At 43.7% G+C, this 72,089-nt stretch overlaps 1 pseudogene; it reads right to left on the bottom strand.

Moving 5' to 3' along the window:
• Positions 1-37,423: 37,423 nt before the first annotated feature.
• Positions 37,424-60,864, bottom strand: LOC123064377 (uncharacterized; annotated as a pseudogene).
• Positions 60,865-72,089: the final 11,225 nt, after the last annotated feature.

The raw sequence follows: 72,089 nt of genomic DNA, 5'->3' as shown, positions 1-72,089 counted from the left end.
TGGTGGCCATGCACTACCAGGGAAAACGTTATACACATAATCTTAGCAGCAGCGAGGTTTAAAAACAAACGCTACTGCTAATAGCCCAATAGCAGTAGCGCTCTAGGGGAAACGAGCGCTACTACTACAATTGCCACGGTGTTGCCTTCAGGCTAGATATAGTAGTAGCGCCCTACTCCTGGACGCGCTACTGCTAAAGTACTTAGTAGCAGCATTTTTCTTTAAAACTCGCTGCTGCTAAGTATCATCCCTCTTGCAACTAATTAAGTTTAGTCCCATACTGCCAAGCGAACAAGGTGTTTACCACCTTAAATATGTTACTTCTCAAACTATCTCGAGCACTTGGTCTTCATTGAACTGTATGTGTAGGATTTGTAGCTGCAATATGAATCTTCACCTGTGCCTATACAGGTACGGCGAGGATTCATGTTGACTATTTAGATTCTACACAAAAAGATCAATGATGATCAATGTATATTTTTGATGTTTTTAGAAGCTTAGCCTTAGCAGTAGCGTTTTTTCAGGACAAAGCTGTACTGATATTGGGCTTAGCAGTAGCGCGCTCCCTGTACCCATGCTACTGCTACAGCAAAACAAAACACGCAGCCTGGCCCCCCGCATGCTCATCTCTCAATCGTCCCCCTCCGCCCAACGCCGGCAGCTGCGGTTAGGGTTTCTCCTCCGCCACCACATGCCACCACCACCACTGTCGTGCAGGTAGTGCTCCTCCCCCCTCTCGCCACCCCTCTGCTAGCTGCTCCTCCATCCTCTCGCCGCCCACTCTGTCGCCGCCCACGAGCTCTGGCCGGGCGCCTTTGGCCGACTACCATCGATCCCCTCGTCGGCCGCTGTCGTCGCCCCCTCTCATAGGAAAGTCACCGACCTTCCCCTCGTCAGCACCCCTAACCGAGGTCACCATGCCATCCCCCCTCCTCGTCAGCACCCCCCGAGGGTTGCCCTACCTAGATGCAGCGAGGGCTTACGAATTTCATATGGATAACTAGATGCTTTTGTTTTTCTGTAATAAGTTATTTTTTTGCAAAATGAAGGTGCCAATTTAGTTGAAATGCTTTGGTAGGTGGTAAAAGTATTTAGTTTGCAAGTGCTAAGTTAATCCCAATTAAATTTGCTACTTGTTTTTTAATCAGTTATCTTAGGCAATAGGGGCCAAATTAGATGAAATGTGTCTTGGTACGTGGTACCTTGATTTGGTAGATAACTTATTACAGATCTTAGGATTATACCTTTGGTAGGGGCCAAATAGTTTTTTTTGGCAATAGGTGCCCCTGAAATTGCTTCTTGCGGAAGAATCTCTTCATCTAGAGATTTTCTAGAAGGTGTTAGTAAGCTAATTGAGAACTTGTTGTCTGTGAGTCTTGTTGGCTGATTTGGCATTGGCCTGCTAGCTGTTGGTTCTATTATAGAAGGAGTTAGTAAGTAAATTGAGAGCTTGTTGTTTACTTTTTGGGATCGGGTTCCACTATGAAAATATAACTGAAGAAGAACCAAAAATATCACATGCTACTCTTTTTCTTTCCTATGAAGTGGATCGTTCATCCTTTGCTCATATTGCTTTAGGAAAATGGCCACCACCACAACCACCATGTCGACTGTGCAAGTCAAGGTGCGCGACCAGCCTTGCAACTGGCAAGCTGTTCGGCATCTACTTCCAGCCAAGTTTTCGTCATGCGACGGTAAGAAATTAGATGAAATGTAACAACTATTTTATTTTTAGTGTTGGCATTACTGCATTGTGTCATTTTTCTTTTTTTACACAGATCGTTCCATGCAATGTGAGGTTGAAATTCAACAAGCTGACGGGAGACACTATGACATTTGATGCTCCTGGGGGGCCGTCAACTATGGAGGTCGAGAAAGGATGCAATATGTCGCAGATTGGAGGAGATGGATGTGCTCGTTTCCTAGCCCGCATGTGTCTTACTGGTGGTGAGTTGATCAGCTTCTCCTTCAGAGCAGAAAGACCCAAGCTGGCTGTCATTTATCTCAACCTGGTGGAAGATGATGAAGATGATGAAGATGACGAAGATGATGAACATAATGAGGACCCACTCGATTAAGAAGATGAGAACCCACTTCATGAAGCCATCGTAGCTCAAAGAATGAGGCTGAGCGAGGAGGAGGTGTGGAACCTATGGGACATAATTCCGCCACGTGATGACTTTGTCGGGGTGCCATTCGTGACCCGCCTGACAAGTACCATGGTCGATCGGAATGAAATGGTATGTTATACTGATTGTAGTAATTTGATGATATATATATGCTTTATTGTTATACTTACAAATGTAAATTATCCGATGATATGCTTAGTGTAGAGTCCAATGATATGATTTGTGGAATCTAGTCGATGACATGCTTTAGTGTAGAGTCTGATCACATGCTTATTAGTGTAGAATCCAAGGAACTATTAATAGTGTAGATAATCCATATATACTTATTAGTAGAATTCATGCTTAATTAGTACAAATGCGTAGTACTGTGTCTTTTCATAGTGTAGAAATCTATACTTAATAGAAATATATTTGCAAGAGTATGTGCGAGGCTATTTATTAATTGATATGTTTTTCTTATTCAGAAATTGCCAAAGAACCTATCTGTGAGTTGTGGTATCAAGCCTGATGAAGAAGGCTCAGCTGGACTACGCCTTACTGCAAGGGGGTCTGTCACCACCTGTACTTACCGCATGGACACAGACGGACGCACACACTTAAACTCGGTTGGGTGGAAGATATTCCTCGTTGGCAAGAATCTTCGTGTTGCACAGGCCATCCTAATTACTATCAGGAACACCCACTGCCCAGTCTTCAGGATGATGATCGTTGTCGATATCATCTAGAACTACATACGTGTGTGTGGCTATATCATCTAGAACTACATATGATGATCGTTGTCGATATCATGTAGAACTACATATGATGATCGTCGTCGATATCATCTAGAACGATATATGATGATCGTCATCGATATCACCTTGTACTGCCTGAGGATGCATGTTGACTATATATGAAATTGTTATCTAGTACTCCTTTCGTTCCAAATTACTTTTCATGGTTTTAGTTCAAATTTGAACTAAAACCACGATGAGTAATTTGGAACGGAGGTAGTACTGCCTAATACCTATAATGCTTTATGAAATTGATATCTAGTAGTACCTACTATCTGGAAATTGCAGTTTATTGAAACTGAAACTGGGTAGGAAACAGGGTAGGAAGCGGGGGAAAATGGTGAAACACATAGCAGTAGCGCGGGGCTAGGAAAGCACTACAACTAACTAATAGTAGCGTGTTCTAGAAAAGCGCTGCTGATATAGTCAATAGTAGTAGTGCGGGTGCAAACCGTGCTACTACTAACAGTTAGTCGTAGCGCCTTATTGGTAGCGTGGCTGCCCGCACTGTTGATAGCCTCAAAACCCGTGCTACTACTAGGGTTTTCCCTAGTAGTGATGGTTAGTGCCCACCTCTCCCTACTTGCAGTTCTGCACTCCCCCATCCCTTCTCGAACCAGCTTTGCACCCTGCGGTGCCGCGGCCCACCATGGCCGTCGCACACACATTCCCGTTCTGTCAAGTAGTGGCCATGACTACCGCCCACCTCCACTTCTTTCCCCAACGATGGCTACCCTGCGAGATTTTTGCTAGAACCCGCACCCACTGGTGCTACAACCGGGTCAAAGAATTTTTGCGATCCACAACATCGCCTGCGTCCACGGACGATGTTGTGGTGCACGGCAAGAATTTTGCTGCTATCGGTCCGTAGAGAAGCTGCAACCGGTTGTCAGAAGCTACAACCGGCATCACAGAAGCTGCAACGACGGCGGTAGACCGCGGGATGACAAAAATTCTTCCAAGGGAAACAACCCAATTTCTTTTGCTACTATTACCTTTGTTTCTTACTGGAACTATCATCCTTTTTTGCTACCACTATCACATTTTTTGCTAGAATGAGAGAATTTTTTGAAGGAAATATGCCATAGAGGCAATAATAAAGTTGTTATTTATATTTCCTTATATCATGATAAATGTTTATTATTCATGCTAGAATTGTATTAACCGGAAACTTAGTACATGTGTGAATACATAGACAAATAGAGTGTCACTAATTTGCCTCTACTTGACTAGCTCGTTGAATCAATGATGGTTATGTTTCCAAACCATAGACATGAGTTGTCTTTTGATTAACGGGATCACATCATTAGAGAATGATGTGATTTACTTGACCCATCCGTTAGCTTAGCATGATGATCGTTTAGTTTGTTGCTATTGCTTCTTCATGACTTATACATGTTCCTATGACTATGAGATTATGCAACTCCTGAATACCGGACAAACTCTTTGTGTGCTACCAAATGTCACAACGTAACCGGCTGATTATAAAGGTGCTCTACAGGTGTCTCCGATGGTACTTGTTGAGTTGGCATAGATCGAGATTAGGATTTGTCACTCCGATTGTCGGAGAGGTATCTCTGGGCGCTCTTGGTAATGCACATCACTATAAGCCTTGCAAGCAATGCAACTAATGAGTTAGTTGCAGGATAGTGCATTAATTACGGAATGAGTAAAGGGACTTACCAGTAACGAGATTGAACTAGGTATTGAGATACCGACGATCGAATCTCGGGCAAGTACATACCGATGACAAAGGGAAAAACGTATGTCGTTATGCGGTTTGACCGATAAAGATCTTCGTAGAATATATAGGAGCCAATATGAACATCCAGGTTCCTCTATTGGTTATTGACCGAGGAGACGTGTCTCCGTCATCTCTATATAGTTCTCGAACCTGTAGGGTCTGCACATTAACGATCGGTGACGATCGGTATTATGAGTTTATGTGATTTGATATACCGAAGGTAGTTCGGAGTCCCGGATGAGATCGGGGACATGACGAGGAGTCTCGAAACAGTCGAGATGTAAAGATCGATATATTGGACAACTATATTCGGACATCGGAAAGGTCCCTAGTGATTCGTGTATTTTTCGGAGTACTGGGAGTTACGGGAATATAGGGAAGAAGTATTGGGCCTCATGCGCCAAGTGGTGGAAGTGAGAAGGCAGTGCGCACGACCCCCCTAGCCCAAACCGAATTGGACTAGGGGGCCGGCCCTCCTTTCCTTCCTTCTCCCTCTCCTCCTTCCTTTCCTCCTCCTAGTTGGAGTAGGAAAGGGGAGTCCTACTCCTACTAGGAGGAGGACTCCTCCTCCTGGCGTGCCCTACAGGGGGCCGGCCGGCCTCCCCCCTTGCTCCTTTATATACGGGGGCAGGTGGCACCCTAGAACACATAAGTTGATTGTTTCAAGCTGTGTGCGGTGCCCCCCTCCACCATAATCCACCTCGATCATATTGTAGCGGTGCTTAGGCGAAGCCCTGCGTCGGTAGAAACATCATCACCGTCATCACGCCATCGTGCTGACGGAACTCTCCCGTGAAGCTCTGCTGGATCGGAGTTCGTGGGACGTCATTGCGCTGAACGTGTGCTGAACTCGGAGGTGCCGTGCATTCGGTACTTGGATCGGTTGGATCGTGAAGACATTCGATTACATCAACCGCGTTCTCATAACGCTTCCGCTTACGGGCTACGAGGGTACGTGGACGACACTATTCCCTCTCGTTGCTATGCATCACCATGATCTTGCGTGTGCATAGGAATTTTTTTGAAATTACTATGTTCCCCAGCAGTGGCATCCGAGCCAGGTTTATGCTTAGATGTTATATGCACGAGTAGAACACAAAGGACTTGTGGGCGTGGGTATATACATATTGCTTGCCGTCACTAGTTGACTCTTGATTCAGCGGCATTGTTGGATGAAGCGGCCCAGACCGACATTACGTGTACGCTTACGCGAAACTGGTTGTACCAACGTGCTTCGCACACAGGTGGCTAGTGGGTGTTTGGTTCTCCAACTTTAGTTCAATCGGGTTCAATGAACATGATTCTTTCTCAAGATCAAAAAGCGATCACTATACCGTGTTGTGGTTTTTGATGCGTAGCTAAGAACGGTTCTTGCTCAGCCCGTAGCAGCCACGTAAAACTTGGAACAACAAAGTAGAGGACGTCTAACTTGTTTTTGCAGGGCATGTTGTGATGTGATATGGTCAAGGCATGATGCTATATGTTATTGTATGAGATGATCATGTTTTTGTAACGGAGTTATCGGCAACTAGCAGGAGCCATATGGTTGTTGCATTATTGTATGCAATGCAATCGCCCTGTAATTGCTTTACTTTTTTACTAAACAGTAGCGATAGTCGTCGAAGCAATATTTGGTGAGACCACAACTATGCTACGATGGAGATCAAGGTGTCGCGCCGGTGACGATGGTGATCATGATGGTGCTTTGGAGATGGAGATCAAAGGCACAAGATGATGATGGCCATATCATATTACTTATATTGATTGCATGTGATGTTTATCCTTTATGCATCTTACTTTTCTTAGTTCGGCAGTAGCATTATAAGATGATCTCTCACTAAATTTCAAGGTACAAGTGTTCTCCCTGAGTATGCACCGTTGCCAAAGTTCATCGTGTCGAGACACCACGTGATGATCGGGTGTGATAAACTCTACGTTCACATACAATGGGTGCAAGCCAGTTTTGCACACGCAGAAATACTCGGGTTAAACTTGACGAGCCTAGCATATGTAGATATGGCCTTGGAACACCGAGACCGAAAGGTCGAGCATGAATCATATAGTAGATATGATCAACATAGTGATGTTCACCATTGAAAACTACTCCATTTCACGTGATGATCGGTCATGGTTTAGTTGATTTGGATCACATGACCACTTAGATGATTAGAGGGATGTATATGTAAGTGGGAATTCTTAAGTAATATGATTAATTGAACTTTAATTTATCATGAACTTAGTACTTGATAGTATTTGCATATCTATGTTGTAGATCAATTGCTCGCGTATAGCTTCCCCGTTTTATTCATGATATGTTCCTAGAGAAAACTAAGTTGAAAGATGCTAGTAGCAATGAAGCGGATTGGATCCGTGATCTGAGGATTATCATCGTTGCTGCACAGAAGAATTATGTCCTTGATGCACCGCTAGGTGACATAAATATTGCAGGAGGAAATGCAGACGTTATGAATTTTGAGAACAGTCAATATGATGATGACTACTTAATAGTTTAGTGCACCATGCTTTACGGCTTGAATTTTGACAACAGTCGTTATGAATTTGTGGCACTGCCGTTTAGGTCATATTGGTGTAAAGCGCATAAAGAAACTCCATTCTGATGGACTTTTGGAATCACTTGATTATGAATCACATGGTACTTGCGAACCATGCCTCATGGGCAAGATGACTAAAATGTCGTTCTCCGGGACAATGGAGCGAGCAACATATTTGTTGGAAATCATACATACTGATGTGTGTGGTCCGATGAATATTGACGCTCGCGGCAGATATCGTTATTTTATCACCTTCACAGATGATTTGAGCAGATATGGGTATATCTACTTAATGAAACATAAGTCTGAAACATTTGAAAAGTTCAAAGAATTTTAGAGTGAAGTGGAAAATCATCGTAACAAGAAAATAAAGTTTCTATGATCTGATCGTGGAGAAGAATATTTGAGTTACGAGTTTGGTCTTCATTTGAAACAATGCGGAATAGTTTCACAACTCACGCCACCCGAACACCACAGCATAATGGTGTGTCCGAACATCATAATCGTACTTTACTGGATATGGTACGATCTATGATGTCTCTTACCAATTTACTACTATCGTTTTTGGGGTTATGCATTAGAGATAGCTACATTCACGTGAAATAGGGCACCATCTAAATCCGTTGAGACGACACCGTATGAACTATGGTTTGACAAGAAACCTAAGATGTCGTTTCTTAAAGTTTGGGGTTGCGACGCTTATGTGAAAAAGTTTCATCCTGATAATCTCAAACCCAAATAGGAGAAATGTGTCTTCATAGGATACCCAAAGGAGACAGTTGGGTACACCTTCGATCACAGATCCAAAGGCAAGACATTTGTTGCTAAGAATGGATCCTTTCTAGAGAAGGAATTCTCTCGAAAGAAGTGAGTGGGAGGAAAGTTGAACTTGATGAGGTAATTGTACCTGCTCCCTTATTGGAAAGTAGTTCATCATAGAAATCTGTTCCTGTGACTCCTACGCCAATTAGTGAGGAAGCTAATGATGATGATCATGTAACTTCAGATCAAGTTACTACCGAACCTCGTAGGTTAACCAGAGTGAGATCCGCACCAGACAGCTACGGTAATCCTGTTCTAGAAATCATGTTACTAGACCATGATGAACCTACGAACTATGAGGAAGCGATGATGAGCCCAGATTCTGCAAAATGGCTTGAGACCATGAAAACTAAGGTGGGATCCATGTATGAGAACAAAGTGTGCACTTTGGTTGACTTGACCGACGATCGGCATGCCATAGAAAATAAATGGATCTTCAAGAGGAAGACGGACGCTGATAGTAGTGTTACTACCTACAAAGCTAGACTTGTCGAAAAAGCTTTTGACAAAGTTCAAGGTGTTGACTACTATGAGACTTTCTCACTCGTAGGGATGCTTAAGTCTGTCCGAATCATGTTAGCAAATTACCACATTTTATGAAATCTAGCAAATGAATGTCAAAACTACATTTCTTAATGGATTTCTTAAAGAAGAGTTGTATATGATGCAACCAGAAGGTTTTGTCAATCCTAAAGGTGCTAACAAAATGTGCAAGCTCCAGCGATCCATCTGTGGACTGGTGCAAGCATCTCGAAGATGGAATATACGCTTTGATGAGTTGATCAAAGCATATAGTTTTATACATACTTGCGGTGAAGCCTGCATTTACAAGAAAGTGAGTGGGAGCACTACAAAATTTCTGATAAATATATGTGAATGAAATATTGTAGATCAGAAATAATGTAGAATTTTATGGGAAGGATAAAGGAGTATTTGAAAAGAGTTTTTGAAAGAAAGACCTCGGTGAAGCTACTTACATATTGAGCATCAAGATCTATAGAGATAGATCAAGACGCTTGACAAGTTTTTTCAATGAGTACATGCCTTGACAAGATTTTGAAGTAGTTCAAAATGGAACAGTCAAAGAAAGGGTTCTTGCTTGTGTTGGAAGGTGTAAAGTTGAGTAAATACTCAAAACCCAACCACAACAGAAAATAAAAATAGAATGAAAAATCATTCCCTATGCCTCAGTCATAGGTTATATAAAGTATGCTATGTTGTTTACCAGTTCTATTGTATACCTTAGCATGATTCTGGCAAGGGAGTACAATAGTGATCTAGGAGTAGATCACTGGATAGCGGTGAAAATTATTCTTAGAGGACTAAGGAAATATTTCTCAGATATGGAGGTGATAAAAGAGTTCGTCATAAAGAGTTACGTCGATGCAAGATTTTTACATCGATCTAGATGACTCTAAGTCTCGATCTGGATACATATTGAAAGTGGGAGCAATTAGCTAGAGTAGCTCTGTGTAGAGCATTGTAGACATGGAAATTTGCGAAAAACATACGGATCTGAATGTTGCAGACCCGTTGACTAAATTTCTCTCACAAGCAAAACATGATCACTCTTTGGGTGTTAATCACATAGGGATGTGAACTAGATTATTGACTCTAGTAAACCCTTTGGGTGTTAGTCACATGGAGATGTGAACTAATCACATAAAGATGTGAATTATTGGTGTTAAATCACATGACCATGTGAACTAGATTATTGACTCTAGTGCAAGTGGGAGACTGAAGGAAATATGCCATAGAGGCAATAATAAAGTTGTTATTTATATTTCCTTATATCATGATAAATGTTTATTATTCATGCTAAAATTTTATTAACCGGAAACTTAGTACATGTGTGAATACATAGACAAACAGAGTGTCACTTGTTTGCCTCTACTTGAATAGCTCGTTGAATCAATGATGGTTATGTTTCCTAACCATAGACATGAGTTGTCATTTGATTAACGGGATCACATCATTAGAGAATGATGTGATTGACTTGACCCATCCGTTAGCTTAGCATCATGATCGTTCAGTTTGTTGTTATTGCTTTCTTCATTACTTAAACATGTTCCTATGACTATGAGATTATGCAACTCCCGAATACCGGAGGAACACTTTCTGTGCTACCAAACGTCACAACGTAACTGGGTGATTATAAAGGTTCTCTACAGGTGTCTCCGATGGTACTTGTTGAGTTGGCATAGATCGAGATTAGGCTTTGTAACTTCGATTGTTGGAGAGGTATCTCTGGGCGCTCTCAGTAATGCACATCACTATAATCCTTTCAAGCAATGCAACTAATGAGTTAGTTGCGGGATAGTACAGTACAGAATGAATAAAGAGACTTACCGGTAATGAGATTGAACTAGGTATTGAGATACCGACGATTGAATCTCGGGCAAGTAACATACCGATGACAAAGGGAACAACGTATGTTGTTATAAGGTTTGACCGATAAAGATCTTCGTAGAATATGTAGGAGCCAATATGAAAATCCAGATTCTGCTATTGGTTATTGACCGGATACATGTATTGGTCATGTCTACATTGTTCTCGAACCCGTAGGGTCCGCACACTTAACGTTCGATGACGCTCGGTATTATCAGTTTATGTGATTTGATGTAGCGAAGGTATTTCGAAGTCCCGGATGAGATCGTGGACATGACGAGGAGTCTCGAAATGGTTGAGACTTAAAGATCGATATATTGGACGACTATATTCGGACATCGGAAAGGTTCCGAGTGATTCGAGAATTTTTCGGAGTACCGGGGAGTTACGGGAATACAGGGAAGAAGTATTGGGCCTCATGGGCCAAGTGGTGGAAGAGAGGAGGCAGGGTGCGCGGCCCCCCTAGCCCAAACCAAATTGGACTAGGGGCCCGGCCCCCCTTTCCTCCTTTCCTTCATTTCCATCCTTCTCCCTCTCCTCCTTCCTTTCCACCTCCTAGTAGGAGTAGGAAAGGGGAGTCCTACTCCTAGTAGGAGGAGGACTCCTCCTCCTGGCGCGCCCTACAGGGGCCGGCCGGCCTCCCCCTGGCTCCTTTATATACGTGGGCAGGTGGGCACCCTAGAACAGACAAGTTGATTGTTCCAAGCCGTGTGCGGTGCCCCCTCCACCATAATCCACCTCAATCATATCGTAGATGTGCTTAGGTGAAGCCCTGCGTAGGTAGCAACATCATCACCGTTATCACGCCATCATGCTGACAGAACTCTCCCGCGAAGCTCTATTGGATCAGAGTTCGTGGGATGTCATCGAGCTGAACGTGTGCTGAAGTTGGAGGTGTCGTGCGTTCGGTACTTGGATCGGTCGGATCATGAAGACGTTCGACTACATCAACGCATTCTCATAACGCTTCTGCTTATGGTGTGCGAGGGTACCTGGACGATACTCTTCCCTCTTGTTCCTATGCATCACCATGACCTTGCGTGTGCGTAGGAAAATTTTGGAAATTACTACGTTCCCCAACATTTTTTGCTACCACCATCTTTGGATTTTGCTGGAACCGGGTATTTTTTGCTACCACTGGCTTTGTGTTTTGCTGGAACTAGCATCCTTTTTTGCTACAACCATGTGGGGTTTGTGCTGGAACAAATGCATTTTTGCTACCACCATCTTTTCGTTTTGCTGGAACCGGCCCAATTTTTTGCTACCACCGGCTTTGGCTGCGAGCGGCGCCGTGTCACCATTAATGCTGCGACGGGGTCGGCAGCACCTGCGAGGGGGAACAGGTTTTGTGGTCGGCGACCATGAACCTGCGTGGGGGCAACAATGAATGCATGGAAGGCGAGGACAAGCTGCTACAGGTCAACTGTTTTTTGTTGCGATTTGACGACAACGAGCATCGGCGGCGGGCTCCGAGGGCCAGCAGCCCGGCAAGGGGGGCAGCGAGCAACCCGGCGAGAGGGAGAGAGGAGCTCGCTGGGGAGCGCATGAACATCTGCGGGAGGAGCAGGATTAGCTACGGGGATGGGGCGTTTTTCCTGGAAGCATTGACTGGATAAAGAAACACAGGTCAGGGATTGAGATGCCAGATCGGACGGACCCGACTGACTGCACCGGTGCCTATCATCGCCCTTATCTTTAAAGAATATTTGGATTTGTTCCCATGCATATCTCTTGTATTCCACTCCATATATACGAAATAAAAGGAACATCCCTGGCGTAATCAAAACCATATCGTAGACTGCCCGTGTGTTGCCACGGGCTATTTAAATTTTGTATTAGTTGCATGTCGAATTTGATTTAGATATAAAAGATAGCCAATAAAAAGCGAAAAACTAATTTTAATCTACTTCGCATGCAATGTATTTCAATAAAAGAAATTAATTCTACCTTACACACATAAAGATTATCATATCCTGATGAACAAAATAAAGGTGGTACTGATACGTCTCCAATGTATCTATAATTTTTGATTGCTCCATGCTATATTATCTACTGTTTTGGACATTATTGTTCTTTAATATCCACTTTTATATAATTTTTGGGACTAACCTCTTAACCGAAGGACCAGCCCAGAATTGTTGTTTTTTTGCCTGTTTTTTGGTTTCAAAGAAAAGGAATATCAAACAGAGTCCAAACGGAATGAAACCTTCGGAAACGTGATTTTCTCACCGAATATAACTCAAGAGACTTGGACCCTATGCCAAGCCAACTAACAGGAGGCCACGAGGTAGGGGGCGCGCCTGCCCCACCCCCCCTAGGCGCACCCTCCACCCTCATGGGCCCCCTGTTGCTCCACCGACGTACTTCTTCCTCCTATATATATCCACGTACCCCCAAACGATTAGAACAGGAGCCAAAACCATAATTCCACCGCCGTAACTTTCTGTATCCACGAGATCCCATCTTGGGGCTTGTTCCGGAGCTCCGCCGGAGGGGGCATCGATCATGGAGGGCTTCTACATCAACACCATAGCCCCTCCGATGAAGTGTGACTAGTTTACTTTAGACCTACAGGTCCATAGTTAGTAGCTAGATGGCTTCTTCTCTCTTTTTGGATCTCAATACAATGTTCGCCCCCTCTCTTGTGGAGATCTATTCGATGTAATCTTCTTTTTGCGGTGTGTTTGTTGGGACCAATGAATTGTGGGTTTATGATCAAGTCTATCTATGAATAACATTTGAATCTTCTCTGAATTCTTTTATGTATGATTGGTTATCTTTGCAAGTCTCTTCGAATTATCAGTTTGGTTTGGCCTACTAGATTGATCTTCCTTTGCAATGGGAGAAGTGCTTAGCTTTTGGTTCAATCTTGCGGTGTACTTTCCCGGTGACAGTAAGGGCAGCAAGGCACGTATTGTATTGTTGCCATCGAGGATAACAAGATGGGGTTTTCTTCATATTGCATGAGTCTATCCCTCTACATCATGTCATCTTGCTTAAGGCGTTACTCCATTTTTAACACAATACTCTAGATGCATGCTGGATAGCGGTCGATGAGTGGAGTAATAGTAGTAGATGCAGGCAGGAGTCGGTCTACTTGTCTCGGATGTGATGCCTATATACATGATCATACCTAGATATTCTCATAACTATGCTCAATTCTGTCAATTGCTCAACAGTAATTTGTTCACCCACCGTAGAATACTTATGCTCTCGAGAGAAGCCTCTAGTGAAACCTATGGCCCCTGGTTCTATCTTTTTCATATTAATCTCCTACTACTTAGTTATTTACTTTGCCTTTATTTTACTTTGCATCTTTATCATAAAAATACCAAAAATATTATCTTATCATATCTGTCAGATCTCACTCTCGTAAGTGGCCCTATAGGGATTGACAACCCCTATTTGCGTTGGTTGCGAGGATTTATTTGTTTTGTGCAGGTACGAGGGACTCGCGCGTAGCCTCCTACTGGATTGATACCTTGGTTCTCAAAAACTGAGGGAAATACTTACGCTACTTTGCTGCATCATCCCTTCCTCTTCGGCGAAAACCAACGCAGTGCTAAAAGAGGTAGCAAGAATGATTTCTGGCGCCGTTGCCGGGGAGGTCTACGCAAAAGCCTGGCATACCAAGTACCCATCACATACCCTTATCTCCCGCATTACATTATTTGCCATTTGCCTCTCGTTTTCCACTCCCCAAATTCACCCTTGCCGTTTTATTTGCCCTCTCTCTCTATCCTCCCTCTCTTTCTCTATTTGCCCTTTTTGTCCGCTTGCTTTTTGTTTGCTAGTGTGTTAGTTTGTTTGCTTGTCATTATGGCTAGTCCCTTATCTTCTCCGTTGACCCCTGAGTTCGAAATCTTTCACTTCAAACAAAGGTTAGGAGAAAACTTAAAAGATGTCTGGTTGAGAATAATGGAATCTCATCGTAATTGTACCTCTGAAATAAATCTGAGAATTTTGCTTCGCAATTTTTAGGTTGGATTAAATATGTCTCATAGACAACTCTTGGATTGCGTTGCCAAAGGCAATTTTATTGAAATCGATGCCCATATTGCACTTGAAATTATAGAAGGTATAGTGGGAACACTACCTCAACAAAAGGGGCCTCATCCTACCCAGGAAGAGACACAAGTTTTTGAAAAAAATTGTGAAGTTACTAAAATCTTGCAGAAATCTTTTGAACCTCTTAAGAACATTAGTGAAAATATTGACCGCATGAATATGTTGATTACCCTTTTCAATAAGTGGTTGGATTCGTTAGATCTAAAAATTTCAGAATATGAAGGGAAACGTACAGAACCTCCCGGATTCGAGCTTAATTCCGCTAAAAAGTTTAAAACCAAAGATGGCAATACCTAGATCATTTCTTGCTTGTTATGCCTAGCTAGGGGCGTTAAACGATAGCGCTTGTTGGGAGGCAACACAATTTTATTTTTATTCCTTGATTTTTTGCTCCTTCTTAGTAATAAATAAACTATTTAGCCTCTGTTTTTGTTGTGTTTTTTGTGTTTAATTAGTGTTTGTGCCAAGTAGAACCGTTGGGAAGACTTGGGGAAAGTCTTGGTGAACTTGCTGTAAAAAACAGAAACTTTAGCGCTCACGAGAACTGCTGTAATTTTTATTTGGAAAGTTTTACTCAGTTAATTCTTTTTGCAGATGATTAATAGATAAATTCCTCACGTGCAGAAATTTATTTTAGAATTTTTGGGGTTCCAGATCTTGCGCTAGCTACAGATTACTACAGACTGTTCTGTTTTTGACAGATTCTGTTTTGCGTGTGTTGTTCGCTTATTTTGATGAATCTAGGGCTAGTAAATTAGTTTATAAACCATAGAGAAGTTGGAATACAGTAGGTATAACACCCATATAAATAAAGAATGAGTTCATTACAGTACCTTGAAGTGGTCTTTTTTTTCTTTCGCTAACGGAGCTCACAAGATTTTCTACTTTAAGTTTTGTGTTGTGAAGTTTTCAAGTTTTGTGTAAAGATTTGATGGATTATGGAACAAGGAGTGGAAAGAGCCTAATCTTGGGGATGCCCATGGCAACCTCAATATAATCTAAGGACACCTAAAAGCCAAAGCTTGGGGATGCCCCGGAAGGCATCCCCTCTTTCGTCTACTTCTATCGGTAACTTGACTTGGAGCTATATTCTTATTTACCACATGATATGTGTTTTACTTGGAGCGTCTTGTATGATTTGAGTCTTTGCTTATTAGTTTACCACAATCATCCTTTCTGTACACACCTTTTGAGAGATCCATACATGATTTGGAATTTGTTAGAATACTCTATGTGGTTCGCTTATATCTTTTGAGTTATATAATTTTGCTCTAGTGCTTCACTTATATCTTTTTGAGCACGGTGGTGGATTTGGTTTATAGAAACTATTGATCTCTCATGCTTCACTTAGATTATTTTGAGAGTCTTAATAGCATGGTAATTTGCTTAAAATCCTAATATGCTTGGTATGCAAGATTAATAATAAAACTTTCTTATGAGTGTGTTGAATACTAAGAGAAGTTTGATGCTTGATGATTGTTTTGAGACATGGAGGTAATAATATCAAAGTAGTGCTAGTTGAGTAGTTGGGAAATTGAGAAATACTTGTGTTGAGGTTTGCAAGTCCCGTAGCATGCACGTATGGTAAACGTTTTGCAACAAATTTGAAACATGAGGTGTTATTTGATTGTCTTCCTTATGAGTGGCGGTCGGGGACGAGCGATGGTATTTCCCTACAAATCTATCCCCCTAGGAGCATGCGCGTATACCGAGGTTTTTGATGACTTGTAGATTTTTGCAATAAGTATGTGAGTTCTTTATGACTAATGTTGAGTCCATGGATTATACGCACTCTCACCCTTCCATCCTTGCTATCCTCTTCGGTACCGTGCATTGCCCTTTCTCACATTGAGAGTTGGCACAAACTTCGCCGGTGCATCCAAACCCCGTGATATGATACGCTCTTTAACACATAAACATCCTTATATCTTCCTCAAAACAGCCACCATACCTACCTATTATGGCATTTCCATAGCCATTCCGAGATATATTGCCATGCAACTTTCCATCATTCCGTTCATCATGACACATTCATCATTGTCATATTGCTTAGCATGATCATGTAGTTGACATAGTATTTGTGGCACAGCCACCTTTCATAATTCTTTCATACATGTCACTCTTGGTTCATTGCATATCCCGGTACACCGCTGGAGGCATTCATATAGAGTCATCTTTCTTCTAGTATCGAGTTGTAATCATTGAGTTGTAAATAAATAGAAGTGTGATGATCATCATTTTCTATAGCATTGTCCCAAGTGAGGAATAAAAAGAATAAAAAAGAAGGCCCAAAAAAAAGGGAAAGGCCATAAAAAAAGAAAAGGCCCCAAAAAATGAGAGAAAAAGAGAGAAGGGACAATGTTACTATCCTTTGCCACACTTGTGCTTCAAAGTAGCACCACGATCTTCAAAGTAGAGAGTCTCTCATGTTATCACTTTCATATACTAGTGGGAATTTTTCATTATAGAACTTGGCTTGTATATTCGAACAATGGGCCTCCTCAAATGCCCTAGGTCTTCATGAGCAAGCAAGTTGGATGCACACCCACTAGTTTCTTTTGTTGAGCTTTCATACATTTATAGCTCTAGTGCATCCGTTGCATGGCAATCCCTACTCCTTGTATTAACATAAATCGGTGGGCATCTCCATAGCCCATTGATTAGCCTCGTTGATGTGAGACTTCCTCTTTTTTTGTCTTAGCAGCAGCGCGGTATAAAAACAGACGCTACTGCTAATTAGCAGCAACGAGCTTTAGAAAATAGCACTGCTAATGACTGAGTAGTAGTAGCGCTCTAGGTGAAAAGAGCGCTACTACTATAATTGCCACGGTGTTGCCTCCAGGCTAGATATAGTAGTAGCGCCCTTCCCGTGGACGCGCTACTGCTAAAGAACTTAGTAGAAGCGGTTTTGCTCAGAACTCGCTGCTGGTAAGTATGACCGCAAGTAATTAAGTTTTGCAACAAATTTGAAACATGAGGTGTTATTTGATTGTCTTCCTTATGAGTGGCGGTCGGGGACGAGCGATGGTATTTCCCTACAAATCTATCCCCCTAGGAGCATGTGCGTATACCGAGGTTTTTGATGACTTGTAGATTTTTGCAATAAGTATGAGAGTTCTTTATGACTAATGTTGAGTCCATGGATTATACACACTCTCACCCTTCCATCCTTGCTATCCTCTTCGGTACCATGCATTGCCCTTTCTCACATTGAGAGTTGGCACAAACTTCGCCGGTGCATCCAAACCCCGTGATATGATATGCTCTTTAACACATAAACATCCTTATATCTTCCTCAAAACAGCCACCATACCTACCTATTATGGCATTTCCATAGCCATTCCGAGATATATTGCCATGCAACTTTCCATCATTCCGTTCATCATGACACATTCATCATTGTCATATTGCTTAGCATGATCATGTAGTTGACATAGTATTTGTGGCAAAGCCACCTTTCATAATTCTTTCATACATGTCACTCTTGGTTCATTGCATATCCCGGTACACCGCTGGAGGCATTCATATAGAGTCATCTTTCTTCTAGTATCGAGTTGTAATCATTGAGTTGTAAATAAATAGAAGTGTGATGATCATCATTTTGTAGAGCATTGTCCCAAGTGAGGAATAAAAAAAATAAAAAAAGAAGGCCCAAAAAAAAGGGAAAGGCCATAAAAAAGAAAAGGCCCCAAAAAATGAGAGAAAAAGAGAGAAGGGAGAATGTTACTATCCTTTGCCACACTTGTGCTTCAAAGTAGCACCACGATCTTCAAAGTAGAGAGTGTCTCATGTTATCACTTTCATATACTAGTGGGAATTTTTCATTATAGAACTTGGCTTGTATATTCGAACAATGGGCCTCCTCAAATGCCCTAGGTCTTCATGAGCAAGCAAGTTGGATGCACACCCAATAGTTTCTTTTGTTGAGCTTTCATACATTTATAGCTCTAGTGCATACGTTGCATGGCAATCCCTACTCCTTTTATTAACATAAATCGGTGGGCATCTCCATAGCCCATTGATTAGCCTCGTTGATGTGAGACTTCCTCTTTTTTTGCCTTAGCAGCAGCGCGGTATAAAAACAGACGCTACTGCTAATTAGCAGCAACGAGCTTTAGAAAAGAGCACTTCTAATGACTGAGTAGTAGTAGCGCTCTAGGTGAAAAGAGCGCTACTACTATAATTGCCACGGTGTTGCCTCCAGGCTAGATATAGTAGTAGCGCCCTTCCCGTGGACGCGCTACTGCTAAAGAACTTAGTAGCAGCGGTTTTGCTCAAAACTCGCTCTTGGTAAGTATGACCACAACTAATTAAGTTTAGTCCCATACTGCTAAGCGAACAAGGTGTTTACCACCTTAAATATGTTGCTTCTCAACCTATCTCGAGCACTTGGTCTTCATTGAACTATATGTGTATGATTTGTGGTTGCAATATGAATCCTCGAATGTGCCTATACAGGTACAGTGAGGATTCATGTTGACTATTTAGATTATACACAAAAAGATCAATGATGACCAATGTATATTTTTGATGTTTTTACTAAACAAAAGAAATAACTGCTTCCATTAGCAGTAGCGGTTTTTCCCAAAACGCGCTGTAGATAAGTTAGCTATAGCGCGTTTTCTGTACGTGCGCTACTGCTAGTTTGAGTTAACCACCCCCCGCATCAAAATTTCGCTAAGTCCTCCTTTCCCCCCCACCGGCCTGTTCCCCTACTCCCTGTCGCCGCCGCCCGAACCCGAGCACGCCTGCGCCCTCACCGCCGCCGCCGCCCGCCCTCAACCTCACCGCCGCCGCTCTCGACCACACTGTTGCTGCCCTCGACCTCACCGCTGCCGCCCTCGACCGAGCCCGCCGAGCCTGCCGCCCAGGACCGCCGCCCTCCCGATCCCGAGCCCGCCCTCGCCGCCCCTCCGTCGCCGAGCACCTCCCCGCCACCGTCTCTCCCTCTGTAAGCCCCCCACCCCTCCCCAACCCCCTCTCTCTTTGCTTAGTTAGTAGATGATTTTAGTAGTAGTAGATGCTAATTTAGGGTTCATAGATAATGATTTTTAGAAGTAGTGGATAGATGTTAATTAGTAGTAGATGTATAATTAGCAGTAGTACATGTTAATTAGTAGTAGATGTAGTAGTTAGATGTTAATTAGTAGTAGTAGATGTGCTAGTTTCTTTCTATTTATAGTAAGTTTATATTTAGTAAGAACTAGTTGAATTAATAGAACTAGTTTAGTTTTAGTTGAACTAGTTAAGTTTTAGTTGAACTAGTATAGAAGTAAATTAATAACTAGTTGAACTACTTCATTTTTAGAAAGAACTAGTTTTTTTCTTTTTATACTAAGTTTATATTTAGTAAGAACTAGTTGAATTAATAGACCTAGTTGAACATGCCATATTTGGTGTTATTTTTTAGTTTAAGCAATTATTTCATGTTTTGGTTACACCTCCAAGTGGCCTATGTTTTGCCGGAGTGTTGATTAATTTCCATTCCGACAAATTTCAGGCGCTCGATATGTCCTTTTTTAGCAAAGGTCATGCCGGATTTTTCCGTGAATTCTGGCATGACTTGTGCTAGAATATGTGGGAAATATCGAGTGACCTGGATTTTCTTTGAAAATTAATGATCTAATTTAGGTTTTTTAGTACATATATTTAATTGTGCAAGTTTAATCTTTGAATTATGAACGTAGGAAATGTCGTACTCGGACGATGACACTCTCCCGGGGGATTGCAGCTGGTACCACGACGATCGAGGTATGTGCGACAGGTTCGTTGAGCTGGACGAAGATCGGCGCTTCAGCATTAAGCTCGAGGAGACCTTCGATGTTGAAACGGTACGCAAGAACGGAAAGTGTTTTTTTTCGTAATTAAGCATGACTTCAACTATTTCAACATATAATTTTCATCTTTTACAATTCGACTAGCTTATCCCATGCCATGCAAGACGCTATGTCTTGGAGAGGATGGGTTTTGAAGACCATGAAAATTTTCAAACAAAGAAAATACACCTAAGGACCCATCATGATATCGATTTTGAAGTAAATCTGTATAATTCTCAGAGCGTAACCCATTTTGGTTGCCAAAATTGGGAAGCACTTTGCAAAATGTATGGTTTTTATGAGGGTATGATTGTCACCATGGATCTTGATCATCCTGACATCAAGCAAGACAATATGGACATTTGGGTCCTTGTTGATACGCTTCCGATTCTACCGCAATGTGAGTTTCTCAAACATAGTTATTAACTAATTTATATTGTTTATTTAAAAATAGTTGACAGCTTATTTCCATTGACAGCTTATTTTGAATCTTCAAAGAATGTGCAGAAGATGGTAGACAAAACCCACTACACTGATGGCTCCGAATTAACTTATAAGGAGAAAAATAATCTGATAGCTTATTGTACTTTTTTTGAGAATTACAATACCTATTATCGAACTCCTCCAAATTATGGTCAATACGTGCCACTAGTGCACGTGTTGAACCACGATAACTTCTATGGAGATACCCTGGTAAGATATTTTACTATTACGACATCCGTGCATCTTTTGCATACTTCTAAAACTAGTACATCATTGCTAACTACGAAGTTATTACTATGTTTTTCAACAGAAAATCCCGATGGATTGTGTGCCTCATCTGATGTATTACAATGGTCGCCTTGAAGTTCTGAACCTACAGCCAGGTCATCTTACGGATCTCACCTGTGCATATCAAATTTCTGAAACTGGTGAACACATGCTAATCAAAGAGTGGAAAAAATGTTTGGACATTCGTAAGGAGGTTCTTGGAAGCAACATTAAGCAAAAGGCAAGAATTGGAGACAGGATAATCTGCATTCTCCATAATGGAGAGAGAGGGGCTATCTTGTTTTTTGCTATTTTACCTTAGAGAATATAGTAGGTCCTAAGAGAATGTAGTAGGTCCTATGAGGTACAATATGTTTATTATGTCATACAATGTGTTAGAGTTGAAGATGTCAGGAGTACTTGTTATTACGACTAGTGACCAATGATATGATGATGATGATGATAAGTTGTTAATGATATGATGATGATGATGATATTTATTATATCATTGGGTGAAAGAACCGCGGATTAGTTTCAAGTGGATGTCCGTCCACTTGAAACTAGTCCACACGTTTCTTTCACCCCATGATGTAATAACTCATTATGATGTAAAAACAATTTGTAAAATCTTGTTGTATGAAAATTTGTGTAAAGGTGTACGAATACAACATGAAATAAAAAAGAAATAAAATACGAAATAATAGTAGCAGCGCGGGAAGAGAGAAGCGCTACTACTAATTACCAGCAGCACTCCTCCTGGAACTCGCTGCTACTAAGTCGATTTAGCCGTAGCGTGGGTGGAGGCACGCTACTGCTATTCGTTAGCTATAGCACCTTATTAGTAGCGCACCAGCCCGCGCTACTGATAGGTCTAAAACCCGCGCTGCTGCTAGCCTTTTCTCTAGTAGTGGTAAGGGCAACAAGGCACGTATTGTATTGTTGCCATCGAGGATAACAAGATGGGGTTTTCTTCATATTTCATGAGTCTATCCCTCTACATCATGTCATCTTGCTTAAGGCGTTACTCCGTTTTTAACTTAATACTGTAGATGCATGCTGGATAGCGGTCGATGAGTGGAGTAATAGTAGTAGATGCAGGCAGGAGTCGGTCTACTTGTCTCGGACATGATGCCTATATACATGATCATACCTAGATATTCTCATAACTATGCTCAATTCTGTCAATTGCTCAACAGTAATTTGTTCACCCACCGTAGAATACTTATGCTCTCGAGAGAAGCCTCTAGTGAAACCTATGGCCCCCGGGTCTATCTTTATCATATTAATCTCCTACTACTTAGTTATTTACTTTGCCTTTATTTTACTTTGCATCTGTATCATAAAAATACCAAAAATATTATCTTATCATATCTATCAGATCTCACTCTCGTAAGTGGCCCTATAGGGATTGAAAACCCCTATTTACATTGGTTGCGATAATTTATTTGTTTTGTGCAGGTATGAGGGACTCGCGCATAGCCTCCTACTGGATTGATACCTTGGTTCTCAAAAACTGAGGGAAATACTTACGCTACTTTGCTGCATCATCCCTTCCTCTTCGAGGAAAACCAATGCAGTGCTAAAAGAGGTAGCAAGAACGATTTCTGGCGCCGTTGCTGGGGACGTCTACGCAAAAGTCAAGCATACCAAGTACCCATCACATACCCTTATCTCCCGCATTACATTATTTGCCATTTGCCTCTCGTTTTCCTCTCCCCCAATTCACCCTTGCCGTTTTATTCGCCCTCTCTCTCTATCCTCCCTCTCTTTCTCTATTTGCCCTTTTTGTCCGCTTGCTTTTTGTTTGCTAGTGTGTTAGTTTGTTTGCTTGTCGTTATGGCTAGTCCCTTATCTTCTCCGTTGACCCCTGAGTTCGAAATCTTTCACTTCAAACAAAGGTTAGGAGAAAACTTAAAAGATGCCTGGTTGAGAATAATGGAATCTCATCATAATTGTACCTCTGAAATAAATCTGAGAATTTTGCTTCGCAATTTTTAGGTTGGATTAAATATGTCTCATAGACAACTCTTGGATTGCGTTGTCAAAGGCAATTTTATTGAAATCGATCCCCATATTGCACTTGAAATTATAGAAGGTATAATGGGAACAGTACCTCAACAAAAGGGGCCTCATCCTACCCAGGAAGAGACACAAGTTTTTGAAAAAAATTGTGACGTTACGAAAATGTTGCATAAATCTCTTGAACCTCTTAAGAACATTAGTGGAAATATTGACCGCATGAATATGTTAATTACTCTTTGCAATAAGCGGTTGGATTCGTTAGATCTAAAAATTTCAGAATATGAAGGGAAACGTAAAGAACCTCCCGGATTCGAGCTTGATTCTGCTAAAAAGTTTAAAACCAAAGATGGCAATACCTAGATCATTTCTTGCTTGTTATGCCTAGCTAGGGGCGTTAAACGATAGCGCTTGTTGGGAGGCAACCCAATTTTATTTTTATTCCTTGCTTTTTTGCTCCTGCGTAGTAATAAATAAATTATTTAGCCTCTGTTTTCATTGTGTTTTTTGTGTTTAATTAGTGTTTGTGCCAAGTAGAACCGTTGGGAAGACTTGGGGAAAGTCTTGTTGAACTTGCTGTAAAAAACAGAAACTTTAGCGCTAACGAGAACTGCTGTCATTTTTATTTGGAAAGTGGTATTTAGTTAATTTGTTTTGCAGATGATTAATAGATAAATTCCTCACGTCCAGAAATTTATTTTAGAATTTTTGGGGTTCCAGATCTTCCGCTAGCTACAGATTACTACAGACTGTTCTGTTTTTGACAGATTCTGTTTTGCGTGTGTTGTTCGCTTATTTTGATGAATCTATGGCTAGTAAATTAGTTTATAAACCATATAGAAGTTGGAATACAGTAGGTATAACACCCATATAAATAAAGAATGAGTTCATTACAGTACCTTGAAGTGGTCTTTTTTTTTCTTTCGCTAACGGAGCTCACGAGATTTTCTACTTTAAGTTTTGTGTTGTGAAGTTTTCAAGTTTTGGGTAAAGATTTGATGGATTATGGAACAAGGAGTGGCAAGAGCCTAATATTGTGGATGCCCATGGCAAACTCAATATAATCTAAGGACACCTAAAAGCCAAAGCTTGGGGATGCCCCGGAAGGCATCCCCTCTTTCGTCTACTTCTATCGGTAACTTTACTTGGAGCTATATTCTTATTTACCACATGATATATGTTTTACTTGGAGCATCTTGTATGATTTGAGTCTTTGCTTATTAGTTTACCACAATCATCCTTTCTGTACACACCTTTTGAGATATCCATACATGATTTGGAATTTGTTAGAATACTCTATGTGGTTCGCTTATATCTTTTGAGTTATATAATTTTGCTGTAGTGCTTCACTTATATCTTTTTGAGCACGGTGGTGGATTTGGTTTATAGAAACTATTGATCTGTCATGCTTCACTTAGATTATTTTGACAGTCTTAATATCATGGTAATTTGCTTAAAATCCTAATATGCTTGGTATGCAATATTAGTAATAAAACTTTCTTATGAGTGTGTTGAATACTAAGAGAAGTTTGATGCTTGATGATTGTTTTGAGACATGGAGGTAATAAGATCAAAGTCGTGCTAGTTGAGTAGTTGTGAAATTGAGAAATACTTGTGTTGAGGTTTGCAAGTCGCGTAGCATGCACATATGGTAAACGTTTTGCAACAAATTTGAAACATGAGGTGTTATTTGATTGTCTTCCTTATGAGTGGCGGTCGGGGACGAGCGATGGTATTTCCCTAAAAATCTATCCCCCTAGGAGCATGCGCGTATACCGAGGTTTTTGATGACTTGTAGATTTTTGCAATAAGTATGTGAGTTCTTTATGACTAATGTTGAGTCCATGGATTATACGCACTCTCACCCTTCCATCCTTGTTATCCTCTTCGGTACCGTGCATTGCCCTTTCTCACATTGAGAGTTGGCACAAACTTCACCGGTGCATCCAAACCCCGTGATATGATACGCTCTTTAACACATAAACATCCTTATATCTTCCTCAAAACAGCCACCATACTTACCTATTATGGCATTTCCATAGCCATTCCGAGATATATTGCCATGCAAGTTTCCATCATTCCGTTCATCATGACACATTCATCATTGTCATATTGCTTAGCATGATCATGTAGTTAACATAGTATTTGTGGCAAAGCCACCTTACATAATTCTTTCATACATGTCATTCTTGGTTCATTGCATATCCCGGTACACCGCTGGAGGCATTCATATAGAGTCATCTTTCTTCTAGTATCGAGTTGTAATCATTGAGTTGTAAATAAATAGAAGTGTGATGATCATCATTTTCTAGAGCAATGTCCCAAGTGAGGAATAAAAAAAATAAAAAAGAAGGCCCAAAAAAAGGGAAAGGCCATAAAAAAAGAAAAGGCCCCAAAAAATGAGAGAAAAAGAGAGAAGGGACAATGTTACTATCCTTTGCCACACTTGTGCTTCAAAGTAGCACCACGATCTTCAAAGTAGAGAGTCTCTCATGTTATCACTTTCATATACTAGTGGGAATTTTTCATTATAGAACTTGGCTTGTATATTCGAACAATGGGCCTCCTCAAATGCCCTAGGTCTTCATGAGCAAGCAAGTTGGATGCATACCCACTAGTTTCTTTTGTTGAGCTTTCATACATTTATACCTCTAGTGCATCCGTTGCATGGCAATCCCTACTCCTTGTATTAACATAAATCGGTGGGCATCTCCATAGCCCATTGATTAGCCTCGTTGATGTGAGACTTCCTCTTTTTTTGTCTTAGCAGCAGCGCGGTATAAAAACAGACGCTACTGCTAATTAGCAGCAACGAGCTTTAGAAAAGAGCACTGCTAATGACTGAGTAGTAGTAGCGCTCTAGGTGAAAAGAGCGCTACTACTATAATTGCCACGGTGTTGCCTCTAGGCTAGATATAGTAGTAGCGCCCTTCCCGTGGACGCGCTACTGCTAAAGAACTTAGTAGCAGCGGTTTTGCTCAAAACTCGTTGCTGGTAAGTATGACTGCAACTAATTAAGTTTAGTCCCATACTGCTAAGCGAACAAGGTGTTTACCACCTTAAATATGTTGCTTCTCAACCTATCTCGAGCACTTGGTCTTCATTGAACTATATGTGTATGATTTGTGGTTGCAATATGAATCCTCGAATGTGCCTATACAGGTACAGTGAGGATTCATGTTGACTATTTAGATTATACACAAAAAGATCAATGATGACCAATGTATATTTTTGATGTTTTTACTAAACAAAAGAAATAACCGCTTCCATTAGCAGTAGCGGTTTTTCCCAAAACGCGCTGTAGATAAGTTAGCTATAGCGCGTTTTCTGTACGTGCGCTACTGCTAGTTTGAGTTAACCACCCACCGCATCAAAATTTCGCTAAGTCCTCCTTTCCCCCCACCGGCCTGTTCCCCTACTCCCTGTCGCCGCCGCCCGAACCCGAGCACGCCTGCGCCCTCACCGCCGCCGCCGCCCGCCCTCAACCTCACCGCCGCCGCTCTCGACCACACTGTTGCCGCCCTCGACCTCACTGCCGCCGCCCTCGACCGAGCCCGCCGAGCCTGCCGCCCAGGACCGCCGCCCTCCCGATCCTGAGCCCGCCCTCACCGCCCCTCCGTCGCCGAGCACCTCCCCGCCACCGTCTCTCCCTCTGTAAGCCCCCCACCCCTCCCCAACCCCCTCTCTCTTTGCTTAGTTAGTAGATGATTTTAGTAGTAGTAGATGCTAATTTAGGGTTCATAGATAATGATTTTTAGAAGTAGTGGATAGATGTTAATTAGTAGTAGATGTATAATTAGCAGTAGTACATGTTAATTAGTAGTAGATGTAGTAGTTAGATGTTAATTAGTAGTAGTAGATGTGCTAGTTTCTTTCTGTTTATACTAAGTTTATATTTAGTAAGAACTAGTTGAATTAATAGAACTAGTTTAGTTTTAGTTGAACTAGTTAAGTTTTAGTTGAACTAGTATAGAAGTAAATTAATAACTAGTTGAACTACTTCATTTTTAGAAAGAACTAGTTTTTTCTTTTTATACTAAGTTTATATTTAGTAAGAACTAGTTGAATTAATAGACCTAGTTGAACATGCCATATTTGGTGTTATTTTTTAGTTTAAGCAATTATTTCATGTTTTGGTTACACCTCCAAGTGGCCTATGTTTTGCCGGAGTGTTAATTAATTTCCATTCCGACAAATTTCAGGCGCTCGATATGTCCTTTTTTAGCAAAGGTCATGCCGGATTTTTCCGTGAATTCTGGCATGACTTGTGCTAGAATATGTGGGAAATATCGAGTGGCCTGGATTTTCTTTGAAAATTAATGATCTAATTTAGGTTTTTTAGTACATATATTTAATTGTGCAAGTTTAATCTTTGAATTATGAACATAGGAAATGTCGTACTCGGACGATGACACTCTCCCGGGGGAGTGCAGCTGGTGCCACGACGATCGAGGTATGTGCGACAGGTTCGTTGAGCTGGACGAAGATCGGCGCTTCAGCATTAAGCTCGAGGAGACCTTCGATGTTGAAATGGTACGCAAGAACGGAAAGTGTTTTTTTCATAATTAAGCATGACTTCAACTATTTCAATGTATAATTTTCATCTTTTACAATTCGACTAGTTTATCCCATGCCATGCAAGACGCTATGTCTTGGAGAGGATGGGTTTTGAAGACCATGAAAAATTTCAAACAAAGAAAATACACCTAAGGACCCATCATGATATCGATTTTGAAGTAAATCTGTATAATTCTCAGAGCGTAACCCATTTTGGTTGTCAAAATTGGGAAGCACTTTGCAAAATATATGGTGTTTATGAGGGTATGATTGTCACCATGGATCTTGATCATCCTGACATCAAGCAAGACAATATGGACATTTGGGTCCTTGTTGATACGCTTCCGATTCTACCACAATGTGAGTTTCTCAAACATAGTGATTAACTAATTTATATTGTTTATTTAAAAATAGTTGATAGCTTATTTCCATTGACAGCTTATTTTGAATCTTCAAAGAATGTGCAGAAGATGGTAGACAAAACCCACTACACTGATGGCTCCGAATTAACTTATAAGGAGAAAAATCATCTGATTGGTTATTGTACTTTTTTGAGAATTACAATACCTACTATCGAACTCCTCCAAATTATGGTCAATACGTGCCACTAGTGCACGTGTTCAACCACGATAACTTCTATGGAGATACCCTGGTAAGATATTTTACTATTACGACATCCGTGCATCTTTTGCATACTTCTAAAACTAGTACATCATTGCTAACTACGAAGTTATTACTATGTTTTTCAATAGAAAATCCCGATGGATTGTGTGCCTCATCTGATGTATTATAATGGTCGCCTTGAAGTTCTGAACCTACAGCCAGGTCATCTTACGGATCTCACCTGTGCATATCGAATTTCTGAAACCGGTGAACACATGCTAATCAAAGAGTGGAAAAAATGTTTGGACATTCGTAAGGAGGTTCTTGGAAGCAACATTAAGCGAAAGGCAAGAATTGGAGACAGGATAATCTGCATTCTCCATAATGGAGAGAGAGGGGCTATCTTGTTTTTTGCTATTTTACCTTAGAGAATATAGTAGGTCCTAAGAGAATGTAGTAGGTCCTATGAGGTACAATATGTTTATTATGTGATACAATGTGTTAGAGTTGAAGATGTCAGGAGTACTTGTGATTACGACTAGTGACCAATGATATGATGATGATGATGATGATAAGTTGTTAATGATGTGATGATGATGATGATATTTATTATATCATTGGGTGAAAGAACCGCGGATTAGTTTCAAGTGGATGTCCGTCCACTTGAAACTAGTCCACACGTTTCTTTCACCCCGTGATGTAATAACTCATTATGATGTAAAAACAATTTGTAAATTCCTGTTGTATGAAAATTTGTGTAAAGGTGTACGAATACAACATGAAATAAAAAAGAAATAAAATACGAAATAATAGTAGCAGCGCGGGAAGAGAGAAGCGCTACTACTAATTACCAGCAGCGCTCCTCCTGGAACTCGCTGCTACTAAGTCGATTTAGCCGTAGCGTGGGTGGAGGCACGCTACTGCTATTCGTTAGCTGTAGCACCTTATTAGTAGCGCACCACCCCGCGCTACTGATAGGTCTAAAACCCGCACTGCTGCTAGCATTTTCTCTAGTAGTGGTAAGGGCAGCAAGGCACATATTGTATTGTTGCCATCGAGGATAACAAGATGGGGTTTTCTTCATATTTCATGAGTCTATCCCTCTACATCATGTCATCTTGCTTAAGGCCTTACTCCGTTTTTAATTTAATACTGTAGATGCATGCTGGATAGGGGTCGATGAGTGGAGTAATAGTAGTAGATGCAGGCAGGAGTCGGTATACTTGTCTCGGACATGATGCCTATATACATGATCATACCTAGATATTCTCATAACTATGCTCAATTCTGTCAATTGCTCAACAATAATTTGTTCACCCACCATAGAATACTTATACTCTCGAGAGAAGCCTCTAGTGAAACCTATGGCCCCCGGGTCTATCTTTATCATATTAATCTCCTACTACTTAGTTATTTACTTTGCCTTTATTTTACTTTGCATCTGTATCATAAAAATACCAAAAATATTATCTTATCATATCTATCAGATCTCACTCTCGTAAGTGGCCCTATAGGGATTGAAAACCCCTATTTGCGTTGGTTGCGATAATTTATTTGTTTTTTGAAGGTATGAGGGACTCACGCGTAGCCTCCTACTGGATTGATACCTTGGTTCTCAAAAACTGAGGGAAATACTTACGCTACTTTGCTGCATCATCCCTTCCTCTTCGAGGAAAACCAATGCAGTGCTAAAAGAGGTAGCAAGAAGGATTTCTGGTGCCGTTGCCGGGGAGGTCTACGCAAAAGTCAAGCATACCAAGTACCCATCACATACCCTTATCTCCCGCATTACATTATTTGCCATTTGCCTCTCGTTTTCCTCTCCCCAAATTCACCCTTGCCGTTTTATTCGCCCTCTCTCTCTATCCTCCCTCTCTTTCTCTATTTGCCCTTTTTGTCCGCTTGCTTTTTGTTTGCTAGTGTGTTAGTTTGTTTCCTTGTCGTTATGGCTAGTCCCTTATCTTCTCCATTGACCCCTGAGTTCGAAATCTTTCACTTCAAACAAAGGTTAGGAGAAAACTTAAAAGATGCCTGGTTGAGAATAATGGAATCTAATCGTAATTGTACCTCTGAAATAAATCTGAGAATTTTGCTTCACAATTTTTAGGTTGGATTAAATATGTCTCATAGAAAACTCTTGGATTGCGTTGCCAAAGGCAATTTTATTGAAATCGATCCCCATATTGCACTTGAAATTATAGAAGGTATAGTGGGAACACTACCTCAACAAAAGGGGCCTCATCCTACCCAGGAAGAGACACAAGTTTTTGAAAAAATTTGTGAAGTTACTAAAATCTTGCATAAATCTCTTGAACCTCTTAAGAACATTAGTGGAAATATTGACCGCATGAATATGTTGATTACCCTTTGCAATAAGCGGTTGGATTCGTTAGATCTAAAAATTTCAGAATATGAAGGGAAACGTAAAGAACCTCCCGGATTCGAGCTTGATTCCGATAAAAAGTTTAAAACCAAAGATGGCAATACCTAGATCATTTCTTGCTTGTTATGCCTAGCTAGGGGCGTTAAACAATAGCGCTTGTTGGGAGGCAACCCAATTTTATTATTATTCCTTGCTTTTTTGCTCCTGCTTAGTAATAAATAAATTATTTAGCCTCTGTTTTCATTGTGTTTCTTGTGTTTAATTAGTGTTTGTGCCAAGTAGAACCGTTGGGAAGACTTGGGGAAAGTCTTGTTGAACTTGCTGTAAAAAACAGAAACTTTAGTGCTCACGAGAACTGCTGTCATTTTTATTGGGAAAGTGGTATTTAGTTAATTCTTTTTGCAGATGATTAATAGATAAATTCCTCACGTCCAGAAATTTATTTTAGAATTTTTGGGGTTCCATATCTTGCGCTAGCTACAGATTACTACAGACTGTTCTGTTTTTGACAGATTCTGTTTTGCGTGTGTTGTTCGCTTATTTTGATGAATCTATGGCTAGTAAATTAGTTTATAAACCATAGAGAAGTTGGAATACAGTAGGTATAACACCCATATAAATAAAGAATGAGTTCATTACAGTACCTTGAAGTGTTCTTTTTTTTTCTTTCGCTAACGGAGCTCACGAGATTTTCTACTTTAAGTTTTGTGTTGTGAAGTTTTCAAGTTTTGGGTAAAGATTTGATGGATTATGGAACAAGGAGTGGCAAGAGCCTAATCTTGGGGATCCCATGGCAAACTCAATATAATCTAAGGACACCTAAAATCCAAAGCTTGGGGATGCCCCGGAAGGCATCCCCTCTTTCGTCTACTTCTATCGGTAACTTTACTTGGAGCTATATTCTTATTTACCACATGATATGTGTTTTACTTGGAGCGTCTTGTATGATTTGAGTCTTTGCTTATTAGTTTACCACAATCATCCTTTCTATACACACCTTTTGAGATATCCATACATGATTTGGAATTTGTTAGAATACTCTATGTGGTTCGCTTATATCTTTTGAGTTATATAATTTTGCTGTAGTGCTTCACTTATATCTTTTTGAGCACGGTGGTGGATTTGGTTTATAGAAACTATTGATCTGTCATGCTTCACTTAGATTATTTTGACAGTCTTAATATCATGGTAATTTTCTTAAAATCCTAATATGCTTGGTATGCAATATTAATAATAAAACTTTCTTATGAGTGTGTTGAATACTAAGAGAAGTTTGATGCTTGATGATTGTTTTGAGACATGGAGGTAATAATATCAAAGTCATGCTAGTTGAGTAGTTGTGAAATTGAGAAATACTTGTGTTGAGGTTTGCAAGTCCCGTAGCATGCACGTATGGTAAACGTTTTGCAACAAACTTGAAACATGAGGTGTTATTTGATTGTCTTCCTTATGAGTGGCGGTCGGGGACGAGCGATGGTATTTTCCTACAAATCTATCCCCCTAGGAGCATGCGCGTATACCGAGGTTTTTGATGACTTGTAGATTTTTGCAATAAGTATGTGAGTTCTTTATGACTAATGTTGAGTCCATGGATTATGCGCACTCTCACCCTTCCATCCTTGCTATCCTCTTCGGTACCGTGCATTGCCCTTTCTCACATTGAGAGTTGGCACAAACTTCGTCGGTGCATCCAAACCCCGTGACATGATACACTCTTTAACACATAAACATCCTTATATCTTCCTCAAAACGGCCACCATACTTACCTATTATGGCATTTCCATAGCCATTCCGAGATATATTGCCATGCAACTTTCCATCATTCCGTTCATCATGACACATTCATAATTGTCATATTGCTTAGCATGATCATGTAGTTGACATAGTATTTGTGGCAAAGCCACCTTTCATAATTATTTCATACATGTCACTCTTGGTTCATTGCATATCCCAATACACCGCCGGAGGCATTCATATAGAGTCGTCTTTCTTCTATTATCGAGTTGTAATCATTGAGTTGTAAATAAATAGAAGTGTGATGATCATCATTTTCTAGAGCATTGTCCCAAGTGAGGAATAAAAAAAGAGAAGGACCAAAAAAAGAGAAAGCCATAAAAAAAGAAAAGGCCCCAAAAATGAGAGAAAAAGAGAGAAGGGACAATGTTACTATCCTTTGCCACACTTGTGATTCAAAGTAGCACCACGATCTTCATAGTAGAGAGTCTCTCATGTTATCACTTTCATATACTAGTGGGAATTTTTCATTATAGAACTTGGCTTGTATATTCCAACAATGGGCCTCCTCAAGTGCCCTAGGTCTTCATGAGCAAGCAAGTTGGATGCACACCCACTAGTTTCTTTTGTTGAGCCTTCATACATTTATAGCTCTAGTGCATCCGTTGCATGGCAATCCCTACTCCTTGTATTAACATAAATCGGTGGGCATCTCCATAGCCCATTGATTAGCCTCGTTGATGTGAGACTTCCTCTTTTTTTGTCTTCTCCACATAACCCCCCTCGTTATATTCTATTCCACCTATAGTGCTATGTCCATGGCTTGCGCTCATATATGGCGTGAAAAGTTTATAGGTCTGAGATTACTAAAGTATGAAACAATTGCTTGGCTTGTTATCGGGGTTGTGCATGAAGATAGCATTCTTGTGTGATGAAAATGAAACATGACTAAACCATATGATTTTGTAGGGATGAACTTTCTTTGGCCATGTTATTTTGAGAAGACATAATTGCTTAGTTAGTATGCTTGAAGTATTATCAGTTTTATGTCAATATGAACTTTTGTCTTGAATCTTTCGTATCTGAATATTCATACCACAATTAAGAAGAATTACATTAAAATCATGCCAAGTAGCACTCCGCATCAAAAATTATGTTTTTATCATTTACCTACTCGAGAACGAGCAGGAATTAAGCTTGGGGATGCTTGATTCGTCTCCAACGTATCTATGATTTTTGATTGCTCCAAGCTATATTATCTACTGTTTTGGACATTATTGTTCTTTATTATCCACTTTTATATTATTTTTGGGACTAACCTATTAATCGGAGGCCCAGCCCAAAATTGTTGTTTTTGCCTGTTTTAGGGTTTCGAAGAAAAGGAATATCAAACGGAGTCCAAACTGAATGAAACCTTCGGGAACGTGATTTTCTCACAGAATACAACTCAGGAGACTTGGACCCTACGTAGGGGGCGCGCCTGCCCCCCCCCCATGCACGCCCTCAACCCTCGTGGGCCCCCTGTTGCTCCACCGACGTACTTCTTCCTCCTATATATATCCACGTACCCCCAAAAGATCAGAACAGGAGCCAAAACCATAATTCCACCGTTGTAACTTTCTGTGTCCACGAGATCCCATCTTGGGGCCTGTTCCGAAGCTCCGCCGGAGGGGGTATCGATCACGGAGGGCTTCTACATCAACACCATAGCCCCTCCGATGAAGTGTGAGTAGTTTACTTCAGACCTACGGGTCCATAGTTAGTACCTATATGGCTTCTTCTCTCTTTTTGGATCTCAATAAAATGTTCTCCCCCTCTCTTGTGGAGATCTATTCAATGTAATCTTCTTTTTGCGGTGTGTTTGTTGAGACCGATGAATTGTGGGTTCATGATCAAGTCTATCTATGAATAATATTTGAATCTTCTCTGAATTCTTTTATGTATGATTGGTTATCTTTGCAAGTCTCTTTTAATTATCAGCTTGGTTTGGCCTACTAGACTGATCTTTCTTGCAATGGGAGAAGTGCTTAGCTGTGGGTTCAATCTTGCGGTGTCCTTTCCCGATGACAGTAAGGGCAGCAAGGCACGTATTGTATTGTTGCCATCGAGGATAACAAGATGGGGTTTTCTTCATATTGCATGAGTCTATCCCTCTACATCATGTCATCTTGCTTAAGGCGTTACTCCGTTTTTAACATAATACTCTAGATGCATGCTGGATAGCGGTCGATGAGTGGAGTAATAGTAGTACATGCAGGCAGGAGTCGGTCTACTTGTCTCGGACGTGATGCCTATATACATGATCATACCTAGATATTCTCATAACTATGCTCAATTCTGTCAATTGCTCAACAGTAATTTGTTCACCCACCGTAGAATACCTATGCTCTCGAGAGAAGCCTCTAGTGAAACCTATGGCCCCTGGTTCTATCTTTTTCATATTAATCTCTTACTACTTAGTTATTTACTTTGCCTTTATTTTACTTTGCATCTTTATCATAAAAATACCAAAAATATTATCTTATCATATCTGTCAGATCTCACTCTCGTAAGTGGCCCTATAGGGATTGACAACCCCTATTTGTGTTGGTTGCGAGGATTTATTTGTTTTGTGCAGGTACGAGGGACTCGCGCGTAGCCTCCTACTGGATTGATACCTTGGTTCTCAAAAACTGAGGAAAATACTTACGCTACTTTGCTGCATCATCCCTTCCTCTTCGGCGAAAACCAACGCAGTGCTAAAAGAGGTAGCAGGTACCCAAACATTGACCTCTTTATTGTGTGCTGCATTAAAAATGATAAAAACACTTGAATGTTGTTTTTAATTTATGCTTAAGATCGATTGTCTCGTGAAAGCATGAGCATTGCTATTATCCATTAATTAAAATTAACACATGGATGATTGTGTTCCCTTTAAACAAATGTTCCAACATGTTACAACAATAAACTTAATTGCAATGTGAAATTGGCTGGCAAACTATTACAAATAAATTTAGGCACTTGAAACCCCATTTAGAAACTACGGTAGCAAAACACATCTTCTAGAACATGCTACTCCTACCTATGTTGGGAGAGGTAGATATATCATTAACACTTTCTAGTAGAGTGCCCATGCGTTGCCACATGCTTTAAAAAAATTAAGATACAATTCACGGAGCTACGAAATAACCGAGAACAATACCCTCTTAGCTAACATGCAATTTTTTTGACAATCATCTAACACACATAGTATCAAACACAATAATGTTATAGCATTTACATCCAGTCCCCTCCAATCCTCCTCAAACGTTCGCATGTGGATTCTCTAAGACATACTCCCTCCGTTCCTAAATATTTGTGTCTTTCTAGAGATTTCAACAAGTGACTACATACGGAGAAAAATGAGTGAATCTACACTCTAAAATATGTCCAAAATGAGTGAATCTACATAGAGAGCCGTACGTTGTTGATGTGTTGAGTTTATGATTTTTCAGTGAATAAGACATCTGCGTAAAATGAGGAAATTATGTTGTTCTATAAATATAGTTTTTCTATGTTTCGCCGGCTCTCACAGTTTACTTTTGGCTTGAAAGAGAATCAGATTGCGGATAAAACACGACTTCAATTGATTGAAGCCCTTGTGATCGTGACAAGTCAATGACATTAATCTTCTTGGGAGCCTATCATCTTATAGAACAACACTTTGAATAAACTTGGGAGCCTGCATGTATATCGGATAATTCAGAATACAGCTCACGACAAGCTTATTTATCACCAAACATGCTATATACTCAAGCAAGCAAAAATAGCAAAATATAACGTACGGCTTATAGTCTTACCTGTTAAAAGCTCTTTTTTCCCTTATTATTTTGGAGAAGAAGTGTCGGCTGCATATCCATGTGATCTTTCAAGGCAGAAGGGCCTACACTGAACCAATCTTATCAATGTAGAAATACAAAAACAAGAACAACCGAATTACAACTTTATTCAGATATCAGCAAAATTTTAAGATAACTTATAGTATTGAAGTACATCCAAGAATTGTTCCTTCCACAAAATGTCAACATGGTTTTGGGGTTGTACTCAGAGGACCATTTCATGTCAGAAATGAATTACTGATCCACAAGGGGGGCAACTCCTGAAATCTCTCTCTCTTGTTGGAGCAACTGGTCACTGACTCAAGCAAGTCCTCTAGAGCCTCAGCTCGCAGCCGGTAGGATGTCGTGTCGAACCTCTTCTGCCTCCAATCGGACGAACTTCCAACTTGATTATTGTCGATACTGAGTAGGTTCAAATCACGAGTGTTGGTGTAGCTTTCGCTGTCCCCCTGGAGCACTTGGAAAGTGCATTTGTCCTTGGTGATTTGTCAGTGATAGATGGTGGCAAGAGCTTCATGATGGGATGCAATGGATCTTCAAACGATGCCAGTGGGAATTCACCAATTCTGTCGATTCAAGGTGCGTTAACTGAAAGATCAGGAGACTTCAATCTGGTGAGAATGTCGGTGATTCGGCTCTTCTCAACTGCTTTGAACATGTGTGGGAAAGTGATGCTCACTGTGTAGCTTGTATTGTCTAGTCCATTGAAGACCTTGACGGCGTAGGCTGCTAGTGTCCAAACAACAAAAGGTTAATGCATAATATTTGATCAAAGTACACACAATAAGTCACACATGTACTACACATAACGCGAACCTGCAAGTTGATACACAGCTCTCCCGCGTGTTCACTTATTTTTTACTGTGTACAAGAGTTTAACCTTTTGTATGGCCAGATAGTACGTACCTCCTCTTTGTGAGCTGTTGTAGCATGAAACGTTTTTGCAGGTTCTAGCCGTCTCCTAGGAGTCGAGAACGCCCTTCGTGGAGTAGGTCCCGGTGATCCTGTTTCATTTGAATGTTTATCCTGCATCGCTTCTTTGACAACTTCCTTGTTGATCTGGACTGGTAACTGACCCATCTCTTGATGAAGCCGTTCTGAACAATCTTTTGCTATTCTCGTAGACTGAGGAGGGCCATGGTTAGCAGTGGCATTGTCAAGTTCCACAATCCTCTGTACTTTAAATGAATGACTCTTAATATATCGGCCTTTGCAATTGTCTTCATCATCAGAACATAGTCTTGTTTTTTTCATGTCTATTAGAAGTATAGCTAGGAACATATTGCGAGCCGGACTTGATTTCGATTGGATTTCCAACACATAGGGCTGAAGAAGTCCATGATGAAATATGAAAGGGATCTTTTGGAATAGCAGAGGTCTGGCAGACTTGGCTAAGCAATGGTTCCTTGCTGAAACAAGTATAGAGGATAAATTAGGGTTTATAGCTCTACTTGAGACTGGTAGAGATAACTTTACACCAGAATTTCTAGGCTCACTTACAGCGGGAGTAGCCTTTGATTGGCACTGCCTTCCGCCAAGCGGGAGATCCGGCGGGATTCTCTTGGGAGTGAAGTGTGAGACTCTTGAGGTTCTAAATGTAGTAAGAGGAGATTATACGGTGAAGTTCAGGGTTAGGTCCAAATTTGATGGGTTCCGTTGGGCCTTAGTGGCAGTGTATGGTGCTGCCCAACCAGAGTTTAAGCCGGAGTTCTTAGCAGAATTGGTACAGATTTGTGGAGATGAAAGACTGCCAATTTTGGTAGGAGGCTATTTTAATATCATTAGGAGGAAGGAAGAAAAGAACAATGATCGTTTTGATGGACGGTGGTCTTTTATGTTCAATATGATCATTGAGAGTCTTGATCTTAGGGAGATAGAGCTTTCAGGAAGACAATTTACCTAGGCAAATTCTCTTCCTACTCCTATGTACGAGAAGCTTGATAGGGTACTTACGAGTGTGGAATGGGAACAAAAATGCCCTATCGGTGCACGCGATGCAAAGGGCGATCTCGGACCACACACCCCTGTTAGTTGATTCCGGTGATGCCACGCATATTGGCAATAAAAATATTTTCTTGTTCAAATTCAGTTGGTTCGAAAAAGAAAATTTCATTGAGATGGTGGCTAGAGAGTGGGCTAAACCAATGAAGGGCACATCTAGCGTGGAACGCTGGCAGAACAAAATCAGACACCTGAGACAACTCTTGAGGGGTTGGGCCAGAAATGAGAGTGGGATCTATAAAAATAGAAGGAGAGGCTTCTCTAGTTAATTCAGACGCTAGATATACGGGCGGAAACGAATTTGCTCGACCAGACTAAGCAAGCTTGAAAGTCGGAGGCCGAGGCCAACTTGCGTAAGTTACTTAGAGAAGAAGAAATGAAGTGGGCATTGCGTGCCAAAGTTCTTAAGGTGGTAAAAGGGGATGACAATACACAATTTTTCCATATGATTGCGAGTGGCAAGCGTAGGATAAAAAAATCATTCAGCTTGAACAGGGTGAGGAAATAGTTGTTGGGCATGAGAATTTGAAGATGTATATTCCCAACTATTACAAGCAGTTGTTTGGACCTCCGATAGAGAACGCTGTGACTCTAGGTGAGAGTGTACTGGCAGATATCCCTCAGTTGCAGTCAGAGGAGAATGAGATCATGTATGCTCCTTTCACTGAGAAGCAGGTGTTTGAGGCGATAGATCAAATGAAACCAAACAAGGCACCGGGACCAGATGGGTTCCCGGCAGAATTTTATAAGAAATGTTGGCATATCGTGAAGGACGATCTTATGCCAATGTTTCATGATCCTTTCAATGGGCATCATCAACTGTTTCATTTGAATTTTGGCACGCTCACTCTTCTCCCTAAAATGGAGGAGGCCATCCGCATCGAGCAATTCAGGCCCATCTGCTTATTGAATGTCAGTTTCAAAATCTTTACGAAAGTGACCACCAATAGGCTGACAAAAGTGGCACACTCGATGGTGCAACCAAGTCAGGCTGCCTTCATGCCTGGAAGACACGTCCTAGAAGGGGTAGTTGTCTTACACGAAACCTTACATGAAATCCACTCGAAGAAACTCGATGGACTGATATTCAAAATGGATTTTGAAAAGTCTTATGATAAAGTTAAGTGGCCTTTTCTACAGCAAGCTATGCACATGAATGGTTTCAATGCACCTTGGAGGAATCAGGTCGATTCCTTTGTCCAGAAAGGCGGTGTTGGAATAAAGGTGAATGATGATATTGGACATTAGTTTCAAATGCATAAAGGCCTGAGGCAGGGTGACCCAATGTCCCTGATACTGTTTAATATTGTGGCTAACATGTTGACAGTACTCATAGGCTGGGCCGAGGAAAAGGGGCTGGTTGATGGACTAGTCCCTCATCTAGTGGATGGGGGTATCCATCTTACAATATGCAGATGACACAATATTATTTATGGAACATGACCTTGCACAAGCTCGAAATATGAAACTCATCCTATGCCTCTTTGAGCAATTGTCGGGGCTGAAGATCAATTTCCACAAAAGGGAACTCTTCTGTTTTGGAAGGGCCAAGGATGACCAAAAAGAATACAAGAACCTGTTCGGCTGTGAACTGCGATCTTTGCCCTTTAGCTATCTTGGCATTCCAATCCATCATAGGAAATTGACTAATAAAGAATGGAAATGTATCAAGGATCGATTCGAGAAGAAATTTAGCTGCTGGAAGGGTAAGCTTATGTCATATGGAGGACGGCTACTATTAATTAATTCAGTACTAACGAGCATGCCGATGTTCCTCCTGTCTTTTTTCGAAATACCCAAAGGGGTACGCAAGAGATTAGACTTTTATCGATTTCGATTCTTCTGGCAATCGGATGAGGTTAAGACAAAATATCGTCTGGCAAGATGGGATATTATTTGTCGACCAAAGGACCAGGGGGGTCTTGGGATTAAAAACCTCAAGGTGAAAAATAAATGCTTGTTGAGTAAATGGCTATGTCGATTATCACTGCATTCCGAAGGAATGTGGGCCCAGATTCTTCGCAACAAGTATTGACACTCCAAAACTCTAGCCAAGGTTACTGTAATACCTAATGAGTCACCATTTTGGAAGGGACTCATGAGAGTGAAAGATACTTTCTTCCATGGGGTGAAGTTTAGTGTTGGGTACGGCTCAACAATAAGGTTTTGGGAGGATACGTTGTTAGGAGATACACCACTAGCTCTCCAGTATCCTTCACTGTATCATATTGCTCAACGCAAGGAAGAGTACGTGGCAACAGTGATGCGGACGGTACCCTTGAATATCCAGTTCAGGCAATCTCTAGTTGGGGAACGTTGGACTTCTTGGCTACACTTAGTCAGGAGGCTAATGGAGGTGCACCTCTCTGATGAGGAGGATTATTTTAGATGGAAGCTCACGAATAGTGGCTTGTTCATGGTCAAGTCCATGTACTTAGATCTCATCAACTCTGACCCAATCCCGCGATCGCTTTATATTTGGCGAGTTAAAGTGCCCTTACGAATTAACATATTTATGTGGTTTGTTCACAAACAAGTGCTAACCAAAGATAACTTATTGAGGCGGAGATGGGTAGGTAGCTCGAGGTGTTGTTTTTGTGATCAGGATGAAACAATACAACACCTATTTCTTGATTGTCCTCTTGTGAAGTTACTTTGACGGTCGGTGCATGTAGCCTTTAATATTTCACCTCCTAATAGCATAGAAGCATTGTTTGGGACGTGGCTTGATGGAGTGAATGTTCATATCACATGTAATATTCGGATCGGAATATGCGCATTTATTTTGGCTATATGGAACTGTAGGAATAATACAATTTTTAACAGAAAACCTATGACTAATTTCTTGCCGGTCATATTCGAGGCTACGGTATGGATTCGTACGTGGTCATTACTCACTCGTACAGCCTCCAGGAAGCAGCTGGCTACTGGGTGTAACCGATGGGAGATGGCAGCACGGGTTTTTTTCAACCGGTTTGGATGGCGATCACTGCATAGGATAGGTCCTTAGTGGATCCTCATCCAGCCGGATGCGGCTTTGAGACTTGTACTCTTTTTTTTTTTCCTTTGCTCCTTTTGTGAGCAGTACTTTGCAGTTCAGACTTTGTTACTGTCGGTTTTTTAATAAATTGGCTGCATGCATCTCTCTGATGCAGAGGTCGAGGGATGGCCTCCTCTTCAAAAGAAAGGGCTGAAGATGCGGATGGTTTAGCAGATCTACAACCTGGAAAACATAATCAATATGAGGCGATGAGATGCGCAAATGAGTGTAGAAACAAGATTATAGTCATTAAAATAAAATAAATATTCTCTAGGAAAATGACTCGTACACGGTCAGTGATCTGGATTTCTACGCAGCATGCTTTTGATGAGTCCCCTACTGCATGATAGAAAATGAACATATTATAAAAATAATTTTCAGATGCCATGAATAGTTCACAAGAACTTCCTTCAAGTTAATCCGTTACAAGTGCTTACAATGCGCCAAAATATATTGTCGGTAGAGGGGCGACAACAGACTTGTTAATCTTGTTTATCAGTGTCTGCATATCCTGTTAGGGAAAAACATCATCTTAAATGCAACTTTTGGCGAAATGTAATACCAAATGCTTAAAGAGCATATCGACTTACAAATGCTTTGAATGCATGCTTCAGGGCACTCATCTCATAGATGCAGCATCCTGAAAATTGCAAATATTTAGACAAGAGAACAATGCGACATTCAGAGCAAGACATGTGACTGAATATTAGATAGGAATACTTGCCTAACGACCATACGTCGGGCTTGGAGCCATATGGAATGTCAGGAAGAAGTTAAGGGAACATGTAACTGGGAGTTCCTGCAACCTTCAGAACAAACACAATATATCAAATTATATAAGCAACTTATATATTAGAAAGAAACACGTGCCTGTGGATTGAGAAAGAACAACTTAGCGACGAAGCTAAATCATCAGAAGTAAACACTTTAGCCAGCCCAAGATCACCTGTTTCAGACAACATATATATTCGATAACAGAAGATATTGCCATCAGTTCTTTCAAGTATTTTTCCTAGTAACTGATTTTATTAGAGCGTACTGACTGATCAGTATATTTTGGTCCTTTGTAAGAAATATATTTGAACACTAAAAAAAAGTACTATGCATGGTGAGCAACCGGCTAGGCTTAACTGAAATGAAATGTGAGTACCAGATAAAGGTTACAAATGTAAAAACCTTGACATCTCGATGAAGGATATGATTGGCATGCAAGTAATCAAGCACCATCAGGAGCTGCACAAGCCACACACAGAGTTTCTGCATCCAGAAAAATTGGCATTGCAACGGGGCAAAATTCAGTAAGCGGAATTTGCGGCTACTGAACAAGACATATTACAAAGTAGTTGAGCACCTTCTCCGAGAAATGGTTGCCGTTAGCCTTCTTAATGGCCTCTAGCCTGCAAATGCATAGGGAAAAACAGAGAACCACAATTTCGTTACAAGTTCCAAATTCAGTTCAGAGCTCACTTCACAAGTTACACACATACAAGTCCCCTCCCCCGCAGTAACCAATCCTGATGCACACATAGCACCCCTGATGACAACAACAAAAAACACGAATTTCAGACGTCGGCGGTCACATGAATCCTTCCGTCAGAACATTTTTTTATTTTTGAAATTTTCAGTAGGAAGATTGAAATGTTGCAAGATAAGATCATAAGAGAAGAGGGGAGACCATGCTCACCTTCGCCACCCAAGAATCTTTGTTTTCCATGATGTAAGGGCTCCTTAATTTTGCGATGAGCTCCATCTGCATGAACAAAATGCCGAATTTCATCCAAAGGTCAAACAAACCATGCATCTAAGTTGAATGTTGACATGTGACATGGCACAAAATAGGGAATGAAAGAAACCTCTTGGTGCGCGGATCCCTGGCACCTCATGGTCTGACGAGCGAGCTCGATCTTCTTCAAGACATACCTGCAACAAGGCATACTTGAGATTGAGAGATGATCCAGGGACTGTGGGGAGCAAGCAAGGGTGGAATTGCACCAACCTCTTCCTCTCAACCTTGTGCCTCACCAGGAGCGCAGAGCCAAAGGAGCCCTTCCCAATCTGCTCAAGCACCTCGTCTGATTCAGCCCAAATAGCTTCTTCCCTGCGAAGAATCATACGGCCCTGAAGGGGAATCGCAAGAAAAACACCCAAGGAATTGAATTGTTACGTTGCCTGTGCTAATTCTTGCAAGGAAACAGACTGGAGAAAATTTCAACGGCCCACACCAAGGACAAATTCGATTCTAGAGTCAGAAAGGAAGAAAAAAGAAGGAAGCAGAACGGACGCGCAGTCAATACATGTGCAGAGTGTTGTAAATTAACAACTACCTAAAGAATTCTACCACACACCAATTTACTAAAAATGACAATTGACTTTGAAACTTAATTAATGTATCCTTGAATAAAAATAACTAAATATAATATCAGTATAAGGACTCTTAACATCTTAGTACAATGTATTTATTTATCTCGTGTACAGAAGTTCAGTTAAGTTTGTTAGAACCAGGCTGAGAGCTTCAATCTCTATAATCCCGTTTTCCCCCAAACCCTAAAACCTCTGGCGGCGCTGGTGGCGACTAGGGTTTGACGTGGAACCTTCTCTGCCCAACGATTCGTCGCCGGTGCAAGCGAGGTAGGAGAGTGGCAAGTTCTCCGGGCTCATGGCTTCTCCCAGCGCCACAGGCTCGGGGGAGGGGAGCGATTCCCAGGCGGGGAACGCCGCCAGGAGGATACTTGAGGAGGCCCTTGGGAAGCTTGATATATCGAGGAAGAGGCTACTCCTTTGATCCTTGAAGATTGCGTCGAGGGAAGGCTGGGGAAGTGGCTATTGGCCGATAAAGTGCTCCACCGGAACCATATTCACATCCAGACCATCACTAATGCGCTTCGGCCGGCTTGGGGCAATCCACGAGGTCTCAAGTTCAGATCGGCGGGAGTAAACATGTTTGTTGCAGAGTTCGAGACTCAGAGAGACAGAGATCGGGTGTGGGGAGGCTCACCTTGGTACATCAGCAAAAACGTCGTGGTGTTGGCGGAGTTTGACGAGTGCATGCGGCCTGATGAGGTCCAGTTTGATCGTCTGCAGATTTGGGCTAGGGTTATGGATCTTCCCTATAACCTAAGGGATGAGGCGTGGTGGAAGTCGATTGCTCAGCAGATGGATAAGAACGCTCAATTTGTCAGGTTTGATCACAATGGCGGTTATCTGCGAGCAAGATATCTATTGAGGTAGACAAGCCTTTGAGGAGGTGGATTTTGATTGATTCTTCTAGGAGGAAGAAGATGGATGTGTATGAAATTCAATATGAACAGCTGCCCTATTTTTGCTTCTCCTGTGGCAGACTAGGACATTCAGAGCTCTATTGTGCTACCCCGGGCTCCCGCGATGCCAAGGGTGAGCTACCATTTGGTTCCAAGCTTCGTGCTTCGGATGATGCAAAGAAGCAGCCGGCCAGCGACAATTCCACCAGGGAACCAAAGACTCAGAACAAGCCAACCACTAGAAATTCGAGTACTAATAAGGAACCTGGAGAGGAAGTGACTTCTCCTATGAAGAGCAAGCGGCAGACAAAGCACGAAGAAGCCCCACATCAAGTTTACAAACCAGTAGCTAAAACTTTGTTGCTCATAGATGGGAGTGTGAACGATCCTATTGGGGACACGAGTGCAAGCATCAAGGACCCAACCTCAGCCAGTAATGAAACAGAAGGGGATGAATTTGCTCGTGATCCAAAGAAGAAGAAGTCTACACCAGAAAACTCGGCAGAGACCGCGGCGCGTTCCTGCCCGTCACAATGAGTGTTTTAAGTTGGAACTGCCGGGGCCTTGGGAACCCCGAGGCAGTTCGGGAGCTTTGCAGCATTGTGAAGCTTGAAGGACCCCCCCCCCCTTCTCTTTGTAATGGAAACGAAAATCAAGGTAAACAGAGTTGAGGATTTGAAGTATACACTTGGTTTTACAGGCAGTTTTGCTGTTGACAGTGTCGGCCTTAGTGGCGGCATAGATCTGTTCTGGTCCAAAGATGTGACCGTTGATTTGAATTTTTTTAGTAAGAACCATATTGATGCACTAGTTCAGAATACCAATCAAAACGCTTATGTTTGGCGTTTCACCGGTTTTTACGGAGCACCGCGGGCGGAAGAGAGACATCACAGTTGGCGGTTCTTGCGTACTTTGTACAATATACCCCATAGCGCATGGTTGTGCGTGGGAGATTTATAATGAAACCTTGTTTGCTTGTGAGCACTTCAGCAGAGCGGCTCGGTCTGAAACTCACATGAGAGCGTTTCAGGAGGTTGTGGATGAGATCTCCTTCCAAGACTTGGGCTGGTCTAGCACGGCTTAGACATGGGATAACCATCAATCGGAGATGCAAATGTCAAGGCACGGCTAGACAGAGCCTTTGCTAATGAGGAATTCCGTCAGTTTTTTCATCACATACGGGTTAGACATTTACCTTCAGTTGAGTCTGATCATTGCTTTGTGATAGCAGAAATCAAGGAGGTTTTGACAGATCGGCCTAGGGCAAACAAACAATTCAGGTACGAAAACGTATGGCAAACCCATACAGATTATGATCGCCTCGTAGCTGAGACTTGGCAAGGCATACCACGGACTCCTGGTCTCCAAGGCATTGCTTCGGCACTTGGTACATTGCAGTCAACCTTAGAGCCATGGAGTTTGAAGGGGTTTGGGTGTTTGACACGTACCGTCAGACAACTCCAAAAGCGTTTGAACCGTGGTCGGTGTCAGGCCATAGGAACCGGGCTGTCCGATGAGGAGAAAAACATTGTTAAAAAATTGAAAGAGGCCCTGCATCAAGAGGAAGTGTGGACTTGACAGAGGTCGAGAGTTCCGTGGCTTTGCGAGGGTGATCGCAACACATCTTACTTTCAAGCACAGCGCCAACAAATGAATAAAAACACAGAGTTGCGACGAGCTTATGACACCGTGTGTGCTAGTGGAGATGAGGATAAAGTGGATGTGCAGACTTTTTATCAACAGTTATATGAATCACAAGGCTTTACCAACCCACAGTTTTTGTTATCGCATGTGCCTGTCAGGGTGTCACAGGCGATGAACACCGATCTTTCCAAACCCTACACCCCAGAGGAAGTCAAGGTGGCGTTGTTTCAAATAGCTCCGTCCAAGGCACCGGGTGTTGATGGTTTTACTGCAGGTTTTTATCAGCGTCATTGGGACTCACTTGGTAATGATGTAACCCAGGCAGTACTTGATTTTATGAATGGGGGCGAGCTACCATCAGGTCTGAATGACACTTCTATTACTCTCATCCCCAAGGTCAGACACCCCAATCAATAACTCAATATCGTACTATTGCTTTGTGCCCAGTTCTATACAAGATTGCAGCTAAGGCAGTCACTAATCACTTGAGATGCATTATGGACGAGGTAATCAGTGAAGAGCAAAGTGCATTTGTTCCCGGACGCCTCATTACTGACAATGTTCTAGTTGCTTATGAAAGCATACATACGATGAGGAGAAGAAAGAAGGGCAAGAATTACTCATGCGCGGTGAAACTTGATATGATGAAAGCATAGGATCGCGCTGAGTGGCATTATCTGGAAGCTATACTAGTTCGGCTGGGCTTTTGTATGAGCTTTGTTATATTTTGATAATGAAGTGTGTCTCTTTGGTTCGGTTTTTGGTGCGTGTCAACGGAGAGTTTCTACCATACTTCACACCAACCAGACGATTCCGTCAAGGAGACCTAGTTTCACCTTATCTTTTTCTGCTTTGTGCAGAAGGTTTTTCCTCATTGTTCAAATATTACAATGGAATAACGATAGACAAGGGTCTGAGAGTGATCTATAGATCACCATGGGTCACACATTTTTTATTTGCAGATGATAGTCTGATCTTCATCAATGCATGTAATCCAAGTGCTCTCAGACTTAATGAAATTCTCAGAATCTATGGAGAGGCCTCGGGCCGAAGTGTTAATCGTGACAAAAGTTTGGTTTACTTCAGTTCTCACACCCCAGATTCGTTGAGGTAGGTTATGCAAGCAACATTAAATATCCATGTGCAAGCATTCAGCGAGAAATACCTGGGGCTACCTACCGCTGTGGGTTGGATCACAAGTAGCACATTTGATCATATCAGCGAGAGAGCTCGTTGGAAAATGCAAGGTTGGTCAGAGAAATTATTGGCATGTGCAGGCCGAGAAACTCTTCTCAAATCGGCCATCCAATCTATTCCTACATATCCAATGAGCACCTTTCTTTTGACCAAGAAAGTTTGTAAGATTCTTACTTCACCACTGGCTAAATATTTTTGGAGTAGCTCTCTTGACAAGAAATCATTGCACTGGGTGTCCTGGAAGGAGCTAGCTACACCCAAGTGCAAGGGTGGTATGGGTTTCCGAGACCCTCATATTTTCAATCTTGCTATGTTGGGCAAACACGGATGGCGGTTCATCACCAACCCCAATTCCCTTTGTGCAAGAGTCTTGAAAGGCCGCTATTTTCCCGACACTGACTTCATGCAGGCTACTGTAGCTAAGTCGGCGTCGGCCACTTGGAGGGCGATCATCGCTGGGAGGGAGGCCCTACGGTCCGGACTGATTTCCCGTGTGGGCGATGGCTCCTCCATCTAGGTTTGGAACGACAAGTGGATTCCAAGTACAATATCTATGTCTCCTATTTTTTGGCCAGAACACACGGCCGTTGAGCGTGTGTCCGAGCTTATTGATCCATCTAATTGGTCGTGGAGACAAGAACTTGTTCGACATACTTTCATTGCTCCTGATGCCGAAGCAATATTGAATATCCCTATTCGGCAAGGAGGAGGAGATGATTTTCTTGCATGGCCATTCGAAAGATCGGGGAACCACATTGTGAAGTCAGCGTACCGTGCTCTCGTGACTCAGAAAGAGCGAGTTGCTATAGAGGAAGGGGCGGCTACAGGAACCTCAGAGGAAGATACACAGTTGTGGAAATCTCTATGGAAATTGAATGTCATCCCAAAGGTTAGAGTGTTCTGGTGGAGGGTTCTTCGTGGAATTCTCCCAGATGAGACCACTCTTAACTATCGACATATTGCAGAGATCCGTCGATGCAAAGTTTCCTTGGCTATGGACGAGAAACTGGAGCATGCACTCATACATTGTTCACACGCAAAATGCTTCTGGGAAGAAGCGTATGCTTGGTTTAGCCTCAGACTGCCTCGTCTTCATCCAGAATCATGGGCGCGAGATATCACATGTGAGTCTCGGTTCACAAATGATGATCGCGCAAAGACCACAACAATTATGTGGTCTATATGGCACTCCCGGAACAGAATCAAGCATGGTGAAGAGGGAAAGAATCCAACCGCAACGCTCAGGGCCACCAAGGAGGCGATTGCCCTCCTTCATCTTCCACGTCGAGATGCAATGATTCTGCCTGGCTTCGATTGAAGACCGCCTGATGAGGGACTTGTCAAGATCACTACGGATGGTGCCTTAAACTTAGCAGATGGCAGGGGGCGGTGCAGGAGGGGTGGCCAGATCCTCTTCGGCGCTCCTGGGAGCATGGTGCAAAACATAATTGGGTATCTCTGATCCCTTGATTATGGAGGTTTTATCACTTTGAGATGGAGTTTGTTTTGAATCACTTCGAGGATTCTCGCATGTGCTAATGGAGACTGATTGCTTGGAGATGGTGACGCTCTGGAACACTCGCCACAATTCTCGGTCAATTGTGGCTCCTTTATTGTTAGAGATAGGAGAGCTATGTAATAATTTTACTCTTTTTGATATTCAGCATGTAAAAAGGTCAGCTAATGTTCCAGCGCATCTTTGTGCAAAACGTGCTTGCACTCTGAATGTGACCGATACCTGGGTTGAGGAGACTCCGGGTTTTTGGTGACCAGCCTTTTGGCTGATTGTCCCAAGAATGCCTTGATATGAATAAAGCTCTCTGGTTTCCCCGCAAAAAAAAAGGCCGAGAGCTTCATTTCCTAGTAATAAGCGCAGGCAACAAACTCAAACCACCATGATGGAAAATTACGATCCACGTCTTGGTGCAAAGAAATTATGGAATGATGAACAAAGTACTACAGTAACTCCTAGGTCAGTGTTTCTTGTATAACCTTGCCTATGATTTGAAAGATTATGCAATATGCTGCTTGGAAACATGTTACTCGAGCAATTCTTTTCAGGTTGTCCAACTATTACTAGAAATGGCGTTTTCCATCTAAAAACACAATCATTCATTGTATTTAAGTTTTTTAACATTTGCAGGAAGGGAACCTAAGAAGAATACGTATTCCCTATCAATGGTGGATAAAACTATACGCCAACATGCTACATCATACCATTGTGTCAACTGCACAAAAGAACTGTCGGTAAAGCCATACGCAAGGCAACTGAACTTCTCTGCAAAAACTGAATGAAAGGATGATAGATAGTCTATACTAATTTATAATACACTTAGAATCAAAAACATGTATAATATACTAATATACTGTATAGACAAAACACTGCCATTAGTTCTATTCTTCTAGTGCATGCTGTAGACATAGAGAAGACATTCATTTACATTGTAGTATTTTAATGGCTGCTAAAAGAACAAACACCTTAAACTACAGAGGGCATAGACAGCAAAGAACACCTAGTCACAGAGGCGACACTCACCAGCAAGCAAGCGCACGTACAACGCAACCGTCTTAACCCCTTCACTCACTTCATCATCATGTAGTTGAACTGCTTCCACCCCAGGCGCTGCATCTCGCCGTCCCTGAGGCGCTCAACGCCCAGGTAGAAGAAGGCATTCTTTGAGGTCGCACCGGATGCAACAGAACAGTGGATACAGTAGGCATCGGCTAGCTGGGAGGCGTACCCTGCATAGAATAGCTTTGCCATCTCTCACAAGCTGGCACAGTATTTGTGATCAACATGTTATGCATTATTTTTGTAACCCAGCAAAAAATATTATGTCAAAATACACGAGTAAAATGACTGACGAACTGTTTTGTTGTATGGAAGAATCAGGAGTTTATCTATGTAACAATCATCAACCAGATTATAGACTAAGGCTGTAAAATTGCGTTGATGCATCCCAGTATCCATAAATCTTACTATTTCACATACAACACCCAAAATGAATCAAATGCTGGAGATTCCAAAAAACTGTTGTCCCACAGTTTATTAGCTACATGGAATTGGTGCAGCCAAGCAGCCTTTTTTTATGCTGAACATAAATTCAGTGACCTATGAGATCCAAAAGATGACAGTAGACCCAGCACAACCATCACATGTTTGGTAAAACTTATTGAGTAAATGGATCAGTCTAATCCTCAATTTTTAGCCTATGCATGCCATCTTTAAAGAAAGAAGAGGTAAATGTCATTATCAAATAAAACATGTAGGAAGTTAGTGTAAGAAATAGGGAAAGAATATCTCATGATTTCATGAGTCAAAGCAATAACGATTCATGTATCTTGTTAGCTGCTCCAACAACAGTGTGAATCTCCTCAATGAAGAGAATGACCTGTCCATCAGAATCTACGTCTTCTTTAAGCCTATCCTCAAATTCTTCTCAATATTTTGCACCGGAAATCAAAGCACCCATGTCAATTGGTAATTAGCTGCTCAAAACAAAAGTAAAATTCACTCGTAAGATCCTCCTGATATATCCCTCGACAATATAGCATCCTTGCATTGACAAGTATACTTAGTCGACAATTTGTCAGTGCTTGTGGGACATCTCCTTGCACTAACCTCTGAGCAAGCCTAAATAAGAATGTAAAATACAGTAAGAGAAACTACTTACATACTCACCACCCAATCATGAGGATACCAGGGTATCTGATCAGAAATTATTAGTTAGTTTTGCAATGCACTGGAAAAGACCATATATCCATAATGGTAACAAATCTCAGTGCGGCAATATCTCTAACAGTTCAGAAATATTACATATTACAAAACAACACAATAGAACACGCAGTAGCAGTAGCAAGCAACATTCCCTGCACTCTTACATCGAGTGACCATCCTCTCACGCAGCAAACATAACAACAACCAAGTCTCTCTAGCCTCCCTGATTGCTAGAAATCACTCTGTGGCCCTTGCTAGAAATCCATGATTGCCGGCTAGACAATTCTCTCCCGTTACCAGCTGCACGACGTCTCTTTTCTTCTCACCCTCTCTCCTTCAGATCAACACATTTGTCATTTGGGGAAATAGTAGACGAAATTGGATGAATATTCGATGTATATACATGAATTCAATACTAGCTACAATGGTCACATACTTCATCTTCTTTTCTATTAGAGTAGACACACAATGAAGAGAGTTGACGGTGCTCCTCCTCAACTCATGGTGGTGAAGGAAGAGAGAGGGGTGCAGCCCGCGGGGACGAATATGGATGGGGCTTGTCTTGGCCGGAGCACGTCTTCGTCACCTGTAGGGATCAGGTCGTCGTCATCAGGCTAGAGCTGATCTCGAGGGGAGGGCTGCAACACCTCGTCCACACCATGGTGGTAGCGCGTTCGTGGTGCTCATCGCCGCCGTCGCGACATACTCCGCCTCGTCCCCACCATGGTGGTAGCACGTCCACGGTGCTCCATGGTCGACGTCGTCCTCCCGCATGTCGGGCTCGCGCAGGAGACGGTGAAGTCTTGCGGAGGAGGACGGCAAGGGCGTGAGGAGGAGGAAGTCATCGCCGGGAGGCACCGCGTCGGCGTGGGGCAAATAGCTCCCATGCGACGTCGTTGGTGTGAATTGTCTCTCATGTGACATTGTCGGTTCAAATGGCTCTCATGCGACATCTGCGTTGGAAAAAATAGCTGCGTGCGACACTACTACCTAATCCAAAGACACATGTTTAAAACTCGAATCAGGTGAGCGGGACCCACAGCGTGGGACCCACCAACTTATCCAGCTCAGCATTGGTCAGGTGAGCAGGACCCACAGCATGGACCCACTAACTTATCCAGCTCAGCATTGGTACAAGAGGACACCGAGCCGTGCCTCGAGCCGTGCAGCACCCGAGACCATCCTTCCCCCCCCCCCCCCCCTCCCCGACCGTTGTTGTTCTTCTTCTCCGGTGACGACGCGCAGCAACGCCGTTTCGGGCCGTGACCTAGCAATGTCGAGCTCCGCTTCAGCCTCCCGCCACTCATGGCCGCGCTATGGCGCAGTGCCCATGACAAGGGGCCCTGCATGCCCATGTACCGCACCCCTGAAGCGGCTAGTCACAATGAACGGCAAGAATGGCAACCTTGGGCGGGAATTCGTGAAATGCCAGAGCAAACCAGAGCAGGGAAAGGTGAGATTTCACTTCTCAATATGCCAATTTTGGTTTTTGTCTCCCAATTTCATATTTTCCCATTTTTCATCGGATTTGGGATTTAGGGTGCATCTTTCTGATTTCAGAAATTGAAGCAATGCACCCATTTTGAGTGGCTAGATGAGTACATAGAGCGGATTCAACTGGAGGGTGCATCAAGGGAGCTTGATTTACCGTTGGAGGCGGAGAAGTTGGGCAAGTTTGGATCGGGCCCGTCTGGATCTGGGGGCCCTGGATCTGGCAATTCCATTGGGGGCGCCCATCCCATTGGTGCTACTGTGGGGGATGCAGGAGTGACTGCAGAGCTGAAGAAGCTGAACAATCAGATGAAGAAACTCATCGAATTGCAAAAGCAGGGCAATTTGATGGGGCTGATGGCCGGACTTTTTTAAGTTTGTGTAATTGCTCTCGCATTTGTTTATGTGATGATAATTAGTAGTAAGTGAATAGATTGGACATCATTTGTAATCGTAATGATATGGATGTTTGAATAAAAGTGTTGCGTTGTACGAATTCGACATGTCTTCTCCACTCTGTTTCGGCCCCATTTTTTTAGTTCTTCAGTTCGTCATCAGTTTCAGTTTCAGTGGTAGAGGGAGAAAAGGAAAAAAAAAGGTTCATCCATAGTCGCCCGAAAAGGCCAGGCCCATATAGAAGTTAGGCAGGGCCGAATAGAACATATCCAGACCCATTCATAAAGAAGTGAAGCTAGTGCAAAAAAAAGTGCACTCGGTCATTGACATCGATATATCTTTTCGGCTTTAGGTTATTTCACAAATTTTAAGTTTCCTACAGTCACATTTTTTTAGATAACTCGTCTGATAATTATTTGAGCTATTTTTATGCACAAGCTATCGTGTTCGATGGTAGGGTCCCGTGTTGTTTCGGCTAAAACAAATGGTAGGTTCTAGTTAGCAGTCTAACTTGCAGTCTTTGTGAATCAAAAAAGTTGCAATTGTTTGGTTCTAGTTTATTTCAACCAAGCACCATTTTTTAAATTTTTTGATTTGTGCCATGGTGTTTTCAAAGTTTTTACTCGTGTGCTTCAACCGAAAAAGGTTGTGCCCCTCTCAAAAAAAGAAGACATCTAGTGTGCCCCTAGTAGCATCTGCTTACAATAGAGGGCATCCCCTTACAACATATAGTGCATAAAACATAAAAGGAAGATAATTAACTAGACACATGCTAACAACAACTTTTATGATAGGATCATGTTTTAGTGCATTTTTTAGTTCACATGGCCACAAAAAATGCAATGGAGAAACTTTAGGCCCAAAAGAACATTAATAGATAGAACGACAGAGGGGCATCGGGTACCCTAGTAGCATCCCCTTAGAGAACATATAGAGGGGCATCCCCTTACAACATATAGTGCATAAAACATGAAAGGAAAATAATTAAAACTAGACATATAGCTAGAAGACACGGGCACACACGCCCCAACCAACACAACACAAGCTAGACAGATAGAAAGACTCGCACTCGAACAACTCCTTGGCCCCTCCTTAGCCGGCGCCCCTCACTCGTCGTTCTCCGGCATCTGGTAGGGGAGGGTGTGCATGCCATTGGGGTGGGGGAAGATGTGGTGGAAGTTGGTGAACATGTTGTATGTGGCGAATGCGATAAACTCGCATCCACACGAGAACACCTGGCCGAGGAGGTGGTGAGCGTCGTAGGGGTTGGTGAAGGTGACGTAGAGGCCGATGACGATGCCGTTGGCGTCGCCATCGTACTGCTCGTGGAGGTGGAACATGGGCGGATTGCCCGGAGGGAGGTGGCGGTAGCCGGCTTGGAGGAAGAAGCGAGCCAACTCTCTAGGGCCCCTCCACCTTGAGATGGCCCATACCCTTAGGCTATTCTCGACGATGACTCCGGCCAGGTACTCCCTCTCCGGCACGGTGCGATGGCAACGGTAGGTAGAGTCGTAGAACTGCATGGTGGCTCGAGTGGTGGATTTGGCTCGAAAAGAAGAAGCGGAGGAGGCTTGAGAGATGAGTGTGAGAGGGATGAGGAAATGGTGCCCTTTTATAGCCGCGTTGCACCCGTAGTCAATGTGCATGATGCCTTCGATCGTTTTCTCTTCTCCGTTCATGCTGGCATAAGTAATTGCTGGCATTAATTCAAAAACGGCGGGCAGAGCGTCCAAAGAGGCACGGGCGGCACAGGCGAGATGCATCGTTTCGTGGACTTGCATCGGCGGTGACGCCGCATGGGAACATGCCCGTTCATCCGCGCATGACACTGAAAAAAGAGCTGCACCACTAACGCATCCGGCCCGGGTCTCAGGTTCAAACATGCATTTATTTAAATAGCTTAGATGTGACGTACCTATACGCTTATACGCTGCGCCCTGCCGCTGCTTTACTGCGTCAATGTGTGCATGCAAGCCCGCATGCAAATGGCTAGGCTGTGTCCCAGCGTTCACGAGCACAGAATAGCTAGGTTGCGACGCTGTTGCATGGAATGCATGGGACAGGGATGGCGCACATGTCAATAACTCTCTCGCATGCAGCCCATCCCCCCTCTCGACGGCCGTGCGCACGCACGCCGGGATTTGCCAGGCCCGATCTGCTCGGTCCAATGGTCACTGAGATGCTCCCCGCTCAACGTTATCTGTTCGTCAGAGAAAAAAATGGTGGCCAATCAGATTGGAGAATCAGGGCTCCCACGGATCGCCCCATGGAATCCTTCTAGAAGGCATATCCGACGGTCGCAGATTGGCGTTAGGGTTAGATCGACGGTGGACATTTGGCGCTAGGGTTACATGGGTTTTGGAGGCAGTCAACGGGGTTTTGAAAGGTTTGACCGAACATTCAAATGTGTATAACTAATTCAAAAAATCTAAAAAATTAAAAACCTGCGCATATAGTCTTGTTATGTTACATAGTTATGATATAAAATGATAAACTTGATCTAATGATCTTTACATGATAAAACCTTCACAAATTGGACTATCTCGACTGAGGTTGCATAGAGTTCAAAGGAGTGAGAAGAGGGTTTGAGGTTTTGAAAATGCAAAAAGAAATCAAAAACCACACCTTAGCTTCATTTTGGAGTGACTATGGAGGATCTGGAGTTATTTTTGTATTTTAAATTTTCAAACTTCTTTTATTGCTGACTTTGTATTAAAGGGTGTTTTTTCGAAAATAAATTAATAATAGTAATACTTATTCAAAAAAAGGTGAGACTTCGTATTGATCCTATATAGGTATAATATAAGCTAAGAAAATCTTTTTGGATGATTTTGAGAAGGTCCAAAAAAACTTGCTTAGAAATGGGGTCGTTTTCCCTTACTTTGGAGCCTATTTGGACAATATTTTCAGTGACTATGAGTCGGACTTCACAAAAAGGGTTGGATTTATGAACTAAAGTGCATAGTAGTACATAAAACAATGCAACGTCACAGAACAAACAAATGAACTCCAAAAATATTGGAGATAGGTTCAAATTTGAATGTCGGTTCAAATTTAAATTTTATTTCAAGTCAAATCAACATCATAGCACATAAGTTTTCACATGAAAGAACATAAGTTTTTACATCAAATGACAATAAACTTAAGTTTTCACATCACGTTTGAATGATTTTGACTCTATTGCTTTTGCTTGTTTCTACCACTCGATTTCTTCTCCTTTTTTCCACCATTTGGTTGCATGGCGCATAGTTTGTTGATGCTGATGCTCTTGCTTTTTGGCCGCTTGGTTTTCTTGCCAACTCCACTAGGCCCCCTCAACTTCTGCACCTGACCATGTCCCACTTCTTCAGTTTGCACTTCTAGAGATTAAGTAGATGGCACACATTGTTCAACTACTTCAGTTTGCAACTCAACACTTGGCAGCACAACCTCCAAACATGGCAACACAGCTGGCAAAGCAGATTCGCATGGCAGCACAACAGTTGCTTCATCTGCAACAGTTTTAGATTGCCCTAGCGCCTGCAAAACAGATTAAGTATGCATCACATCGTCCAAAACAGAAACACTTAGCTCATGTTCAGTACTAACAGTTTTAGTTTGCTCCATATCTTTGTCACCAAACATTATCTACTTAGTGCTCTTCCTTCTAAAGCCATTGAGTCTTGCTTTTTTCACTGGCCAGTATTGTTCAACAACAAGAGGTGGGGCTTTTTCTGCATGCTTCCTCCTAAAAAATAAAGCATTTCACTTGGTTTGATACTAGAACAAGTAGCAAAATCAAAAACTTGCAAAAACAGTAACATAAACATACTTTGGCCTCTGAGGAGTGTAAATGCATTTGGATGAACCAATTATGTGCCCAAGTACCTCACACAACTTGCACCTATTTTTGTTACCTTTTTGAGCCCTTTTGGGCTTATCATTCTTTTCCTTTTCCTTTTCCCCCTTCTTACTACAACCACCTTTCTCAAACCATGCTTTGAATCTGCTCTGTTTTGGCCTCCCAGCCTTTCTTCTAGTGACAGGGGGACACAAGGTAAAGTCTATTTCCACCTCAGGCCACTGAGATTGGTCAGTCAGTGCAGGAATTGGACATGCATATGCAGCTTTGAATTTTTGTACTGAATAATACTCATGCAAATATGGGTGCATATTTAACCTGGGTTTAGATGCCAAAAAAGTATGGAATGCTCACATGGTTTTCCAGTGTGTTGCCACTCTTGGCAAGGGCACTCATGCAACTCAGTATTTACCACATGCCTCTTGCCACTCTTTGTATCTCTAACTTCAGCACCGCACAAGGGAGATTTCTCAAAAGATAGATGTGAAAGATTTCTACTCCTGTTGACCACCTGTTGTACCACTGCTGGAAGCTTGTCCCCTTCCACACTATTAGCAATTTTTCCTCTCAACTCCCACAAATGCATGATCATGATCCTTATTTGGTCCACCATGTCATGCACAGGCAAGTCTTTCAAATCCTTCACTTTGTTGTTAAAACTTTCTGCCAAGTTGTTATTGATATGATCACATTTTATGGCAATATTAAAACCTGACCTATACCACAACAGAGAATGGTGGGTGTTCAACCATGAAGCAAATTCATTATCACTACATGATGCCAATATCTTACCAAGGTGATAGGAATGTGTCTGTCTGGTTTAGGATCTTGCTGCTAGCCACATGCGCCCAAATTCATCTCCTCTGAATTTTTTTATCAGATTCATTCACATATGTCCAAAGCACTCCCTCTGCTCAGCATGGGGGAAAACATTTTTTACTGCATTTTCCAACCGTTTACCTGCATCTGTGTGGATGGCCAAAGGAGAAACTAGCCCTATGCATCTTTTCAGTTGCATCATGAACCATATCCATGATGCCTATGTCTCTGATTAAAACATTCCTATTGCAATTGGGAACATCCAGTTGTGTCCATTTAGAGCATTGCATGCAGCCAACTGACCATTCCACTTTCCAGTCAAAAAATATGAGTCTATGCTCAAATATGGACGACAACCTGCTTTGAATCCATCTATGCAAGGCTTCAAACACATAAAAAACTTGCTGAATAAAACCTTGCCATCCTCTGTTACCTCTATATCTATCTCCACCACACTTCCAGGTGACATCTTCTCCACCTCTGCTTTAAAACTATACAACATCCTAAATGTATTTTCCCAGTCATCATACAATGATTTTATGGCCCTTTGTTTTGCTTTCCACACCGTGGTATATTGCAACTGGATGGGGTACAGCTTCTCCAAGTCAACTTTAAGCCTCTTTGCAGTAGTGTTTGGAGTCTTGGCTAAAATAGGAGTAATCTTCTCTGTAACCCAAAGCTGTGATGTCATCTTTGAAACTCTCTGTCAAGTGGTCATACATGTATGCTGGTGTGGTATTTGATTTACCCTTACTGTACTTCCATTAGGTTGTAGTCTGGCAGACAAGTACCATTTGCAAGGATTGCCACCACCATCATAACCTTTGCACCGAGCATAAAATTTCTTTCGATCAGTCCACATAGTCTTGGCATCAAACTCTTTTTTGACTGCATAGGTCCTGAAAGACATCCTAAACTCCTTCATGCTTGGCCACAACTTTCCCATCTCAATAACTGGGTTCTCTTTGTCATACAAACAAACTAGCTCATTATCATCTGCATCATCCACATCAACAGCAGCCTCTCTCATCAGCTCTTCTTCATCCTCATTTGCATTTTTAGGGCCTGTGTTACCATCAGCAGGCAAAGAACTGTCATCCTTCTCCTTATCTTTCTCATCAACTTGAATGCCAAACATTTCGGCCATATCAATGTCAGATATTGGTGTAATGACCAAATCTGTTTTTTCATTCAACTCTACTACATTCCAGTCAGCAACAATCTTCCTAGCACCATGGGTTCCCTCCTCTCCGTCTGCATCAATCCTTGTATCTTCAGCTACTACAGTCGGTTCAGTCAACAATGCCAACATCTTCTTTTGTGATACCCACTCATCATCTTCCACCTATGCAGCCATCTTCGATGGCACATAACCAATACTAGAATGAGTTTGCAGATCAATTAGCTCTGCATAAAATGTTACTTGTTTGCTTTCCCACCCTTCTTGCTGATCAATTTCAGCAACCATGGATTCTCCATCTTCAATTCTGACATATTCACCATTATAGTTATCGAAATGTTGCAGAGATACCTCTTGTTCTAGACCGCAAACAATACTCTCCCCAATTCTCTCCACCAAATTGCCCATGGCCTTCTCCTTCATGCTCTCCAATTCCTAGGGATCAACATCTGGAAATTCGATATCCAACCTCATGATGGTATCTCTATCAATGTCTTGGACACTGCCATCACTGAGCTTGGCTTTACAGGGAAACAATTCTACTATAATTGCGAATGTGGTGGCAGAATCTGAACCCCCCTGTTTTGTCAATGGCAGGCATCGGCGGCAGTGTAAGCGACATTCACTACCAAATCGAGTTCGATAACAGCTAAAAGAGAAAAATGGCGGCATTACCAATTTGAAGCACTGTCTCCTCGCTCCATCTCATTCAGCCCCCGCGCTCCTATCCAATCGAGATTCTAAAACGCCAAGAAACAGGGGCTGCATGAGTCCATAGATTTATCCAAAATTCTGGGGAATGGGACTAGAGTTTGGAAAATACTCACTTGCAATAGCCGCTGTCGAGAAAGGAGCTCCACCACCGGGCCGTGAAGAAGACACAACCCCGGATCCAATCGAGATTCTAAATCGCCAAGAAACAGAGGGGTAGCATGAGGCCACAGATCCCCCAAAATTCTGGGGAGTGGGACTAGGGTTTCGGGCTCACTCGCAATAGCTCTGCCGCTGCCGAGAAATGCGCTCCACCACCACGGAGAAGAAACCGCTGCCGGAGAAGATGCTTACGGCGGCGCCGCTCACCCAGTCCAGCACGGGCGAGTCGAGCATGGTCACACAGTCACCGGTCGAGTCATGGACGGTTGACTCGAGAGCCATTACAACCAACGACGTTGCATGAGAGACAATTCAACTCAAAGATGTCACATGGTAGCTATTTGCCCGTCGGCGTGAGGTGGAGACCCAGATCGGGGTGTTTGTGACCCACGTGTGGCGGCCATGAGAATGACCTCAAATGATCACAGACCCGACGACGGTCTGGAGAGCAGGCGACTGCAGCCGCGGACGCATGAGGATGGTCGAACAAAAAAAAGAAGGGGAATAGGTCCTCGTCGATTACCAGGAGTATTATTGATAACCAATGAATTTTTCCATGTATTAGCAGTGATTTTTGATTGCCTTCTGTTGCGGTCATGTACCTGAACCAAACATGGATGAATTCCCATGTAACACCGTCAAATTCCCCTTCCCCATCTCCGATGAATTCCCATGTACCTGAACCAAACATTGGACATTGAACCTCACACCCTGTGAACTCCCATTCCCCACATCCTACTCTCCCCAACCAAACGCGCTGTTAGTCCTAGAACCACAGGAGCAGCGGCCAACACAGTGATGCAACCAAATTCGCATTGATCGAGCGGTACCATAGGGGAAGGCAGCGGGGGGTTGGGAGATTTGGAGCATTACATTGAGGATGTCGAGCCTGATGGAGCCATAGACGATGCCGACGCCGATGCCGACCATGGAGACCCTGGCCACCTGCCAAAGCAACATCGCGAGGGGAAGAAACCGACCGGTCAGTAAGTCAGATCTGATCCGCGAGGCCGCGGACGAATCGGGGGAGGGGTAGGGAGGGGTGCGGAGGTCGCTTACGAGGGCGAGTATGCTCTTGTCGGTGGTTCCTAGCGCCCTTCCCTGGGGTTCTGCATAGGTGGCGACGGCGTGGATCAACGCCGACTCCTGAAGGGGATCTGCGAACGGCTCCTCAAGGGGTTCGGCTCCGTCGAAGGGATCAGCGGCGTCCATTGGAGGCCTCGATGGGCTGTGACGAAGGACTGGATTGCGAGTCGCCTGATGGGAGTGCAAGGGCAGCGGCGAAGCGATCTGGAGGCCTCGCTCGAGGGCACTCTGGAGGGCACTCATTCGTGCGTGCGAGTCGGATGATTTTTTGTCGTCTTTTTCGTAGGTTTTTTCGTTGGTTTTTTTCGTTCAGGCATGCGAGTGCGAGGCTTGCAAGGTACGAGAGGCATTGCTCTTACGTGGTTTTGGTAGGTTTTTTGTATAGGGAGGTGGGAGGGAGGACGAAAATAAACCAGTGTTGGTGGGACGAAATTTAACCACGGAGACTATCAACTGACAAATTAGGAGTAGAGATATGAAAACCAATTCTTAACAAACGGAGCCAATATTTCGCAGGAGAATCTTGGGGTTTGTTCCCATGCATATTTTATGGGAAACACTTAACATTACCCAGAGGATCCCAGCGTCCGTCATCTTTCCTGTGTGAGATGCGTCCATGTGAAGTCCCACGTACCATCCTTCCTTCAACTTGCTTCTGCAACAGAAACTATGCTTCTAAAATATATGCAGTGTTGCAATGCCCTATAACGGGTCTATGTTTTGCAACAAAACTTATCTTGCCAAATTTTTCCATAACAAGATCTCAGTTGCAAAAAACAAAATTGCAACAAAACCTCAGTTGCAAAAAATACAACAAAACCTCAATTTCAAAAAATATTCTACAACAAGACATGTGTTGCAGTATTGGAGGCGCGCCCAGCCGCTTCATGCGGTAAATCTGACAGCTCGTGACCCGGCCAGTCTTTTAAAAAGATCAGTTGACGGACGCCTAGCACGCCCATATCTTATTGTGGCAAATTTCCTGATAAGAGTTTCCCCACACCTAAACGAATGTCCCCAGCTTATCCAATGTTCTGTTGGCAATAAGCCATGTCCGTGCCCATGTGGTGGTGACCGGCGTCGGCGCGCTAGGTCTGGTCCGTGGTGGGCACGGGTGTGTGTGCCGGTATGAGTCCGTGCTCGCGTGAGTTAGCTACCTGCATGTGTCAGATGGATACATGCGTGTGTGTAGTTGGCTGGGTCATAGGTACTGGCCGAGTAGTCAGCATGCATGCAGTGTGGTTAGTTAGGTGCATAGAATTTGCTTGGTCGATGTAGTAGCCGAGCTGAGTCAAGTTAGTTAGCTGCATGCAGAGTCATGTGGATCATGGAGAAACTAGTGGAGTAGTGGCTCTAGTGGTGACGTGAAGTGCATGACAGAAGTGCCTAAACCTTGTGTATATATACTACTTTGACATGAATGGAAATGAGAGCGGCCGTGAGGGCTGAAGGAAACCATGTAGTGCCTGTGATTGTCACCGGGAGAGATAAGGCAAAGCTAATTTTCTCCTTTGTGAATATGTGCGTGCGTGTGTGTTCTCATGTGTTCTTGAGAGAGACAAAGAGAGAGGATAGAGTTGTAGAGCTCCGAGGAAAAAGAAGCGGCACTGCAATGAGACGGCGCCAACAATTGGTATTCAGAGCCACAAGGTTCGAGGGGCGGCCGTGGCGTGCGGTGGCGTGCGCGGCGGACGCGGCCGACATGGAGGCATCGGTTGCGGCGCGCGGCGAGCGCGTGGCGACGGCGACACACGGCGAGTCTGCGGCTGTGCGGTGTGATGTCGTGTGCGCGAAGAGCACGGTGGTTGCGGAGATGAGGAGGTCGCGGCGGACCTGCGTGGTGGCGCGGAGGCTACGGTGGCGCGGCGTGGCGGCATGGAGGTGCTGCGCTGCGGTTGAGGCCACGGCGGCGAGCCGGGCGCGACCGGTGCGTGCTATGGGTGCGTCAGTATGCCGGGTTGGGTTCGTGGCGGTGCGACCGGCGTCGTTGCGCTAGGTCGGGTCCGCGGGCTGGGTCACGCTCGTGACAACGACAACAACGGGAGCTGCAACAACTCCGGCAACGGCGAGGACATGGCTTAGGGGGTGAGTGTTGGCAATAAGCCATGTCCGTGCCCATGTGGTGGTGACCGGCGTCGGCGCGCTAGGTCTGGTCCGTGGTGGGCACGGGTGTGTGTGCTGGCATGAGTCCGTGCTCGCGTGAGTTAGCTACCTGCATGTGCCAGATGGATACATGCGTGTGTGTAGTTGGCTGGGTCATAGGTACTGGCCGAGTAGTCAGCATGCATGCAGTGTGGTTAGTTAGGTGCATAGAATTTGCTTTGCTGAGTCAAGTTAGTTAGCTGCATGCAGAGTCATGTGGATCATGGAGAAACTAGTGGAGTAGTGGCTCTAGTGGTGACGTGAAGTGCATGACATAAGTGCCTAAACCTTGTGTATATATACCACTTTGAGATGAATGGAAATGAGAGCGGCCGTGAGGGCTGAAGGAAACCATGTAGCGCCTGTGATTGTCACAGGGAGAGATAAGGCAAAGCTAATTTTCTCTTTGGTGAATGTGTGCGTGCGTGTGTGTTCTCATGTGTTCTTGAGAGAGACAAAGAGAGAGGATAGAGTTGTAGAGCTCCGAGGAAGAAGAAGCGGCGCTGCGATGAGACCGCGCCAACATGTTTTGCACTTTGAGCCATGCCTCACAATGCGTAGAGTTTTTTCGTTCGAGAATCATGAGAGAGTAGCCTACCATGCCTAATGTTTTAATTTTTTTTATTCTTTGATAGAGAGAAATACACCCGACTCTATACATTGCTTTGGTTTACACACCCGGACTATATCTAATGAGTTTTTCTCTAGCTTATGAGCATCTACATTCGATTCTCTAAATTCATGCTTGAACACAGCTCCTGGAACCGATTTTCTAATATCTGAAATCTCCTTTATGATCATTGCATTCTCTCCAAGGCCCCCTCCTGGATATACTCCCAATCACCCTGAGCAATTGGAGACAATCGGCACTGAATTTACAATGATATTGAGCTAGGCACATCGCATTTCTACATGGTGCAATGGCTTCTGCACAAGCGGGTTCTGAATTCCTTCTACTAGATGACATGTCGCGCCATTGGCACAAATGGCAAATGCAACAAAGAAGTTAACCAACTATATGAAACAGTTCTATAATTTCCCGCAGAGCGTGAGGTTTATCTATGTCATGATAATATCCCGCAGAGCGTGAGGTTTATCTATGTCATGATAATCTCACGCTCTACCCAACTACTAAAGCTCCTGTTGCGCCCATGGTGCATAGGCCAAACGCAACCGAGAAGCTAAGCGAATTAGCATATGAACCATTTTTCGAAACTCAGAAAATCCTCATTGAAAATTAGGAACTACTTTTGAAAGCAAGAGTGGCACTCAAACCATTTCTGGAAAACTCTGTCATCGATTTCACTGAAAGACGTTTTCGCTTAATCATGCGCAGAGCGAGATACAAAAATATGATAAGCGGGACGGCGGTTATTCTGTCAGGGGCACCAAATAAAAGTGGACGCCAAATTTTATTGAGTTTTTGAATATTCTTTATATAGCAAAATGCCTAAAATAACCAATAGCCCCACTAAGATTACGCGACCCCCCGCCCCCCTTGTCTTGCGGAGGAGTTGCAACACGGCGGCGACGCTATTGCCTTACCTCAACAATTGCCAATGTCGTGTAGAAGAAAGCAAGGTAATCACCACCTGTCATACAGCGTTGGCATCCTTTGGCGAACACATGCATAGAAGATCTCCTGTCTCCCCCGTGTGAAGCTCTGACACGGAGTCTACGGCAGTGCTCTGGGCACGTCGACAGTCCCCCACTCGGGAATCCCTGGCGCCGCTGTCGCTGGTGGAGGTGGTCAGGATGGCACGACGGGTGTGCAGCGATTCGTACTCGACCTAGTTGATGTCGACGATCAATGGGTCCGCCTGAACCATTGCCTCGATGCCATCTTCGGATGCGCGCTCTTCCTTTAGTTGGTCATCTGCCTGACGACCCTCCTTTAGGAGCTGGAGATTGTAGTGCTGGTTCATCAACAGTTGCATGAACATGGACACTATAGGCCTTTCAACCAGAGTGGGCACATGGTCTTCCTCCATTGGAAGCCGCTCCTCGGTTGGTGGAGCTGGCGCATGCTGCTCCTCCATTGTCTCAGGTTTATCCGTGTCCACCTCCGAACGATCCGGAAATTGGTTGGAGCTTGGCACAAATTTGTTGGGTTTGCCCAAGAGAGAAGACACACACACACAAGAGCTTGCGGTAGAAGAGGAGAACACAAAAAATTTGGTGGCACCGCACAACTTGTGCCTTTTCTATTTCTCTTACTCTTACCCTAAACAACTGAGTACAATGACTTAAGTAGGAAAATATGCAACATACCCTGCCAAACCACAACCGGCTTGATCCTATTTTCACTCAACTACTCGATACATACACGCATCCACTTGCCAAGTCTGCAGAATGTAGGACACGCACGGACGGGCTGCAAGCCACAACTAATTGCTCCCGTATTTCTCTGCATACGTAGCCTCTAGTTCGTGACTCATACTACATGTAACATCCCAAATTTTCAATTTGGAATGTTATACATTAGATCATCAGTGCATATCATATTTTATTTGCTTTTAGGTTTGATCTTAAGAAATTCTGCGCAACTCAAGGACCTTCGGAGAGAGTTGGGGATTTCGTAATTTTCATATTTGAGTTTTCTCAAATTTTGAAAATATGATCATTTGATTTTATTTTTTTTATCTTCAATTATTTTTATTATAAAAATATGAGAGAGTGTTACGACCCCTGCCACCCTGGCCCCATCTACAGCCACCACTACGGGCCAGGCCGCTTCTCCAGCAGGCGGACAGGAACGACCAAGACGGGAGGCCAAGCCCAACAGCAAGTTCCCGGCCCACACTTGGGTGACGACGCATAGGGTTAAGTAGGACTCGAGCCCTCCTACGCGAGGTGTGGAGAAAGTAGTAGGCTGGCGGCGGCGTATCTCTCTCTCGATCCCCCTTTCCCTTCCCCTCGGAACCCTAGATCGATTGAGATTTGTATCCCGAATTCCTCTGGTGTTGCTAAGATTCGAGTGGGAGCATAACAATTGGTATCAGAGCCGTCCGATCCACCCAAAATTTTTCTCCACTTGCCCCAATCTGGCTAGGCGATTTCCATCTATCATCCAGACGCGGAAAGGCAAGGCCACAACGATGGAGGAGCATACCAAGGCAATCGCTGATCTGACCGCGGCAATCGCGACCCTCACCGCCAAAATCGAAGACATCCACCCCGTCGTCCACGACCTGCAAGGGTGGCGCCCCTTGATCGAGCAGTCCATGGAGGAGATCCGGTCGGAGGTGGGTCACTTGCGGACTCAGATCGACAAGGCCACTACCACCGCGCCCGCGGACAAGGCCGCGGCGACCACACCACCTCCCCCTCCCCTGCGACTCAGCGAGCTTCCCGCCGTTGCTTCCCCAATCCGTGGAAGGGCGACGGCCGCGACCTCCGCCATTGACGGGCGACGCACTCCATCCCCGCGTTGTCGATGCTCCAGTTCGTGGTGACAATAGTCACGGGCCCGATGGCCACGGCGTGCTCACTGATCTTCGGGGGAAATCATCAGGGGAGATCCGCACCCCTCGGTTACCTCCGGCCACTGGTACGTCCGATATCTATGGCGAGCAGTCCTTTGCCGGGGACCGGGGTTACCTTCGCATGCCACCACCACCACGTTTCGATTTTCCCTTGTTCGATGGGTTAGTTGGGCAAGGCGTATTTTCGGGTGTGCACGCTTAGTCCAGACTCTTGGGTTAGTTGTGCTGCCATGTACTTCACAGATGGAGCTCTTACCTGGTTGCAATCGTCACAAGGACATTTGCACTATCTGGAGTGGGGGGAGTTTGCTGCGGCCATATGTACTCAGTTTGGTAGAGAGGAATTTCAAAATCTCCTTAGGCAGTTTAACAGGTTAAAGCAGACAGGCACCGTCGCCGAATATGCTGAGATATTTACTCAAATTATGCATAACCTGTTAGCTCACCACACCTCCTGGGATCCTGCATTTTTTGTTACTCAGTTTATGGAAGGGTTGCAACGTGATATTCGTGCTGCTGTTGTTCTTCATCGCCCACAAAATTTGGATATTGCTGTGGATCTTGCTTGTTTACAGGAAGAGGTGGTGGACACGTTTCGGCGAGACGAACGACGGCCGTCGGCGCCTTTCTCCACTGCAATGGGGGGATGGACGATTCCTCGCACGGCGCTGCCTCTGCCGGCCCCGCCAACAAAGACCAGCAGTGCCCCTAGCGAGATGCGTCAAGACGATCGCCGCACCATGGACACTCCCCGACCACCGGCCAACGACGACAAGCTGACTGCGTTGCGAGCCTATCAACGTGCCAAGGGACTGTGTTTCACTTGTGGCAAACGGTGGGGGCGCGACCATCGTTGTGCCCCTACTGTGCAGCTTCACGTGGTCGAAGAACTGATCGAGATGCTCCAACAAACAACAATCGAGCCAGCTGAAGTGGAAGCGACTATGAGTGAAGCCAACTGTTGTGTTCTGTATCGAGATGCTGTGGAAGGGGCAGAATCTCCCACAACGATGAGGCTGCATGGCTGGGTCCAACAGCGGGAAGTGCTCATGCTTGTGGACTCTGGATCTTCGCACAGTTTTGTTAGCTCGTCTTTGGCTCAACACCTTCAAGGACTGCAGCCAGCCAAGCACGCCATTTTGGTGCGTGTGGCAAATGGTGGGGTCCTTCATTGTGATCAGGAGATACCATCAGGTGCTTGGTGTTCTCAGGGCATCAAGGTGTTGCCGCTGGGTTGCTATGATGTAATCTTGGGTATCGACTGGCTGGCGTGCCATAGTCCCATGAAAGTGCATTGGGTACAGAAGACCATGGACTTCGAGTACAAGGGCAACCAAGTGCATCTCAACGGTGTGCAGGCGGATATTACTCGCTGTGATTTGATATCTGGGGAGGAATTGCATAGTTTGCTAAATCAAGAGGTCGTGACTAGAGTGGTGCAACTCTGCAGCACCGCAGAAGATATGGAACACCCTCCTATTCCAGCAGCTATTGGCGACCTTATTGAGCAGTATGGGGTGATTTTTGAGGAACCACGTGGACTGCCACCACAACGGGCCTTTGATCATGCTATCGCTTTGGTGCCGGGGGCACGACCTATCAACCTGCGCCCGTACCGGTACAGTCCCGCACAAAAGGATGAGATCGAACGACAGTTGGTGGACATGCTAGCCCAGGGAATCATCCAGCCAAGTGTGAGCCCGTTTGCCTCTCCAGTCTTGCTAGTGCAGAAAAAAGACCTGACTTGGCGCTTTTGTGTGGATTATCGACACCTCAATGCAATCACAATCAAGAACCGTTATCCTCTTCCAGTTATTGACGAGCTCGCAGGAACCCGGGTGTTCACCAGTCTAGACTTGCGGGCAGGTTACCACCAAATCCGGATGCCACCTGAGGACGAGCACAAGACGGCATTCAAGACACACCATGGTCACTTTGAGTTCAAAGTCCTGCCTTATGGCGTCACCGGTGGTCCGCCAACCTTTCAGGGGGGCATGAACATAGTTCTGGCGCCGTTCCTTCGTCATGGAGTGCTCGTTTTCATTGACGACATTCTCGTTTATAGTGAAGACTTGGATTCGCACATTCGGCTGCTCCGTCAAGTGTTTCAGTTGCTGCAAGAGCACCAGTTGAAGGTCAAGTACAGCAAGTGCACATTTGCCCGCTCGAAGCTGCTCTATTTGGGCCACGAAATCAGTGGCGACGGGGTGCACACCGATGAGAAGAACATTGCAGCAGTGCAAAAGTGGCCTGTACCTACCAATGTGAAGGAAGTGAGGGGTTTTCTCGGTTTGGCTGGTTACTATCGTAAGTTCATCCGTGGTTTTGCTATCACCTGTCGGCCGCTCACAGATCTGCTTAAGAAAGGGACCGTCTTTCGCTGGACAGAATTGGAAGATGGTGCATTTCGAGCTCTGCAACAGGCGTTGGTGGCTGCGCCAGTGCTAGCCCTAGCGAATTTCTCTAAAACGTTTGAGCTCGAAACAGATGCTTCAGAACTGGGCATTGGGGCAGTTTTGATGCAAGAGAAACATCCACTCGGTTTCCTGAGCCGTGCGCTGGGGCCGCGCAATCGCATGCTCTCGACCTATGAGAAGGAGGGACTGGCGATCCTTTTGGCTGTCGATCACTGGCGTCCGTATCTTCAACATGATGAATTCATCATTCATACCGATCAACGAAGCCTTATTCATTTGGAAGATCAAAGCCTATCGACTCCATGGCAGCAGAAGATCATGGTCAAGCTGCTGGGGTTGAGGTACCGCATCATCTACAAACGAGGTTTGGACAACCGAGCGGCTGATGCTCTCTCTCGCCTTCCTGGCCCTCCGCAGGGCGATCTTGCAACCATCACCACGGCAGTGCCGGCTTGGCTGGAAGCAGTCCAACTTGGCTATCGAGACGACCCGGCAGAACAGCGCCTCCTGGACCGGTTGGCAACAAACCCAGACACACATGACGGGTATCAGCTATGTGATGGCATCATCAAGTAGAATGGCCGAGTGTGGCTGGGTGATAATGTGTCCCTGCAGAAGCAAGTGTTGGAGGCCCTGCATACTGGAGCTATTGGGGGCCACTCGGGATTCAATGCAACTTACCGACGTGTCCGGCGGCTGTTCACCTGGCCAGAGCTCAAACACCACGTCAAAATGTTTGTGGAAGCATGCCAAACTTGCAAACAGGCCAAGCCAGAGCGAGTTCGTTATCCTGGGCTTCTCAAGCCCCTACGAGTACCAACCCAACTTGGCAGATGATCACTATGGATTTTGTCGAAGGCCTGCCGCGTTCTTCAGGATTCAACTCCATTTTGGTGGTAGTCGACAAGTTCTCTCGGTATGCACATTTTGTTCCGTTATCTCACCCCTTCACAGCTTTTCAAGTGGCGCAGGCCTTCGTGTCCAACATTTACAAGCTGCATGGTTTGCCCGACTCAATCGTCTCGGATCGTGACCCAGACTTCACCAGCACCCTGTGGAAGGAGATCTTTCGTCTCACACACACCAAGCTTCGCATGAGCACTGCGAGACACCCTCAGACTGATGGGCAGACGGAGCGAGTTAACCAATGCCTTGAGACATTCCTCCGCTGCTTCGTCAATGCCTGCCCTACCAAGTGGAAATCATGGCTGGCCCTCGCGGAGTTTTGGTACAACACATCGCCACACTCGGCGTTGGGGACGACTCCTTTTGAAGTGCTCTACGGACATGCGCCCCGTTTCTTTGGCATTGTCGACCCCGTGGCCTGCGGGTCACCGGATCTGGCGGAGTGGCTACAAGACAGAGCGCAAATGGAGGCACTGATCCGGCAACATCTTCTGCGGGCGCGCCAACACATGAAGGAGTCTGCTGACAAGCGTCGTTCCGACCACGTCTTCGTCGTCAACGACTTGGTGTTCTTGAAGTTGCAACCTTATGTGCAGCGTTCGGTCACCACCCGCACAAACCAGAAGTTGGCCTTCAAGTACTTCGGGCCTTACAAGATACTGCAGCGTGTGGGAGTAGTGGCCTACAAGCTTCAGCTGCCGGACTCCAGCACCGTGCATCCGGTATTTCACGTCTCCCAACTCCGTAAGCTTTACCACCTACTAAGCAAGTCCTCCAGTAACTGCCAGCAGAAGCAGCGGCAAGCCCAGTCCCGAAGGAGATCTTGGAGCAGCGAGTCGTTCAGCGCGGAGGCACCAGTGCATCACAGGTCCGCGTGCGCTGGACGGGCCAACCACTGGAGTTGGCTACTTGGGAGGATGCTACTAAACTTCAAGACCACTTCCCGGATGCGCCAGCTTGGGGACAAGCTATGTTTCGAGGGGGAGGGGATGTTACGACCCCTGCCACCCTGGCCCCATCTACAGCCACCACTACGGGCCAGGCCGCTTCTCCAGCAGGCGGACAGGAACGACCAAGACGGGAGGCCAAGCCCAACAGCAAGTTCCCAGCCCACACTTGGGTGACGACGCGTATGGTTAAGTAGGACTCGAGCCCTCCTGCATGAGGTGTGGAGAAAGTAGTAGGCTGGCGGCGGCGTATCTCTCTCTCGATCCCCCTTTCCCTTCCCCCTGGAACCCTAGATCGATTGAGATTTGTATCTCGAATTCCTCTTGTGTTTCTAAGATTCGAGTGGGAGCATAACAGAGAGGGAATAAAATGACTTTCCCAAAATAAAGAAATATTTAGGATTTAATAATAAAATTAAATAAGATTTTATTTTGAAGTTTTGCTATTTTATTTGAATTTAGGAAAAATGCACGTTTTTCAAAATTGCATTTAGGTCCCAAATAAATGTCATCTTGTCCGGCTTGATTTTAGAAGTCGGGAAAAATTTATTTTGGGATTTTTGGAGTCCATTTAGTATTTCTTTTATTTGTTTTCTGGGTGTAATTATTTAAAAAAACGCGAACCGACTTTGGGCCGTGTTCGGCCAGGACTCCGTCCGGCCGGGCCTTTATAAGGCGCCACCCTGAGCCCGTGAGCCCAAGCCGCGCCGTGCCAAAAAACCCTAACCCTAGCCTCGATCCGCCGCGTGCCTCCGCCGCCGCCGTACCCCGCCGCCCGAGCCGCCACCACCCGTCGTCACACCAACCGTTGCCGGAGTCGCCGCCGCCGTCGGACCCCGCCGCCCCGTCCCGCTGACCCCACCGCCCGCCGCCGGAGCAGCCCCGCCGGAGCCGCCGCCGCCCCGCCGAGGTTGACCACCGCCCCGCCGCCGGCGGTTTTCCTCGAGAAAACTGTTTGGTTTTCCGTTTGGTTTTTGTTCGGTTTTTTTAGATCCCTTTTTTAAATTAGATCGATTTATTTCCGTTTAGTTTATTTAGCGAGCGTTCGCTCATTCATTCGTTTTAACGGACGCGTTCACCGTTTAGTTCCATAAAACGAATGTTCGTTCGTTAATCTGTTCGTCATTTTTCTTTTTCTCGGATTTTTCGCGATTATTTCTGATTGCGATTTCTGATCCGATGTTCGTTCTAGTATAACGTTTCGCTCGTTTATCGAAATCAGGCAATTCAAGCGCCTGGAGTTTCGTCTCGAAACCCTCTTTCCGTTTAACCAACTCAAACAAGATTTTGCTTCTGTAAAATTTGATTTAGGTCCAGATTAGTAAACAAAGTTTGTTTCTTTCGCCGTTTGACTTTCCTTGCTTCGTTCGATTTGATTCTTTTTGCAAACCAGAGTTCTTAAGTTGAACTTTCTGGTTAGATCTCTTATTTGAGTTTTACCTGTGCAATAGATG

The sequence above is a fragment of the Triticum aestivum genome, chromosome 1A, assembly GCF_018294505.1.
Source record: "Triticum aestivum cultivar Chinese Spring chromosome 1A, IWGSC CS RefSeq v2.1, whole genome shotgun sequence".
In the NCBI taxonomy this organism is placed as follows: Eukaryota; Viridiplantae; Streptophyta; class Magnoliopsida; order Poales; family Poaceae; genus Triticum; species Triticum aestivum.
Note: the sequence above shows the minus strand (reverse complement) of the source record. Positions and strands in the feature narration are given on the sequence as shown.